This window comes from Rhipicephalus microplus, chromosome 3 (genome assembly GCF_043290135.1).
Source record: "Rhipicephalus microplus isolate Deutch F79 chromosome 3, USDA_Rmic, whole genome shotgun sequence".
In the NCBI taxonomy this organism is placed as follows: Eukaryota; Metazoa; Arthropoda; class Arachnida; order Ixodida; family Ixodidae; genus Rhipicephalus; species Rhipicephalus microplus.
Genome location: NC_134702.1, coordinates 35,218,407 through 35,290,495, shown reverse-complemented (window position 1 = coordinate 35,290,495; position 72,089 = coordinate 35,218,407). Strand labels below are relative to the sequence as shown.

Below are 72,089 nucleotides of genomic sequence, written 5' to 3'. Positions count from 1 at the left end.
GGGCCGTGGAATGACGGTGCACGCCACGCATGTTGGGATGAAAGGAAAAGAACGAAAAAGAAAGGAAACGCAAGAGAGATAGCCAAACTAGATCAATGGTTCGAAATTCTGTACTTCAAGAGGGCCTATTCCCTGTACTTAGCTCGGAAAAAGCAAGTTATGTTGAGAGAAAAAGTCCATATCAGATTTCATAGGGTCCTAGTCTTGAGAGTAGAGAGTAATGCTAAAAGCTTACAGACTCATTTTATCTGCAACCGAAAACGAGTTCCAAAAGGAAAGAACGCACACATATGGAGATCAACACGACGCACGTACTTACTTCACGGTCTTTGTCCCTATGTTGTTGTTTTGTCTTCTTTAGTATCGTACATTACCTTCACTATGTCGTGCCAACAAGTAAACATTTCAGCTTTCTCCAAGTGCACTGCTTTTCTCCACCAAGCGTGCACCGTGCATACGAAAGCGTAAGCGTGTTAGCTCAACAAAAACCTTGCGTTGTATAACAAAGCTAACTTATTTAAATATTTACAGTGCGCCAGAATATTTACAGCGCCCACGGTTCTCATCTACAAACGGTTTCCCTTAGGGGGGAGATTGTGTAATTTTTCTGACGTTGGGTCGTTATTCAGCGTTCCCTCCCGGTAACTGCGCGTTCACTGGTTCATTTTGTACTCCCCTATATCTTATCTCTCTTTTCACAATGCCCTCATCCACTGATGGCCCCATTTAGCTGTAAGAAGTTCACTTATTTCTCTCGCTTCCACAGCCCATTGGTATGTCATAGCTGAAAAATAAGCAACCACTTACCACCACCACCCCCTCTTTTTACTTCCTTCCACCTCTCGGGGAGCACGCTCAACTCACTCTGGCTGCTCGCGCGTGATTGCAATACCTGTATAATTGATTATTTATTTTCACCGAAGAAATTCGGCAGACCATATGTAACCGGGAATCGACGTTATACGAAGCATGTGTAGGGGCGGTGGCCGTGTTGCAATTTTTATTAAGTGACACGTCATTAAATGACAATGAATATATATACAAATGTCGCACGCACAGAAATATGTTGAAGAGTTGCAGATTTTTATATAACCAGTTGTTTGCACTCTCGCAACGATGCTAACTGGAACAGGCGTATTAGCAACACCAGAAGCTGATATGAAGCGCTGATTGTCGCGAGGATGCTGGCCCTGAACACTGCTACATAAATCAACTTCAGCGCATGGCAGCTAACCACAATTGACGTTAACCCGATGTGACGGCTGTATCAAAGGAGTAATTATGTAATGTTTATAAAATTGGGTAGGCAGCACTGCAACTACTATTGACGTTTCATGAAGATTAGCGTCTAATTGAAACGTAGTTCCGAGACCTGGCGTAGCTTTGTGGTAAAATGCTTCATTGCCACGCAAAATGCTTGGGTTTGATTCCAGCTGGGGCACTGACATTTATTCTTTGCATTCGTCGGGTCGCCGCTACTGATGTCGGGTATTTCTCAATGCTCACGTATTAAAATTACCCACGTGTGTTCTCGTCGTTCCTGGGTATATACTGCCAATCACCCGTGGCACATACCCTCCCGTGGATATGTGCCACTGCCTGGCGGGAAATATTTCACGACGTACTCGACAGAATTGTGATAGTATTCATGTCTTGACTAGCACGTCATAATCGTCAAACCATCTAACCCTCCCATGCTAGTTTTGATTCACGCCAAAGTAAGAGGGTGGCCACGAGAGCACCCAAACGTAAGCGGCTAGATGGATAGATAAATAGATAAATAGTAACGCTCAAAGTGACCGAAGTTCACTAAAAATGCTTCCCTTTTAAAATATTTACCATCGCTTCAGCCTTCTAGTAATAAAATGAGCAAAACCCCGACCCGTTGCTGGACAGGCGGCTAAACCGGGCTGGTGGCAACCCTAATTATAATACTTACTGATCCTGAGCTACAGCAGAAATTGCAATTTACGGGAATCGCACATACAGGATGAGAAAGGTAGCTTTCTCGAAGCCAATTATTCGAATTTTGTTAGTAACTTAGTAGCCAAATACAAACACTAGTGTACGAATAATGAATTTGATAACGAATGCAGTCCTCCAACGACACACAATCTCGCCGGCTAGATGGAAAAGTGAATCGATATTTATGATTATATATAGTCGGCAAGCCACCGCGTTATGTCAAGCTAGATGACAGGTTATGAGCCATCCTCCCGAAAGAAACCTCGATACGATGCGAAGCAGCGGTGGTGCGCACGGCGTTGACCCGGTTGAAACGGGCGTCGACGCGGGTACTGTAAGAACGAAATTCAATAAGATTGATAACTGGGCTAGTTAGTGATCAATCATTTTACGGTAAGGCTAAGTAGTGCAGTTTTTAACATGAACAAGAGGTCGTGTCCTTATCCATCTTGTCCATGTTAAAATCTGCGCTACTTAACCTTACGGTGAAATGAATGAAAGAATGGTTTCAAGTGAAATTCGGCGAAGCGTTTACTCTAGTAAACGTTCGTTTGAAACGAAACACCCGGGAGACAAGTTGGGTTTTGGGTAAGCTTTATTACGGACAAACGAGTCGAAAGAATGTTTCCAGCGGACGTATGGTCGAGCGTTGCGGGTCGTGGACAGGGTGAAGCGAGGGTGAAGTGTGTTGTGAGCGGGCGGAGGAGTTGGCAGCTGCGGGCGCTGCGGCGAGCGTGCTGAGGGTGAGGAAGATAGTGACGTCAGCGCGCACCTGTGAGGGAATCTTGTAAGGGGAGTGTGACGTCCTGGCGAGCAGCTGTGACTTGACCTACTTGGTGCTGCTCCAACACTTCCGGTGAGGGCAACGCGTTGCGGTGCGTTCGTACGGACGTACGTAGGGCATTACACACGCGAGTCAGAGATGCTTCGCATCTAACAGGAGTGGTAGTGGTTGCAGTGATGTTGCAACAGGCGGGGTTAGCGTGGTAGAAGTAGCTGGCAACCTTCCACGTACTCTGTGGACGAGAATGAAAGTAAAAGGAAGGGAGATACCAAAAGGCCAGAAGACAAGCTCTAAAGGAAGTTGATCCTAGCAAGACACAAGACTGTCCTATGCGTATGTCTTGCTGACATTTGCGATATCAGGCGTACCATGTGCATATATGAACACGTCGAAGGATAAAGGCTCAAAACAGTTGAGAGTGCTCCTTGCATATTCTTTATCTTGTCAGTTTCACCTAATAGGACAATGATTACATCCACTTTTTTCTTCTTTTTCAAGGTGACCTTTTTCTTGAGCCCCACATTTAATTTTCTCTTCTAGATTATAATTTAGAGGCTAACTACTCAGAGAATGTATTACAGTATTCGCTCGTACGCTGCGAGGTTTTGCTGAGATAGGGTTACTGTTGGTAAACGCTTGGCTAGTGTTGGGTAATATCACGTAGGCATGGATAGTCACTCTTATAAAAACATTTATTCTTATTTCAGTAAGTTGGTTATCTGACTGTTTCTTCCCTGCCCATCCCTTCTTATTTTATCGCATTGAAAAGTCAGTAACGATGAAGAGGTAAAGTGAAAAGAAAATAGGAGGGATGATATAGGTAAGTGAACTATAACCCAGTTTAGTACCCTCATAATCTCGAGTTTCTACACCATTGTGGCACCACCGAATACTCAAAACTATTTTTGGTATCTTTGCCTTTTTTTATAAATACAAAAATGAGTCAACAAAAGTGATTAAATTCATAAGTCCCAATGAATGGCTCTCACAAGTCCCATTCACTGTATCTGTAGTTTTCAAAAAAAAAAAGTCATAATACACACCATCACAAAACATGGACATTACGTTTAGGTGGAGCCCGAGCTTCGAGGAAAGTGTCGCTACCATTCCTGTCATTCTGATCGTTGTTTATTTTTTAGCAGGCAATGTTTCTACATGATTAAAATCTTCCTTTGCTGTACTGTACAAAGGCAGCTTACTGAATGCGGAGCTGCATAGATACTGTAACCTAGCCTTCTTGGCGAGTCTTGGTGCGACCTCCCCGGATAGATGCTTTGTATTTAGGTAACTTATCAGGTTCGTAAGCTATAGACGGCCTTGTTTGAATCAGCTGGAACGAAAGTGAAGTGATGATGATGATAGTGGTAGGAATGACTTTCTCGGCTATACGACGTGAAATTGTGGAGGATGAAAAAAGGTCTGCATGCGGGGGCCTTGAGAAGACGGAAGCTGAAGTTGGACCACCACGATCACGCTTGCTTGTTTTCCCTGATCAGTGAAGAATATTATAAACTGCTTCTATCATGATCCTTATGCGAGGCTATGCATTGGTAAAGATTGTTAGGCGAGGAAAGTTGAGCGAACTTCACCAATGACAAATTCTGCCACCTTGGCAAATTGCTTTCTGTGCTTCTTCGTCATCGTCGTAACACATACCAGTGCTATTGAGAACCTCTTCAAGCAGTTATTTTGACGAAATTATAGTTGACGTCTCATTTCGACCACATGTTTGGCCGTGAAACTCACGATGAAAAGCCGCGGCAGTGAGTGTGCCAGCCGGTTTCGTATAGGAATGAAATGACAGCTACTTTTGCAGCCGGCTCCTTCCTATATACAAGGTTTATGAGACATGTTGCTTTTTTTTATTTCTGAAGCGGGCCTGCTGTCAGAGACTTGCGCAGTATAGTGATTGAGAAAAAAGACGCAGATTCTATTGGAGACGGCAGGGCTATGCAGCAGGGAGACTACACCGGCTTTATTGCAAACAAACGAGGTTTTTTCATGTGTTCGACAATGCACGTATACGACTGGTTTGTATTCTGCTTGTGTCGTAACATGAGCACTGCTACCGCTGAATGGAATAGAACGTGCAACATTGGTTTCTGCAGGCAAATCACAGAACTGTTAAAATACGCAACAAAGAGGGGTAAAGAAGAATAAAATAATTTCTGGTGGGAAACATCAGATTAAATATACTTATTGTGCATCTTTCGAGCAAAAAATTATTGCGAACATAACTAATACCTTTCCCCCACAAAAAGGCGTAGTTCTCGCATACAATTAGAGGGGATGAAAGGGACAAGCCAAAATAATTTTGAACAGGGTTCCCCACCATCTTAATGATATTTGTGGTGAAAATTCGAAGTTTTCATATAAGCGTTAGAACAGTTTAATACACGTGGACAATGTAAATAGCATGTATTTTTGGATATTAATATATTCCCGAAACACCAAAAACACAGACGGTGCGGCAGGGAGGGGGGGAATCGAATACTATTTTCTCCAGCAGAATTTGAACCTTTTGCAAGCAGATTGACACAACGATGGACATGAAAGGCTCAAAATGACGAACAATTCATTAAATCTAGTCTTTCATATTCATCGTAGAAGCAGCTAGGCCGGCATTTGGTCGAACAAAGGAGAGGCACTGTTTTCCTCCGGATTTCAGTGCCCACTAAACTGCGCCACTTTCACAATAAATGACAGCAAAGTCGTTCATTAAAAATTAAAAAAAAAGCAGGGGCAAAGGAGGCAGCAAAAAAAAGAAGGGGTGACGTCGTTTGCGTCTCTAATGTTTCGCGTTTTGTCTTTACGGCGCTCCACTTTTATCTTAAGGCAATGATCCAACTTTCCCAACAAAGAATGCTATAAGGTCGCCCATTTGTAGGTGTTAGGTAAGGTGTGCATTATTTTCGTGCAACTGCAGAGTGTTGTCATTTTTCTTAGTTTAAAACAAGCCGAAAGACAAAGTTCTTCAGTTGCACATTCCGCTGAGTAAGCACCCGAGCTGTGAGGAAATAAAACGTCTTATATCCCGCTGGAGCAGCAGCTATGCCCCATTTCACTCTGCGCTTCAGCACGCACCCCCCTTTAAAGCAATCACGCGCTTCGATGAATTTTCGCGTAGCTTGAAACTCGAATCGCTGACGGTGATGCCGGCTCGGTTTTCACGTATTCCTTGGATGCGAATTTTAGCTTCCGCCTTATTCTCGAATTTGTTTTTTTTGTTTTGGACGGTTTCCTTGATTATTTATTTGGAGATTGCTAAAGTTAGAGATGAGTAAAAAATTTTTCAGTATCTATTCAGGGTAAAGGGTTTTAAAATGAATGCTGAGTATTTGCGACGTAAAGCATAGCAGATTTTAGTAAATTTGCAGTGTACCATGCAAAAAATAAGGAAAAGGGGCGTGGGTATATGGGGGCTGATGGCTACACATGCCAACGCTTGACGTAGACTGCAAGAAAAATCACCGAGAGCATGTGAGGAAGAAAGTAAGTAATAAACAAGTGGATGGACAAGAAGGTTAGCCAGTTCTCAGACGAACTGGCTACCTTGTGCTAGGAAAGGGGTAAAGACAGCAAAAAACAATAGAAAACGGATGTTAAGAAACAAAAGAAAAAGAAAAGACAGCAAGAGAAGGTAAAAAATGAAGGAAAAGAGAATGCGACACGGGTAACTGGTATTGGAGCTCATCAGTATTTCGTAGGCACCCCCTAGGATGGCTGTAGAAAAGGAATTGATTTCATGAAAAACGACAAGGTGAAAAAAAAAGTAATATCTTCGCCGGAAAAGCAAACCAATCAATGCGATAGCAACAATTGAGAGTGTGACACGATGAACGGAAGGCAAACTTATTACATCGATATTTTTAACCCCTATTGCAGTATGGACGAAAAGTTTCGATCAGGTGAAATATTGTGGTAATTAGAGCCAAAGCGAGTGACAGAAAATTATAACAGAACACAGTGTGTGTAAAGAAAAAAAATTGGTTATGAATATTATTTCTGCATGCATTGGACAACGAGAGGGCTGTATTACGCTGTCGCTGATGGTATAAAATCGCTTATTGGTACTCTGTGTGTTGAGAAATTGGTGGACAGTTTAACGTACATTATTTTCTGTATCAAAATTCAATTTTCATCTAACCCAAACAGGTGACGTTGATTACAGCATATTTCTTCGTCTTTATTTATTAGGATATTTAAGCTATTCCACACGCAGTGACACAAAGCTGTTGTATTCAAGCGAGTTTGCGGTTATACGTCACAAGACACGCCTATTAAGTTGTAGCTTAAGTGAGAGGTACGTTGAAATAAAAAAGTGCCACCCCCACGCATTCTTTAAACTATATTTCACAAGTCTGGACACGAAATTGCCATATAAACTTTAAAATGTGTTTCATTATATAGAGATATTTTCTATTCACACAGCTAGATTTCCTGCGCATACTGGCATGTTCACGCCAGCTGCCTGCCTCTTACTCATTGAAGAGAGTAATTAAGCCAAGCTGTTATTGTGGCAAAGCTAATACGACAGGGTTTCTCACAACATAATAACCCTTACTATACCAAACTCACAATCATTTTTTTCAATGCTGGTTACATTGAAGGATGTAGACAAAACTCAAGGGCCACTTTCTAACTCACATAAGAAACGTTCCTGACCTATAGAATTGTGAGAACGTTTAATCTGGCAAAGTCACAAATAAGAGCTACCATTAAGACAAAATAAAGGCTACTGTAACGGCAAAATTACTCCACAAGATAAATTATAATGTATTTACGTATACACAGGCACGTTTAGGACATGGTTTGGGATACTGAAGCTGCTCATTAGTCGAGTTCATTAATGATGCATGCATAGAATGCCAGGTAGACCAGTGCATGGTTGAATGCAGTAAAAGTCACACCACAGCTCGATATCTGGAGCGTGTCAACGTCTCCACGTTCTTGCAGCAGTTGTGTGTTTAGAAAAAGTTGTTAACGACTTAGAGTACTTGGTACTCTACTATGGGAGAGCATAAAGCCGTCCCGTGGACTTGTCACCGAGTTGCAGTGCTCTAGGAAGTTTATCATTCTCACGTCACATCACACAACGATGTCGACTTGAGCACGATGCTGAAACCTAATGGACATGGTTTTGTAGCTTGTGACTAGCGGGCCGTTTTGCATACGTACTGCAGGTCTTTACAAAAATCTTCCGGTTCATTAGTCGCCGCGTTCTGCTGCACGTCACCGTTATCTTCTTTAGCGCCTCCGACATGCTGTGATGTGTTCTCGTGGCCCCTTCATGTGGCTCGGCAGAACCTCGCCGTGGTCATTTACCTTACTTTGCTCTCCGTAAAGTCCCATAGCGTTGTTGACTTCTTGAGTCGAATGCACCTTGGCCCCGCAAGCACACCACGATCTTCGAGAAGAGGCACGTACCGTTCGTAGTGAGGAAGCCCTGGACGGTACAGGGCTGCGTTCAAAGGTGGAATGTAATACAGAGGTTGAACCATGATAGGTCCTATCAATAGTCATGTGATCATTCCCACGGGATATCAGTCGTGGATACCACGCCAACTGGCCTCGTCCTCTCGGCCATTAGCCGGTGGGGCATGGTCTTCGGCACAATGATGTTGTGTCGACTGCAAGCGCTGTTGACGAAGTCGGCACTGACCTGTGGTTTTGCCCTGTTGAGTGGCCATCGCTGAAGCGGTCTGCACTGGCAGACAGGTGATGGTCGAACTCAGAAAAAAAGACAAGTAGCACTCGCGCTGGACGTCGAAGGCGGTTGGCAAAAGTCGAAATGATAATCGCAGAGCTTGATTGAATGATTGATTGAGTGCCCCTTTCATTCTGGCACAACCCACCATAGAGGATTGGCCATGAAAAACACGGTGCCTTGCTAAAAAAAATTTCTTCATAATTTGTAGCGCCCAAAGCTTAGTTCTCCAGCTTCTTCTTCAATTCTTGACCTCCGCATATGGCACAAAATGGTAGTTATTATTATTATTATTATTATTATTATTATTATATATTATTATTATTATTATTATTAAGACGCCCTTAATAGGGCACATACCCACTCGGAGCATTGGGCAACACCTGATTACCTGCGTTAGGCGTTTTCAGTGTTGAATATTTATTGAAAAATAATGTACGGTAAACGGGAAGAGTCTTGTAAGTGATGTTCTCCAGTTGACACCAGACAGAATAATCATTGTCTTGATTAACACTGAACGTGCTTTAAAATGATTCATACTAATAATAATCTTGGTAAAAAACTTAACTCTTTTTGTCTCACCCCTGCAAATTGTTCTTTTTCCTCCCTACAATGCAGTTTATATTACAGCGAAAGCTGTTATGAAATCACAACTACGGCCGTTTTCGGTGTCGTTGTTGTACACTCTTCGAAAAAAGTAAGTAAAACGGTAGCAACTGCAAGCAAATAGGAAGTAACTGCAGCGCTTACTATTCTCGAATCATTGCTACCTTTTCGCAACCTGTTTACTACCTACGTTAGTAAATAGTTACTAGCTGCAGCCGTTACTAACTTTTTGCGACTTGTTTGCTACCTATGTTAGTAAAGAGTTAGTAACTGGAATGAAAGGGGTAGTAACTGCATTCGTTACTACCTTTATTGCTTCGTTACTACCTTTTTACTACCCGGTTGCTGACTATTTAATCCAAAACAGTGTGTGATTTCGATTCTGATAACTTATGAGAAGAACCGTCTCGACATATCATCATTAGACGAAGAAATGACGCAGGAGATATCCATAGATCAAGAAAAAAATTGTTTTAATTTACGCAACCGAGTTATGTAAAAGTCATTCTGATATTGTCGAAACAAAGAATTACAAGTTAACAAACCACAAGCAAGTGCTACACGTGTTGTACTAGACAATTACAAGAAACTTAGTAAATTACAGAAAATTAACAAGACCGGCGGATCAAAATAACAAGACGGTCACAATTATTCCAGGAGGATGGTCAGAATTAATCCACTGTCGTGTTCCTCCAAATATTGTCGTTGTTTTGGCACGTGAAACCCCAAAAACGATTATTACATTTTAACCGCTGATAAACTAGCTGTGTAAAGCATTCAAATGCACTGAGACTATGTTAAAAATTGCGGTACCTTGTTTCGGACACTGTAAATAACACTTTTTTGTGGCCCTTTTATAATAAATAGCTATGGCATATATATATTTATTAAAGTATGGCTGAATAAACGTCTTGTGCTACGTCCCCAAACACAGGTAGTCAGGTAGTAAGATATAGTGTTCCAGATTCACATTCGCTATAATTCATTCAGAAATAGAAGTGCTTTCTTGTGCCAGACGTGCATCTACAAAGCAGGGGCTATATATACCACACGTCGACTTCATACTGTAGCGTAAAAAGATAGTAAACCAATAAAGAATAAAAAGATAGTAAACTTCTTAGGTCTATGTATTCTTCGCGTTCATTGCACACCACGCAAGAATACCAGAAGCTGTGTAGTAATAAGACATAGATTGACCAACATTAGCATTAAAAAAACTATGCCAAGATAAATGAACAGGGTAGTATCGGTTGCAATTTTTTTCTTGAAACGTTTGAAGGATAGTATACCCATACGTGGTAACGGCTAGGGTAATAACAGTCACGAAATGCTGGTAGTAACAGCAAAGGTGGTAACTGTTACCACTCCCGCCATTACTAACTGCGCTTACTACCAGGTTTGTAACATACGTGACAAACCGTTACTACCCCAAAGTTAGCAAATACTACTACCTTTCTTCTATGAGTGTACGCTGCCGCCGCCAGAATTCTCAACCGCTATTGCGCGAATTGATCTCGAGCTTAGGCTTAAAAAGAGCATACATGTTGTTTCTTCTATGACCACGGTTGTTCTTCAAGATACCCGTCTCACGGTGGCCATCTCTTAACTGTTGACTCAGTGGAAAGACTCGTATTGTTCTGTGAACTATTCCATAGTAACTCTTCAGTTGACGTACCTGTAGAAGATGGACGTTCGTTATCTTTATTGCTGGAGCCGGATGTTTGCTCCTGGCGTGCATGGTGTCATACATGTATTATCAGGTCATCATGTTTCGCATTTGTGTGCCTGTGCTCGGCTCATGTTGACACCTTATTGAGATATGTCCGTACCTTCTTAATTTTGATCCAAAAACGCAGACGCACAAGATGAGAGAGAAGTTAACCACCTGGGAACTCTTCTCGCTGTAAAGATGACGTTCAGCAGTGGCTAGTTTTTTACATTCTCTGCAAAAATTACCGTTCGCATAACATTTTATTATATCACAAAAAAAACACTTTCCTTGTCTCCTGCACTCTTTCATGGCGTCAAAATTAGGAAAAAAATGTGATCCACATAATATTGCTAGTGTGTAGCAACTGTTTATATACAGCAGATCATCATGAACACCTACATTTACGGTTGTGTTGCTGCTGATAGGGAACTTCTTGTTATAGCCTAGTCCACGAGGGATGGCAATACTTAAGTGAAGTACTACTTCACCGAAGTACAGCTCGACTGAAGCAGTTATACTTCACTGAAGCCACTAAGAGTCATTGCTACGCCCTTCAGAAGAATAAGAGTACGCGCTACCCTATTTGTTAGGTACTGGCATGCCATGACTGTCTTCAATGAGAAACGTTAACATTCTTTTGAGGCTCCTGAATCTACCACGAGAGTATAGTTAACGTCTCTTTAAAGATAGTCTTATATACGTAGAACGTCAGGACTGGCAAAAAGTGTCCATTTTTTATTTCTTTGAGTGTAACGTACGTCACCATACAGAGCGAGACCTCTTCACGCACTCGCTATAGACAGCGGAGTTAACCTCAGTGCATAGAAGCAGAGTTCACTTCAAAACTCACGATAATTCAACTGCAGCATCACGAAGGCATTAGAATCGTGTCGGCTTTAGTACAAATAATCGCAGGTAAATAATCGATACTCTCTGTATGCACGTCGTACTCGTTACGCGGCCCTCCTGGTGTTGCCAAGCCCACAGTGTTGTTTCGGTGTCGTGCTTGATTGCGCGCATGTTATTAAGCAATTGCTAGCTTTGTCAGGCGACATTGAATTAAACCCTAGTCCTACCACTCGCTCTAACGTAATCATCTCTAGTGAATCGCTACAGTCGAGTGACGTAATGACAGCACTTAAAAACATCCAATCTGGTCAAGCTTCCATGCTACGAGAACTTAAGGCAATCTAGCAGAAACTGTCTCAAAAATATGATTCGATCAGAGAGATGAACAATAGACTAACTAAAATAGAAAAAGACTGTGAATCAGTATTAGGCATAAAAACGCAATTGGACAATATCAGTAAGCTTTCAGACCAAAATACACAAGATGTCACTGCAATCATGACCAAACTGGTTGACTTTGAAGACCGAGCACGTCGATCTAACCTTGTTCTGTTTGGTTTAAAAGATCGCGAGCGTGAAACTTCGGCCGAATCGGAAGCCTCTGTGCTCCAATTTTGTAGCAAAGAATTAGAAATCAGTCTTGACGCAATGGATATAGAAAGAGCTCATCGTTTAGGTAAATATAATGCTAACAAAAACCGACCAGTCATCATTAAATTTGCACACTTTAGGTTAGGGAGAACGTACTGTCGAGTGGGCGCAAGCTAAAAGGTTCGAACTATCGCGTATCGGAGGACTATTCACCTAACACACTTAAAGCCAGAAAACTTCTCGGTGAGTTTGGAAGGGCACAGCATCAACCTTACAAACTCCGTCATGATAAGCTTATCATTGGCAACAAAACTTTCATTTACGATCATAAGACTAACAAAGTCGTTCTGCGCCCGTTAAACACATAGGCCCCAGCCGTACTATTCCAACCAGGAAATCATTCTCCTTTCTTTATACTAACATTAGAAGCATTATTCCAAAAGTTGATGGCTTACAAAACCTAATTAGCTCTTCAGAGTCAGATTTGTTCGGAATAACCGAAACTTGGCTTAACCCTACAATGGCAGACTCAGAGCTGCTACAATATTTCCCGGACTTGAACATTTTTCGACGTGACCGCACTAGCAAACGTGGAGGTGGAGTGCTGATAGGCAGTCATAAAAGCCTGCAATGTGCAGAAATTCGGTGTCCTCATGCTTAGAAATCACGTTCATTCTCTGCAATGCTTCTTATCCCCCCACGATAATTGGAGTTTGTTACCGCCCTCCCGGTCTTGACCCCCTTTTTGTACCGAATTTCCACATGGCTATTCACTCTGTAACTAAAACTTTCCGTCATTATCCGATACTTCTCTTCGGTGATTTTAATTTTCCAGCAATTTCGTGGAATAATCTGGCAAGCACAGCCGCCAAACACGGTCCTGAAAGCGATTTCGTCAACTCGTGCCTAACATTTGGACTAACGCAACTCGTCACTGAACCCACACGTCAAAATTCTACCTCCTCCAACACTCTAGATCTTATCCTCACTTCCGAGCCTAACAAGGTTTCCAAGATGACGTTCTTGCCTGGCTTGAGCGACCATTCAGTGATTCATGGTACCTCCCTCTGCCAACTAACACGCTCGTCTAAAATAACAAAAACGATAACACTGTATAACAAAGGAAACTATTCCGCCATAAACAATGAATTTGCAGAATTCGCTACTTGCCTGCTAGCCGATTTTTCGCAGCGCTCTGTCGAGACTAATTGGTTGCTCTTCAAAAATAAAATTCATGACCTGTTCATAAAATACGTGCCCACCATTACCGTCACCAAAAAAAAAGACGTCCCCATGGTTCACAGCTACATTAAAACGACTCAATAATAAAAAGAAAAGACTTTTTAGATCAGCTAAACGATCTAATAACATTTCTGCATGGAACAACTACTACGCTGCGGAAAAAGCATTCAGCACGCATGCTATGAAAGAAAAACGTTCTTTTTACTCACAGACTTTGCCGGCCACGCTGACCAATAACCCGAAGAAATTTTGGAGCGTTATCAACCCTCAAAATTCCCTACCACTAGCACTGTTTGATAATCATAACCTTCCGATCCCTGACGAGGAAGCCGCTGAACAACTTAATCATTTTTTCTCTTCCATGTTCACTATTGAACCTAACGGCAACTTACCTTCAATCCATCCTCGTGATTACGACATGATGCCGGACATCACGTTTTCTCAACAGGGCATTGCTAAATTAATCGACTCATTAGAGCTTACATCTTCTTGTGGCGCCGATGGCATCAATGCTAAAATGTTAAAAAACACACAACCCATTGTCAGTGTGATATTATGCCATATTTTTCAGCAATCCCTGTCTTCAGGAGTGGTGCCGGAAGACTGGAAGGGGGGTAAGATTGTTCCAGTACCTTAAAAGGGCCCTCCATCCCAGTCTAGCAGCTATCGTCCCATCTCGCTCACTAGCATTTGCTCTAAACTAATGGAACATGTGATCTTCTCTAACACCGTCAAGTTCTTAAACCGCCACAACTTCTTTCATCATAGTCAACATGGGTTTCGCTCAGGATTATCCTGCGACACACAACTTGCTTCATTCTACAATGACATCAGTTCTAACGTTGACCTAAATATACCCACCGATGCCCTCTTTCTAGACTTTGAAAAAGCATTTGGCAAAGTTCCGCATCAACGGCTACTCCTCAAGCTTTCTTGCTTAAACATAAATACATCGACGTTCAACTGGATTCGTAGTTTTCTGACTAATCGGCAACAATTTGTGTACGCAAACAACCATTCATCTAACCTTCTTCCCGTAATCACTGGCGTCCCACAGGGCACAGTACTCGGACCCCTACTTTTCTTAATTTATATAAATGACCTCCCAGCTAACATTTCATCAAATATTCGCCTGTTTGCAGATAATTGCGTCGTGTACCGTCCAATAAAAAACCCTACCGATATTGCTATACTTCAAAACGACCTTAACCTTATTGTATCCTGGTGTAACGACTGGCTAATGTCTTTAAACGTAAATAAGACACCGCTTATATCATTTCACCGTAGGCAACATTATCAGCAAGCGACTTACACCATTTCGGGCTCTACAATCTTAACAGCAGAATCCTATAAATACCTCGGCGTAACATTCTCAAGCAACCTCACCTGGTCCACTCACGTCAACAACGTAGCATCATCCGCTAATCGTGCACTGGGTTTTCTTCGTAGGAATTTAAAACTTGCTCCCTCATCAGTGAAGTTGTTAGCTTACACCACATTTGTTTGCCCTAAATTGGAGTACGCATGCTCGGTTTGGGACCCTCATCAATCTAATCTATCTAACCTTCTCGAATCTGTACAAAATCGCGCAGCCCGGTTCATCTACTCCGTGTACTCTTATCATTCCAGCGTTTCCGAGCTTAAAACTCGTGGCCACCTCAACAACCTAGAATCACGTCGTCTTATATATCGGCTCTGTCTTTTTCACAAATTTTATCACGCTCCTTTCAACGTTCCAGCCATCTTGCCAGCTCATCGATTATCCAGCCGTACAAACCATCCCCGAGCCGTTTATCCACCGCCAGCACAAACTACTGCCCACCTCCGCTCCTTTTTTGTTGCAACCGCCCGGGACTGGAACAACTTGCCTGCCTTTGCCATGCATCACTCCGACCCACATGTATTCAAGACCGTGATTGAATCATTAATATGTTGCTAATTATGCCCATCCCTCATGTAATACCCCGACTGGGGCCTTTGAGGTATACTGAAAAAAAAGAAAACTTATGACACACTTGTTCAATAAAGCTTACTTCACTCGCCTTTTAATAACGCACCTCACATTTCGCGCTTCCGTTCCATTTCACAATAATCCCAACACGATTTGATACACGTACGGCCGTCGCTACCAACAGATTTGGAAAGCAGTTTGTCGATATTTGTTTCGAAACAACACGCGTCCACATACAACAATAATGGACGTAACGTTAGCGGGATCCAGCCAATGACAAACACTTGTTGGGAGACAAAAAGCTTGGCGAGTGAATTTAGATTTCGCGATCTGCATGATATACGTTGGTCCACACCCGTTCACCAACGTTATCTGAATCGGGTGCTACGTTAGCATTCACACCACGTCCGCTCGCTTCGCTGGCCGCTTCCTAAACGAGCGAGTCCGCAGGCTGCGTGTATGTACGTGTCAGCATCGAGTGACGCACAGTATCTTTCTCTCTGCGACGACCGCATCCAGCTAACGTCACTATTGTCGTGGCTAGAGTCCCTGGCAAAGTGTTGCGTCGCTGCTGGCCGAGGAAGTTAAGGAGTGAGGGAAAAACGCGGTCTCGTGGAAGACAACACCGAGAAACATTCAATACTCGTGGAAACAGAACACGTTTTCACGCTTGGGAACAACAACCCTGCATCTGACTTCTCCTCCCAGCCGTTTGCCTAGTCGAACGCCGGATAATGTACCGCGCGCAGCGTACACATGCAAACAGCGCAGACGAGAAGCCGGGGTTTCTTCCAAGCGTGGATTCCACTTTCCGCGTGGATTCCACTTGCGAGTCGGGTTAATTTGGGAAAATTGGGGCCACGCACTGACCCGAGAAATGCGGGCGTGTTTCCATCACGGCTCATTGAACACTTTCTCATCGCAGCTTTATGTGTTTGTCTGTTTTGTTTGAGATCAATTGGTTCATATAAGAATGAGAGCTCAATTTTTCATATGTACTAGCCCTTCGATGAATTGTCAGGCGCTTATAGGAGCCCTGAAAGGTTTGAAATTATATCACGTTCGAGAAGGTTTAGGCTGAGACAAGCCATTTTCTCTGAATTCTGAAAAAAAAAAACGGCGAGCACCAAATATTTTGCTGTTACAAATCCGTTCAAAAACGGGTGAAAAAAATAAGAGTGTAGACGCAATAATTACATTAGTGGAGACTGCTTTTTGGCACAGCGAGCAAGTTCTGCTATTAAACTATTTGCATGAGACATGAAAACAGGTCTATGACGGTGCGTATAGTTACGAATTAGCACGCGCACTTGTTGGTGGTTTTTTATGCAGTGTTAACATCGCGATGTTATCGGATAGCGTGCCGCAAGCATGTCCGTAATCTGACATCTGCGGGCCGGTGATGCAAAATACGGTGTGCGTACAATTCAACTATACGAGTGTCCCAGCGATCACAATAACCTGTACCGTGACGCCCTTGCAAAAAGCCGTTGTGTTTCGCCCAAGTAGTTGAGATTTACACATCCGCTTACCCCACTTGACGCTGTCGTTGTAAAGTCCAGGCTCGCAATTTTGGCGAACAGAAGCACAGCCGATAAATACTTCATCATTTAAATCAAATTTAGGTTGCGGCGATCTGTCGTTGGAAAAACGTGACAGCACAAAGTCAGGGAAAAGTTTATTTCTGTTGCAGTCAGTCTTTAATTTTTTATTTACGGCTCTGAAACACTTATTGATTGATTGATTGATTGATTGATTGATTGATTGATTGATATGTGGGGTTTAACGTTCCAAACCACCATATGACTGCGAGACGCCGTAGTGGAGGGCTCCAGAAATTTCGAACACCTGGGGTTCTTTACCACGTGCCTAAATCTGAGCACACGGGCCTGCACCATTTTCGCCTGCATCGAAAAATGCAGTCGCCACAGCCGGGACTTTGAAAAACCGAGGACTTGCATACCGATGCATAGAAAAAAAACCAATATCCAACGAAGCTGTAGCGTAGCGTTCTCCAATTACCGAAAAAAAAAAACACAATATGATAAACGCGCATAGTGCATGCGCTCGTGGTGCGCGGTGCCAGTTTGGTCTTCAATTTTCGTCAAGTTGAACCACCAGGGAACCCTTGCTTCAAAATGTAAGGTTAAGTCATGCTGTCTGAAATTCCTAGCTTGTTTGCCATTCGTTAACCATGCTTCGAAAGAGCTGTGAGTTCTTCGCTTACAATTTCCCCGCACCATACGTGAATGTGCGTACAGCATGACATTTCTTGTTCATCTTATTCGAATTAGGAACTTCGTGTATATTTTCGATTTCTATGCAGCGTTTCGCTTTTTACTTGCGGCAACCATTTCTGAAATTCAGCATTTCAAGTCAGGCGCACCGCACTATTACGCGCGCCATCACGCTACTTCGTTGCCTAGTTGATATTCCTCATTTATTTCTTTACCGTTTTATCGTTGGTCGAATTGAATCTATTCCTGCATGCGAATGCCGACGTCGACAAAAGCGGTAACCTTAAATTTATTTTTGCTTTCTAGTGAGGGTGCCGTCGCGGGAATTAAATTGCGCGGTTCTTGAATTCACCGTAGGCAGTGCATTTTCCGTCAATGACGTTTCATGCCTGTTCCTGACCTTTTTTTTTTTCTTTTCATGTGACGTTCACATTAGCAAACCCGTAACAAATGTAAGAAATGAAACCGTATTGTATATACTCTACATCAGGGCTGGGCGCTCGCATACGTTTTAACTGAAGAGCAGTTTTTATTTCTTTATTTTTTATCTTCTTACCTTATTTTTGAATAAAATGCATTACTCGCTTTCTCAAATGTCAAAGAAATGCGGAAACGCGAAACTTTGTAGTCAGCATATTTACTTCATCGCAACTTTATTAAAACTTGCTTTCAGGGTTTCAAAGTAATGACAGGATTGAAGAGCACTGTAGGCGTTGGGCAAGAGAAGGGGGGAGTGAATTTACTGGTGTCAAGAGCACCTCACACCCGTTTTGTTTTTTAAATGTTTTCTCTTAAGAAAGTGTAACTAGAAATCGATTTCAATATTGGTGGCTCCTTGAAAATAAACTTCATAGATTCCGATAGTTATGTACATCTTTGTAATTTCATTTAAATTGCTACTGAATAATTTTTTGTGCGCATTAAGAGCAAGGAAAAATAGATTGCTATGACTACAATTCACTACTGTCAACAACTGTTGGGAAAAAAATTCGGCAGATCCTACGTACCTGGGAATCCATGTTACTCGAAGCACGCGGAAGAAAGGTGACCGTGTTGCAATTTTTTTATTGAGTGACACGTCATGAAATGACGCTAAAAAATGTACAAATGTCGCACACACAGACATATGTTGAAATGTTGCAGAAGTTTATATAACCCCTTGTTTGCACTTGTGCAACGATGCCAACTGGAACATGCGTATTAGCAACACCAGAAGCTGATATGAAGCGCCGATGCTCACAAAGATACTTTACCTGGACACTGATACGTAAATCAACTACTGCGCATGCCAACTAACCACATCTTACGTTAACCCGACGTGACGGCTGTATCAAAATACTACATATGCAATGTTCATAAAATTGGGTAGGCAGCACTTAAACCACTATTACCGTTTCACGAAGTATAGCGTCTATTTGAAAAGTAGTTCAGAGACCTGGCGAAGCTCTGTGGTTAAATGCTTCATTGGCACCCAGAATGCTTGGGTTTGATTCCAGCTGGGACTCGTCGGGTCGACGTTGCTGACGTCGGGTATTTCTTAACACTTCTGTGTGTTCTCGTCGTTCCTGAGGAGATACTAAGTGTCAGTCACCTGTGGCACATACCCGCATACCAGCGGCACATACCCACCCGTGGGTATGTGCCACTGTATGGCGGGAAGTGGACGATGTACGCGACGAGATTGTGACATTATTCGAGTCTTGACAAGCGCGTCGTATTCGTGAAACCATCTTACCCTCTCATGCTAATTTTGGTTCACGTCAAGTAAATGGGGTGACCACAAGAGAACCCAAACGTAAGCGGCTAGATATACAGATAGATATATAAATAGATGGATACGCTCAAAGTCGCCGAGGTTCGCCGAGAAATGCTTCGCATTTAAAGTTATTTTCGCACAATTTTTATGTAGAATGGGACAGCTCTATAGTTTGTCATAATTTAGGTACGTTTGCTTTATTCAACTAATTTAAATGAGCTGAGAACGCAGACTTCAAAAAATAAATATGTACATATGGTGTCTCCCTTGAAATTACATCGCCTCTTAAAGGACGCTAAAGTGCAGCTATAAAACACTTGAGATTAAAATAGTGTACGCGAAGAGTTCTAATGTCGTTACCTTCATCATTAGATACTCAACAACAGAAGAAAGGTATCACGTTCGACGTTTCATCTTTAATCTTTACTCTGAAATCTTCGCGGATGACGCCACGGTTATAAAATGGTCTTTTTCCTATTGTGGTGACGTAGGCGCAACGCGATTTGTTGGACTAGATACGATAAACCTATGGCACCACCAGAGGACATCCTATTTCAACTTTACCGATTAGGAACTACGTGTGACCCTGTACGCGACGTCAAAATGTTTGACGTCACGGTGTTTGATGCGGCGATTTCAAGGTGGTGTCGCCACCCTTATTTTCTTTTCCTGGGTTTTCCCGCTTACGAAGAGTCTTGGTAAGAATGGTGTTGTTGGCATCGTAAAGTCGTAATGAAGTAATGCGCCAGTAAAAAAACTACTTCCTTTCAGGAGTTCCCTTAACGACCATCATCCTGTATTGGAATTTATCAGCGCCATATTTTACAGACACATCGGCACGCATGCGTTGTGAAACGGGTCTCTTCCAATCATAATGTCATTCGTTCTAAGAAGAGTAAAATAGTAAAAAGGCAGATTTTGAACTCAAATGAAAACGCTGAAGAAGCGTCCCAGAATGACACGAAGCTACAAATTCAGTCGGAGAAGAAGTGACTCGAGTGTCTCACGCTCCTAATGCCCGGTTTACTGGCAAATGACCAGGCAAGGCACTGAGTAGTAGTAATTGCTACTTAGTGCGTTGCCCATGACAATTGCCATTCAGTGCTTCTTTTGTTATAATGCTGTTAAGGACCCTTTGAAAATTATCTGGGTTCATAAAAATGAAAGTACATGTACCAAAGAAAAGACCAAATAAACTTGACACTTCAACTTGTCCCAAGAAAATGACGCACCAGCGCCTCATTTTTCAAATGACTGGTGCGACCACTGCAGAACGATTTCGCACTGCGCAATTTTATCGACTGAGGCTTGTCGGAAGGCCGGCTCGGGCAGTTCTCATGGCGCTGAAGGAAGAATGTCGACTGTTATCTCTATCAAACACGCATCGTTCAGACTTCGGCAAATGTGTTCACCGAACCGAAAACTGGCTTAACAAGACCGTAATGTCGGTCGATTTCTCGTAACGATCAATCGTGGCTGCTACGCCACACTGAAATAACCATCCCTTGTCAGATGTCATACGATTTATTATTTTTATTTAATTCCCTGCGGCTTCTTGCTCGAACATGTCAAGGCGATTCGATAGCTTAGGAGACAACAAAATACAACGATAGCAAGCCGTTCATTTGGTGGCCGCACTTCGGTATTTCTCCAACTTTTTCATCTCGGAGTCTGTATACTGCAAGACATATAGAATAACATACAAGTCGTCGCAGTGCACGTGCTGAAGGGTATATGCCTATCTACCAGAGAGAAAAATAGTTTGATCGTTTGCCAAACTGTATTCGACCTGCCACCGTTCTAGGTTAGCAACAGCACCGCGTTTGTGAGCTCGAGGTTGCGGATATGATTTCCGACCCCGGCAACCGCATATCGATGGCGTTAAAATATAATACTCGAATACTCGGATACACATGCATGAACTAGAGCTTGTTGGCACTTCTTGAGAGGGAACAACGTGAGGAAGCGGAACAAGAAAGACAGGCAGGACTTGGTCCTGGCTAAAAGCATTTGCGTTTCGTAGGCTCAAATATGTATACGCTTCCCGGGAAAGAAAAAAATAGTGAGAAAAAAATGCGGAAAAGGGGAAGCCATACGCAGATGTCCGAGCTGGTCTGTGATTAAGCCTTGTTAAAATTCAAATATATTCAATTTGCTTGTCACTTAGTATACGATTCACGGTGCGCTGACACACCTTGGCCTAGTTCAGGGGTCTTGGACACATGGTCCGATCACTGTATGCAGCCCGCTCACTTCTTCATAGCGGCGCGTGGCCCAGAGATCACTCTCATAATGACGTATTATTTTTGTTATATTTTTTAAACTAGTATAGTCATCACCTACACTAGCGTTATTGATTTGTTGTTGTTGTTGTTGTTGTTGTTGTTGTTGTTGTTGTTGTTGTTGTTGTTATTGTTCCACTGCATCTGAGCAAACGTTAGGGTGGAGGGACGTTAGTTAGGCAGAATTATTCTGCCTTTGGTCCCTTCCACCTAGGCAATTTGTTTTTGCTGAAATACCCTGAATGAATTAAATAGCGAAACCTGTTTTTTGTGAGAAACCCCCAGGGGTCACTACGTGTTTATACATGACCGTGAAGAGAAAAATTCGGGATCGGCGTACAAAATTTGGTCATTTTGGAAAGCTGTATCTTTGCATTAGTGTGGAAATACCTAAGTTTTGCCAGCAGAAAACTTTTATTATGAATAACCGGTTCTTCGAGTTAATATAGTACTTAACTTTAGATTCTTTGTATGAATCACAACAGAAAATAGTGAAAAATTTTACTCACTACTTGGCCGATTCCGTAAATTAGGTACAAGTCATATTCAGAAAAAAAACAATATAAACAACAACAAGAACAACAACAACAACAACAACAAACACAACAACAACCCTGGCGCTCTGCAGGCATGTTTTCTTTGCCATTCATGACAATATCACTGGGACTGGAATAATATCCTGCTAAATTTGGCACACACTACACATTTTATTACTAGCAACTAACACTTCAAACTACTAGTTATTTACAATTATGAACTTGTGAACAAAAGATATACATAATACAGAAATTTTGGGAAGAATTCACTTTCTACTAGACCAATCTCCTCCAACGCGTGTGTGCCATAGATGGATATCAAGAAGAAGAAGAGCAGATGTAAAAGCAATGAAATGGCTTTATGAAAAGTTAAGGGATGATGATGATCATCGTCATGATAAGGATAATAATAATGACGAAATTATTGTTGGGGTCCAAAGCAGACACAGGGTAGACCGCGCGCCACCCGGCTAGTCCCACGTAAGGACCGTCAAACCAGCAAGTTCGCTAGCCGACATACATCGCTAATAAAGTCAGGACATTCTATGACCAAGATAATTAGGCTTCGTTATGCTAAGACCGATCTGTTTACCCCATCTTATTGAGACCAGGCCTACAAAAACGTTTAATGCTAAAACCAAAGTGACTAAGCTCACGCGAGTTAAGACAACGCTAATTAGGAACTTGCTGGTGGTGGTGGTGGTGGTGGTGGTGGTGTTGCAGCAGGCGGGGTTAGCCTGGCCTGCATGGCCGGCAATTGTTCCGCCTGAGCATCTCCTTAATTTGGAAAATGTCACCACGTGTCAGACAGCCCAGTGTCTCGCAGGAAGACCAACAAAGTTCGTTGCACGTTCCTCCTTGTTGCCGCGGGTCCTTCAGGAAAGATGATGTCATCAACTGTCCGGTGCCTATGGCAGCCTTTTCGCAAGGTGCGGATCATCGCTGCTCTTTGGGCATCAAACTGTGGGCAAAGCCAAATGAAATGTTCAATATCCCCGATGTCACCACAGAAGGCACAGAACGGGGAAGCGTATCTCCCAGTCTTGAATGACCAGGCCAGGGTGTATGCGGAGCCGGTTCTAATGCGGTACAACAGCGTCGCTTCTTCACGAGAAAGTCCATGAATTACACATGCTTGGTGTGGAAACCTGTAGATCGCCTTGAAATGATTGCGTATCACATCTTTGTTGTTCTGGTAAGTCTTGGGAGTTCTTACTTTTGGAAACGATGTACGTGCTTCGAATGCAAGGGCATCAGCCTTTTCATTGCCCTCAATGCCAACGTGGGATGGGATCCACTGGAACTGTATATTAAAACTCTTGCCATTTAGGTGTTTGATTAGTGCCAGAGATCGCCTGGTGAACTTTTCTTGAGGTAGGCCACGATGCAGTCTTTGTAGCGCCGATTTGGAGTCCGTCAGCACTACAACATCTCGTGCAGAAAAGGATCGCAGTTTTCGCAAAGCCGCCGTAATTGCAGCGCTTTCTACCGTTGTGGACGAAACCACGCGATCCAGGCGGCCCGACCATGACACGCCCAGGCTGGGTATGCAGAAAGCCGCTGCGCAGCTATCAGTCTGTGTGCACACTGATCCGTCGTTGTACACTTGTAGGTGGCCACGGTACATAGTGCTCAAGTGGTCCAGCGCAAGAAATTTTGCTTCCGCGGCTGGAATGGTGCGCTTCGCTGGTAGATTGGGTACGCTGAAGTTGCACGCAACATCCACAAAAGACCATGGCGGGTCCATAGGGCGCCGTTTAGGCAGTTTCAAGCCTAAATATTGAAATGTGTTTAGTGCCGCGTTGAAATGTGAGCCAGTTCTTGCTCTTAGCCGCCGGAGAAGCGCCGTGCCTGCGAAGGACTCGCCCAGTCTTGACAGCTGCGTCAATAAGGCCTGAGACGCCAAAAGGCGGAGCGGAAGAGACTCGGCATCATTGGTAACCTTCGTGTTTGAAGCCGCCTGAGGGACTCCCATCGCCAAGCGAAGACCCTTTCTGTGCACTGCCTCTAGGCGTTCGAACTGGCTTGGTGATGGTGATATCAGGGGCAGCTGATAAAGAATGCGGCTTGTTATAAGCGCATCATTCAATTTAAGCATGGACATAGGATTGTTGCCCCAACGGACCCCTGCCATGCGACGAAGAGCGTTGATCCTTTGCACTGATGCAGTTACCATACCATCAACCGCACGTCGCCATAATAGCTTGTTGTCGATGGTAATGCCCAGGAAGCGAACACTTGTTGCACAACGAATTGAGTGGCCTCGAATATTCAGCGACAGACGTGTTGACTTCTGTCGCACTCCCGGGAAGAGCATGAAGGCCGACTTTTCCGCTGATAAAGATAGGCCAAGTGTCAACAAGTGACGCTCAATGATTGAAATAGCGCTCTGTGCTATCCGGGCCAAACGTTTGTGCTGGTACCCTGAGATCCAAATGCAGATGTCATCGGCGTAGATGGATATTTTAACTGCTTTCAGAGCTGAGTGCAGAGTGTCGGGAAGCCTGGCCATGGCAGCGTTAAAAAGCAAGGGAGATAGAACACTTCCTTGTGGGACGCCGAGGGAAACGCGTCTCTCTTCGCTCGTTACATTTCCAAGCTTAACACGGACACAGCGGTCTCTGAGAAATTCATGTACGAACCGAAGAGCATTTCCCGACACACCCATGGCTTGGAGCCCGTTCATGATGCCTGCCTGAAGCACACAATCATATGCCTTGGCAACGTCCATGAAGACGGCGAGTGTCGAGAGTCCGCTGACGCGGTGGTGTTCGATGTGGCTTAATAGGTCCAAAACACTGTCCTGGGCACTCATTCGTGGGCGAAATCCGGTCATACACGGTGGCCATCGTCTTCCTTGTTCAAGGTACCAAGTTAATCTTGTACATATTAATCTTTCCATCAACTTAGATACGCATGATGTTAGAGATACCGGTCGATATGACGCGAGGCTCACAGGATCCTTTCCGGACTTTAGGACTGGCACCACCCATGCTGTCTTCCAAACAAGTGGGATCTCTCCCGTGCTCCAGACATGATTAAATATGTCCAAAAGAGCCCTTTTTCGCTCATATGGTAGATTTGTCAGCATTTGATTGCTGATCAAATCGGGACCCACGGCACAGCGTCTTCTTAATTTGCTAAGTGCCATATCCAGCTCTCGGAAGGTGAATAGCGTATCCATCGTGTGGAAAAACTGGGGTGACAGAAGAATCGCCGCTCCTGCTGATCTACCAGGTATGTACACGTCTGCGAAATCCTCTGCAAGGATTTGCAAATCTATCCCTTGTTTGAAAGCGAGTGCTTCGAATGGCCTGTTTGTTCGGATCTTCCCAGAAAGACTATTTATTACTGCCCATATCTTTGTCAAGGGCGTAAACGTTGATAAACTCTCACAGAAAGCGGCCCATTGATTTCGTCTTAATTTTTTTGTATGGCGACGAATTGCAGCGTTGATCCTGTTATATTCGGTTTTCGCAGACGGATTTCCTTTTGTTCTCATTATTTTCCGCTCCGCTCGTCTACGTGCTGCGCAGAGGTTCTTCAATTTCAAGTCTGGAGCAGGAAAATGGTCAGGCAGTTTCAGCAATGAAGTTGCTGATCGCTTGCTTTGCAACATATCTGCGAACAGCTCACCAGTGGATTTGTCCAACACTTCTCTGTAGGTGTCCCAGCGTGTTACATTGCAGAATTGCCGACCAGCAGTTCGAAATCCCAGGATATTGGTGAAGATAGGGAAATGGTCGCTGCCCATCTTGTCTGGAGCCGTGGTCGATGATACCAGAAGGTCCGTGGAGTGAAGTACAAGGTCTATTGCACTCCATGAATCAGGCGGCCTGAAAAATGTAGGTTTACCATCGTTCGCCACACATAAGTCGGCAGCATCTGCAGCTGCTAGAAGTTCCCTGCCTCGAAAATCTACACTCTTATCTCCCCAGAGTGGATGGTGCGCGTTAAAATCACCACAGATTATTCGAGGAGCGGGACATCGAGTGCAGAGGTCCTTTAGGAAAGTCTCCATAGAGACCTTTTTTCGTGGGCTTATGTACACCGATACCACACTCAGTTTTCGGTTTCCCAGACACACTTGCACAGCAGCGACTTCCAGTTAGTTGGAACAGAGGTCTTGCACTGGTAGGGTGACGTGAGGTATTTCCCGCCTTATGTATATCATTGCGCTTCCATTTGCAAACGACGTTATGCTCGGGTTGCCGTGTCGGATGTACCCTGGGAGCGTCCTTGCATTCGGTAGACCGGCTTCGGAGAGGGCTAGAATCGGTATTGGAATGTCGCGCAGGAAAAGGTTGAGTTCGCACAGGCGTTTTAGAAGACCGGCGCAGTTCCATTGCATTATTAAGGGCACTTTTGAAGGACGAAATAGACCGGGTGGGCGAGACAGCGCCATTATTCTACTGTGTGTTTGTGGAAGCAGAGCAAAGTAACACTGACTCTAGAGCCAGGACTGCTCCCAACATATCCTTCGTTGAACTCGCTGGCATCTTAGCGACGTGTGAACGCAGTGCTGTGAACAGAGCGCGAATAACGTGTTCGAGGTTTTCTTGCTGTTGGCTTCCAGATGGTACTTGAGATGGGCTCAGTGCATCAGCGTAGGTGCGCTTGGCGGACTCTTTCGTGATACATTTCTCACCAGCGTTGAGCACTTGCGTTGACTCAGTACCAGCTCTTGTCGGATTTAGGCGTGGAAAATTTCCTGCGCACTCGTTATCCGAAACGCCAAGTTGTGGCGCGCCGGAAGTCTTCTTTGTGAGCGATGGTTCGTTCACAGTCTTCGGGCCGAGGACAAACGTCTTATTTTTTCGCTGAGCAGCTGTTCGTGCTGGACATCGGCCGTAGCTAGCTGGGTGGTCGCCGCCACAGTTTGCACACACAAGTTTTTCTTTACTTGTACACGTCTTAAAGTCATGAGGCCCCCCACAGCGCTTACACCTTTGTTCCCCACGACAGTGCTTGGCTACATGTCCAAAACGCTGACATTTAAAACAGCGTGGTGGCGTCTCCACGTAGTCTACCAGCTCGTGTCTGGTGAAGCCAAGGTTGATTTTCTCTGGACGTTCCGAATTGGGAGCGAATGTGAGAACTACAGAGTCAGTGCGCCTTGATTCCCATTCGGTGGATGAGGTTTGGACTCGTCGTATGATCCTTCTTGCGTGGTATACTCCCTGAGGTCTCAGGTAGGTTAACAGCTCTTCGTCCGAGTACCATCTTGGGACCCCTTTTATAATGCAGGTATTTTTCATGTAGCTGTGTGGTACACGGGCAGATATGGCAAGGCCGCAGATAGTGTTGGTCTCTAGAAGCATATTAGCTTGATGTTCTGTCTCTATATCCAAAAGCAGGACTCCCTGTGCTGTGAAACGGCTCTTAACTGGGGCTCCACCGAGAATTGTTTCAATTTCCGAGTATAGGTGAATAGGATTCACTTGCCTCAAGTTAGCTCCTTCGGATGTTGGAGCAATTAAGGCAGGAATGCCCACCGTCCTGTCTTTGCGATGTCGTACAAGGCGGAAACCGCCCTCGTCCATGTCTTGATCTGTGAGGTTCGCCCCGTTGTGGTCCCCGACGACAGTTGATTCGTCCTCTGATTCAGGCAGAGCCATTACATATATTGATGATCATACCTCAATAATAGGGTTTTAGCTAATTGATATTTTTAGAAGACAACATCACACTGAAGAAGCAAACAGACAGCGAGAAAGACGACGTGGTTCTGGGGTTGGTAGGCGCGCTCTCACTTGCCCTCTCGACTTGATTGATATGCGTGGTTTAACGTCCCAAAACCACCATATGATGATGAGAGACGCCGTAATGGAGGACTCCAGAAATTTTAACCACCTGGGGCTCTTTAACGTGCTCCCAAACCCGAGCACACGGGCCTACCACATTGCCGCCTCCATCGGAAATGCAGCTGCCGAAGCCGGGATTCGATTCCGTGAACTGCGGGTTAGCAGCCGAGTAGCTTAGCCACTAGACCACCGCGGGGGGGCTTGTCATCTCGGCTTAGGCTTGGCGCCGTGCAAATATATCTCAACTGTCACCTCCTTTCTCTGTGTGTCCTCCCGTAAAAATATCATCAAAAATGAGGCCGAGTGGGCATAATCTTAACTTGGATGTTGATCCACATAAAAAACTGGAAGAAGCGAGGTGATCATTAAGCTCCTCTCATAGCTTCAGCCTTGCACAGGCAGATCAAGATGGTGAATCTTTAGTGCGGTATTGATTGATTGATTGATTGATTGATATGTCGGGTTTAACGTCCCAAAACCACCATATGATGATGAGAGACGCCGTAATGGAGGACTCCAGAAATTTTAACCACCTGGGGCTCTTTAACGTGCTCCCAAACCCGAGCACACGGGCCTACAACATTTCCGCCTCCATCGAAAATGCAGCTGCCGAAGCCGGGATTCGATTCCGTGAACTGCGGGTTAGCAGCCGAGTAGCTTAGCCACTAGACCACCGCGGTGGGGCTTGTCATCTCGGCTTAGGCTTGGCGTCGTGCAAATATATCTCAACTGTCACCTCTTTTCTCTGTGTGTCCTCCCGTAAAAATATCATCAAAAATGAGGCCGAGTGGGCATAATCTTAACTTCGATGTTGATCCACATAAAAAACTGGAAGAAGCGAGGTGATCATTAAGCTCCTCTGATAGCTTCAGCCTTGCACAGGCAGATCAAGATGATGAATCTTTAGTGCGATATTGATTGATTAATTGATTGATATGTCAGGTTTAACGTCCCAAAACCACCATATGGTTATGAAAGACGCCGTAGTGGAGGGCTCCGGAAATTTAGACCACCTGGGGTTCTTTAACGTGCGCTCAAATCTGAGCACACGGGCCTACAACATTTCCGCCTCCATCGGAAATACAGCCGCCGCAGCCGGGATTCGATCCCGCGACCTACGGGTCAGCAGCCGAGTACCTTAGCCACTAGACCACCGCGGCGGGGCAGTGTGATATTGATAAAGAGTTTGTTTTGCAGAAATTCCGGCGTTGGCGTCGGTGTCATTGTCGGCATCGGTGTCGGTGTCGGCGTGGTTGGTTGTGACGAAAGATCATCATCTTATGCTTGACTGAACATTTGAGCACGATGCAAAAAAAATATTAAATAATGACACAACATTCTGGAGCAAATTGGGGATCGAACCCAGTTCGTCTATTTTCTACCACACGACCACGTCTCTGCTAGTGAAAACAGTGTGAAGAACTTCCACTGCTTGGAAATGCAGGGAAAGAAGCTTCGTGCCTCACACACATATGCGTCCTGTATACATGCTTAACAATGCAACATAAAATATTGTAGTAATAATGCGTGGTACAAGCGTCCGTTGTCAACGGGCGTCAGAATGCGATTATCATAATGGCTCCGTGGTTGAAAGATTGTACCCCACTCCAAAAGGCACACACGCTACTGCGTCTAATCTCTTAAGGCAATGTAGTGGGTGCCTAACCAATTGGAAAGGGTTTCAGCACTAATTATTTGAAGTACGCACTAAAATAGGATATCGTTATCACGTTCAACTTCTAAAGGTGAAACTTTCGGGTCCCCTAAATTTTCGACGCGCTCCTTTCTGCCGTTCACCCGCATGCGCCCACGATGTCATAACTAGAGCTCTCGAGGCACGCGAGGAATGCCGTGCCAACGTTTAATTGCCTCTAAGTGGGTATGCACCACAAAAGCCGAGGAAAATGATAAGCGCGATAACAGAAAGAGACTTGCAAGAATAATACCGCTTCTTAAAAAACAGGGACTAGGAATGCAGATAGATAACATTAGGCCAATCGCTTTAACATCACACGTAGTTAAGTTAATAGAAAGAATACTTTACATTAGAGTTAGGAAGTTCATAACAGATAAAGCGATACTCAGTGCGTGCCAGATTGGATTTAGACGAGGTTACTCTATATGGTGGGCGCATGATGATTTAGAGGCTCGTATAAAGCTTGCTCGGCACAGACGACAATATGCGGCCCTAGTAACCCTTGATTTAGCCAAGGCATGTGACAGTGTTGAACATGCTATTCTTATCAATGTCCTAAAAGAGCTTACGTTCCCGCAATACATAACAAATTGGGTATACGAATTTTTAAAAGACAGAAAATTTTATTGCTTCCAACGAGGTGTTTCCACGCCGAAGTATAGCCAAACGAGAGGTGTTCCTCAAGGCTCTGTTCTATCGCCTGTGCTATTTAACATTTTGTTAAGTTCAATACCACAGAGTGATAAGGTACACGTATATGTATATGCAGATGATATCGCGTTCTTTGCATCTGACAACGATATTTATTCACTACATTCGACTTCACAGTGTTGTTTGGCAACATTGGAAACCAGGTTTCAGAAAATTCATATGAGCCTGAACGTAACTAAAAGTGCTATAATCGTTTTTCCGTTGGACGCACCAGTTACTATTTCTCTTCAGTACCATCAAGAAATAATACCCCAGGTTAATTGTATTAAATATCTGGGTGCACTGTACGATCAAAAACTGAGCTGGCGTGACCACATCGAATATATTAAAATTAAGGCTACACGCGCTGTTGGAATGATAGGTAGGCTTGGCCGCCTCCGTTCCAGTCTTCGCAGAGATACGCTGATCATGATTTATCGCATGTACGTTCGTCCGATTCTTGAATTCGGATGTGTACTATTCTCTGGTGGGCCAGCATACAAAATAAACCCCCTCATTCTCTTAGAGCGGGAAGCCCTGCGTAGTTGTTTAGGTGTGCCAAATTTCACAGCTAACAATGTTTTGTATCAAGAAGCTCGGATACCCACCCTTGCTTGCAGATTTTGTATTTTTACAGTAAACACCTATTTAAAACTTTCTGAATCCACTTTAAGAAGGCGACAATTTGTATTCTTTGCCGAGCCTGGTGTCTTTTTCAATGAGCATTGGTCCCGTGTATATAAACCCCAAGTGCTATTTGTTCAAACACTTCTAGATGCTTTAAATGTTAATATATTCGAGATAACACCATCTGTCAAACCAATTGGCCAAGTCCATATAGAATTTGTCGATATCTTCCCCATGAACGCTAAACACTTGCCCTCTAAATATTTGATTGGTTTATTAGAACAACACCTGTCTCAATTAGTTACTAATACAGTAATTGCAACGGATGCATCTATGAGTGGCGAGAAGGCAGGTGTGGGTATTTTTTCTCTCTCATTATTCTGGTCATTTTCATTACGCCTCCCAGATTATACACCAATATTTGAAGCGGAATTAATGGCCGTTATACTAGCTATTCGTAAACTTCCTGCGACTCATTCGACAGCTGTGATAGTGACTGACTCGTATTCCGTGTGTTCATTCTTATCATCGTCGTCGACATCAGCAGTACTAGAGACTTTTAAATCATTAATCCCAGCAAACATTCGTCTAGTGCTAATGATATGGGTGCCAGGCCATCGTAGTATATTTATAAACGAGATGGCTGACAAACTTGCGCGAACATCTCTTGATCTTCCGATTGTGCCAATCATGCCTCCTACAGCTTATGTAACAGCAGCGAGGTTTAGAAAACTTTCCCTTCTTGAAGACTCATCAAAAATCATGATACCGAATCCAGATTTCTCGCACCTGCACTTCACATGGAATAATAAATGGTGTCCCACGCGTAAATTGGAAGTCTTGGTAACAAAATACGTTGCCATGTACCACCTCCTAATTTCTACTTAAACAGGTCTGGTCTGGTGCCATCCCCTCTGTGCTCAAGCTGTAACGAACCTGAACATATCGACCATTTTCTTATCACATGTCACCGATTCAAAAATCAAAGAAAAAACTGCTTCGAAATTTTATTCAGAAAATTAGGAATATCACCTAATACTACCAATAATTTGTCTTTTGGGGCCACTTCATTGGGACACAGCGACAGGAACATCTGCGGGGCTCTCTGCGAATTCATATATAACACAAGAAGATTACCTTGCTGAGTCAGCGATCTGCTCTCGAAGTTTACTAGTCACACTACCACTTATTATTTAGCTGATACACTGCAATGATTCAGCTTTCAGGAGAATTTCATATAACGATTTCACCACAGATATTCAACAAATTCTATTATTTGTCCCCCCCCATTTTTTTCTTTTTTTTCTGACATTGCGCCAAATTAATTTCACAGTCAAAACACAGTAATCATATTCCCCTAATCAAGTAACTCTATAGGTATTTACTTGCATTAACCACCGGCTTCTTGGCCAATCCCCCTTAGTGGGTGAGAGCCACAAAAGAAAGGAACAAGCAAGCAAGCAAGCAAGAAATAGAAAAGAAAGAAACGAGGAAGAAGAAAGAAGACGATTGCGCGAGCAGCACGTGCATCTTCAGCGCTGCCGCCCGTTCAAGCTCGCATCCTCCGCCATCTTGTCGTCCACAGCCCTTTCATGACTCTGCTCCGACGCAAGTAGACTTCGACGTTTATTTCTGGCCTCTCTAGCTATTCTGTGTAGCGGCTTGTTCACCTACTGCGCACAAGCTGTCCCAGAGAGCTCAAGGCGCTGCCTGGCACTCGCTCTGCATCGTCCACTTGTCTCCTGCCAGACAACGATGTGGTCGGGAGAGAACCATGCCTCGGAATTTTCCGTCTCGTCCTTCGGCCTGGCCGTGCCGCAGCTGGTCGAGGGTTCGCATCCGCAGGAGCAGCCACAGCAGCAGCTCGAGCCTCGTGGCAGCAACCACGACGTGAACTGCGGCATGCTCGGCGTGTACCCGTCTTTCCTGCAGGGCTACCGCACGCACCGGTGCTACCTCATTTGCCTCTGCGTGCTCGGCATGACGCAGGGCTTCGTCGTCAACGGCCTGGTCTCCGTGGTGACGCCCACCATCGAGAAGCGCTTCCAGCTGCTCGGAATCGAAGTCGGGGCAAGTATTGGGCTTTCTACACCTGTGTTCTCTGTTATTTTATTGTATCTCTGTACGTAGGGCACTGATCTGCAGAGAGTTGCACTCCTCTAGAGAGTACAGGGATGAAAAATAAAAGATACAGATAAATTCTATTATACAAGTAGACGCAATATATAGACAGCCCTTGAAGGAGGCTGTTGCTCCACCTACCAAAACAGTATCGCACTGAATGAACGATTTCCGCAGAGTGGTGAGTTGTGATGAGGAGGAGGAGGAATAAATTAGGAAAGACAGGGAGGTTAGCCAGGAACTTACGAGGACTCCTTGCGCCTGATTTTGCAGCTCGTGGTCTTGAATAAGTGAGGTCCAACAATTTTCAGTTGCTCATCTTGCGATGATAATTAAGCCAGCTCTTTTAAAGAGGAAATCAACCACTTTTTTAAAAAAAATTGTTAAGAATGGGTTAAACCCGACCCCTCTTCTCCTCACCTCGCCTCGCCCAAAGTAAAGTGCCAGATTTTCAATCAAATAATTCAAGAGTGGGTAAAGTTTCATCCCTGCTGTATTCGCAAACTGGTGTTCGAGTTTCACAAGTGAGCACAAATGGATTTTTTTTTACAAAAGACAGTCACTGCAGCCGCAGGGCTTCTCGACATATTGAGCAATTGCTGTGACGTCATTCTCCGTTTGCTGTGTCATGTACAACAGAAGCCCTGTTGAAGCGTGGCCTCCGTAATGAGCTCCGGCAAATGCGCAAAAATGAAGACAGTCATGGACGCCAAGGTTGAAGATAACGAGGAACACTTTTTCATAGTACAATCACTAGTTCGCCACGAAGAATATTGTAATACTGTCGTGGCGATTTTCGCCGCTCCACATTTGGACTTCGGTTATACAAACAGCACTCTCAGAGTTTGTTCGGATCAGTTAGTAAGCAGCAGAACCATGTGTCGTTGTCCTACGCCACTCTGCCAAGAAAACCATAAATGATGTAGTTCCGGTAGATCTGGTTTTCATGCCCACACTTTCGGCGTAATCAGGTCGGAGGAGCAAGACACCTTTTTTCCCACGTATTTTCTATAGCTTGCTGCCCCGACAGCGGGCAAAATTACAACATCTTCGATGATAACAACCTTGTTATCCACAAAATTTCTCCAAACCTTAAAATTCTTCCAGGTTATTTTCAATACCAGCGTTCGCAGTCATTGAATTTATGTTTACCCTTTGCATGTGGACGACAATAAGCTCAGTGATATAACTAGTACGCGCAATCGGTGCACACACAATTCGAACTTTTACAACCACGATTTCTTTTATAGCTGTCTTAATGCATTGTTTCCGCTAGGCAGCTTTTTTTCGGACGAGACTGAATTTCGGGGGAAAAGTATAACATTTTCAAATAGACCTTTGCGACAAGCGAACATATTACTTGAACCAACAAGTAGTATACATAACATTTTCCAAATAGGGTCGTCTTATTTTCTCGCTATTATGCCATGGCATATGAAGAGGGAGTTCCTGCCAACATGACTGTACCTCTTGCTAATAAGCGTGTGCACGCAGGTGCGGGGGGGGGGGGGGTAGGGTTGCCACTGTCTAGTCACCTAATAGGAGTACGCAGTCAGCCTCATATATTGACATATTAGGGAGGAGGTGGCGCTGTGACTCGAGTAGGGAGAGGGGGGGGGGGGCAAAATCTCAACATGAATACAATTGACATAATAGGGAGAGGAGGCACGGTGACGAACATTTAGGCTCCCCTGAAGAGCTACCCTGCACATACGTACGCTCTTCTCCTTCATTTTCTACCATCAGTGTACGTAAATAAGGCTTGTATTACTTGCACGCGTGCTCTGTGACAAACCCGCAGGTGATCCAGAGCATGTTCAACGTGGCGTCGTGCATCATGACGACGCCCGTGAGTTACCACGGAGGCGTCGGACACAAGCCGGTCATAATTGGCATCGGCGCCATCTTTGTGGCCACCGGCTCCATGGTGTTCGCCTCCCCGCACTTCCTGGCGCCGCCGTACATATCGCAGGGCAGCGGCACAGCCGACGTCTGCCCCCAAAAGGGTCCGTCGGGAAAGTGTGCCGCCCTGGCCCACTCAGGTGCCACCAGCGCCAACTCCTTCAAGTACTTCTTCATGGTATGAACGCTCCGCCCCGCATTCGGGTGGAGAGCACGGGGTGACGTTTGCGACTGGCGGCGCATTCGTTAGTCAAACTTTAGATCTGGGGGGAAACGTGAAAGGAAGAGAAGAAGTTTTCTAATGGATTGGAGCATTTGACGAACCACTCGCTACGTAGTTCCCTTTGTGTGACGCCTGGTTATTCTTTTGATGTTCTAAAACGCTTTATTGCTCATACTTATGCGATTCCTTTCCCCACGTCAAGCCTGCCTAAGGCCAGTTTGAAAACGACTTTCAAACACTGACGAGGCTCGATAGTAGAATACTGGGCTGGCATGCAGCAGATCGGGTTCGAATTATCATTGTGCCATTGGGATTCGAACCCGTGTGTTTTTATTCACTGATGTTTTTTTTTTTCTTTCGATACTGGTTACGGACATCGGTGGTGGCGGTGGTGCCAGCGGACAACTACGGCACAACGCGTGAGCCGTGTTCTGGTCTCATAACACCTTTCGCTGTGAAATAATAGTGTATACAACAACAACAAACTCACCACCGTCTTATAGCGGCTGAAAACTTCGCACTCTCGATTTCTTATGGCACATGTTCTTCGTTGAAATATACGTACATTTTTTTCCCTCTGTACCTGTCACACCTGTTAATTTCGCTCATCGTGAATGCAGGTGGGGCATGCGCTGCATGGCGTCGGCTCATCGCCATTCTACACACTCGGCGTGGCTTACCTGGACCAAAACACACCGTCGTCCAGCGCATCCATCTACATGGGTAACGCTATGCAAATGAACGAATAAATTACATCGTGGCATGATTTATATGAAACAACAGTGTAGTGCGTTTACGACACTACCTCGCCCTCCCCAACACGGCTTCTGACAACAAACAATGCAAAAAAATACGACTGTAAAGGGGAGAATTCTGTAAAAAAATGACAACTGAGAAGCATATTCGCTCAAAAAAACGAGAAGGGGTGCGCTTTCTCCATCACTCGGTCACCGTTAAGCGTGTTTATGCACTGCTGTACTTTTCAAGCCATGTCTTTTTTTTATTAAATGTATGTAAGGAGAGGTTGGTGCCAATGCGTGGCGCCGGTTGCTCCTTTTCTCTTGCACAAAAGTGAACATCGCACATTTTGTAGCAAACACAAGGCTATACATATGTACATAGCAAAACACATACACAATGAGTTCACGTTTTTTCACACTAAGTGTCCACACCACACAGAAATAAGTCTACACTGCGTAGAACTGTGTGTCTTCCTGATATGATTAGTGACGTCGCGTCCATTCAGCTGATAAGGTTCAGTTTTTTAGAACCAGCCCTTGTACACGCAAGTGAAGGGGGTCGCAAAGCTCCGATATGAAATGCTCTCATGCAGGCATCTTTTACGCCACGTCCGTCCTGGGACCTGCTATGGGCTTCCTCCTTGGCGGGTACTTTCTCTCGAAATACACGGACATAACCGCCGATTCTTCGAAGTGAGTGTTTGTATACTTTATGGTACGTTTTGAACACTGCAGTTAGGCCAATCAAAACAATCAGTAATACAATGGGAATATCATAAAACTGGTTTTGCATAGGGTGCATCACTGGGGTCAGGATTATTAGGCAGTAGTTTCCCCTTCTTGTCCATGGCAGCAACAACCACCAGACAAAACCACTTGTCGAAACTTTTATTTCATAGGCACTCCCATGACTCATATTATTCGGGTCTTGTAAACTCGACGTCTTTTCAAAACGTCTTCCTTGTTTTGTAAGAACAGTTAGGTTATATATTAACAGACAGAGGCACTCGGAAGAAAAATAAGAAATATAGATACACGTGCTTTAAGCCTGAAATAGATAGCGAGATACGTTTGTTTTTCACGCAACGGGATATTTCGAAGTTAGTCTTTAGGAAAGATAAAAGAAACCGTCGAGAAATAGGAATACAAGAATGCAGATACTAGAATAGACACTGAAATACGCTTTCGTCATGTTAGGCGAATGCTTATATGGATGCCTATGTAAATGCTGAGCGAAGCAGAATATTGCGAATATTATTGCATCGCAATAAGACCTGAACTCAATTATATCATTGCTGCAACTATATAACTCAAGTTTACTTGAACCGCAACGAACTACCATGGCTTGTGGTAATAAGAAGGTTGGATGCCAGCTTGGAGTCTCGGAGGCCTATTGTGGCTTTTATGATATATTGCTACAAGTGATTAACTTGCAGCAGTGATTCTTTTAATATTGTAAGTTTTTTATTGATTGATTGATTCGTGGGGTTTAACGTCCCAAAACCACCATATGATTGAGAGACGCCACAGTGGAAGGCTCCGGAAATTTCGACCATCTGGGGTTCTTCAACGTGCACCCAAATCTGAGCACACGGGCCTACAACATTTCCGCCTCCATCGGAAATGCAGCCGCCACGGCCGAGATTCGATCCCGCGACCTGCGGGTCAGCAGCCGAGTACCTTAGCCACTAGGCCTCCACGGCGGGGCATATTGTAAGTTTTTTAGCGCTCACAAAACACAGCACAACAAAGAGTTTTTGTTTAATTACTGCTGATGTTTCCGCAATTCCGCGTTAAGCGATCTGCTGCTTTACTAAACGCTTAGCTCTCTCACTTCATGCGCTGCAGACAAAAGCGTCCTGTAGCCCCCCCCCCCCCCCCTAAACTTTCACTTTTGCTTGCGTGTGCTATCAGCGTCAAAGGAAACCCGAACAGCGACAAGTCTTTGCGATAGTGCAGTGTGTGCCATCCAGTTATCCCGATTGACAGGCGCGCGCATGTTCGGCAGCTCTGCGCATATGCGCATGCCTGTCCATAGTGACAAGTGGACGGCACGCACTATACCATCACAAGGGCTTGCCGCTGTTCCGGTTTCATTTGACGCTGATGGTACATACACACACATACAAATGCACGCACGGACATCCACAAAGTATAGTTACTCCCACCCACCAATCGCCCGAAAAAAATTTTTCCCTACGCCCCTGGCAGGAGAGAGGCGGGATATTTAACGTGAGAGCACCTTGAGCACCAGCTCGTATTCGCGCAGTGCCATCTGACGAGACAGAAAATCCCTATACAGAATCTTTTTTATTCCATAGAAGATTGGCTATGGACTTAATTTTAAAAGAAGTAACGAATTGCCGCTAATCAACTGCAAGATAATGTAGTTAAATTAAGCAGAACAATGAAGTCTCTGAAAGGTAATGAATTATATTACGAAATTACAAGAAAACGTAATTACAAGTAACGTACGTAGTACTTGTAACGCCTCACGTACAACTGTTATGGGAATCGTTCTCAACGCTTGTTGACGAATAGGAGGAGATTTGGATACAGGCATTGAAAGTATGTGCACCTATGACAAACGCCTTCATGTGGTGCACGGAGCACACAGGATGGATACTGCATTTTTTTAACGCCCGGCAAAGCTAGAATAACGATGACCTCAATCTTACGAAAGACAAGTATGAAAGAATAGTATAACGTAATTATTAGGCGTTTATAATGAGCTATTTCACTTCGGAATTTAAAAGAAGATAGGCGTAATACACTCTCTCTCTCTTTTCTCGTTCAGGCTGGGCATGGACCCTTCGAGTGCCAACTGGGTGGGCGCTTGGTGGCTCGGCTTCTTCTGCGCCTCCATTGTCACCTTCCTCACTGCCTTGCCCATGGCGAGCTTTCCAAGAGCGTTAGCGAGTACGAAAGACAAAAATTGTACTAACGTGTTAACTGTGCATATGTACGTTTCTTTCTACGTTATAGATGAGACTACATAGTGAAATATTATTTGAATATATCGACCTCCATTTTTAACGACTCTTCTCACTTTATATCCTAAACGAGAAAAAAAAATAGCCGCTCTTTGTGTATTCGTTCGTTTTTCGTCGCTGCTGTGGCATTATGTCTAAGCAACAAAACCAACTTGCCGAAGTGTTTACTATTGACGATTGGTGTTTATTTGTGCATTTCTAGAACAGTCTGATTGCTTCGAAACGTATGTGGGAAACCATACGGGCGACGGGGTACTTAACTGTGTGGTTGTGTAGCCAAAGAAAGATTACTGTTTAGATAAAGCAGGAAAGAAGCATAGGATCTTTTTTTCTTTTTATAAGCAGAATTTAGATCGCGACAACAAAATACGAACTACAAGATCAATATAGATGTTGTCAAGTCTGTCGAACTAGTCAGTACTTGAACACTTCCCACTCAGATTTTTTTCTTAGCTATTGTTTCAATATGAGCTAGTAGGTAAGCTTTTGTAAATAATCGTTTTAGGTAGCGCGGGGAATAGGCCATTTCGAGAAGTTATTTGTGATATTCAAAGCGTGATATTGTTTGTTAATAATGTTTTAAATGATAGATTACCATGCCTGTATACACAAGTGGAAATACATACCGTAAACTCCCGCCTTTACTTTACACAGCTGCCGCAGAACGCGCGAAAGACCTGGCAAAGCTGCAGAGAGAGAAGGCCATGAAATCCCTGAAGGAAGTGCCGGGACAAGCCGTTATGCGGGCTGCAATGGAGGTCGATGTGATACCCATTGCCCAGGCTACTAAGCAGGCCTCCGAAGCCCGCCCGGCTGTGCGGAGTGCTAGGGCTACGCCGGCCACCCATTCCAGTCCGGCCATTCAGGTCACAAAGGCTACTCGGGGCAACCAGGTTATGAAAACTGCACCAGAGGCCCATGCGATACCCATTGCCCAGCCTACTAAGCAGGCCTCTGAAGTTCGCCTGGCTGTTCGGAGTGCTAGCGCTACTCCAGTCGCCCAGGCTAGTCCGGGAATTCAGGCTGCAAAGGCTACTCGGGGCAACCAGGTTACCCTGGGCACCCAGGCCACGCCGGCTTCACGAGTCGTGGTAGGCGGGCACGGAGCAGCCGTCTACGATGCCCCGCATGATACGCAGATTGCGACGGAGCCGACACTTGGGAAGGCGCCGAAAAGAAGCCTGGTGGACCACATCAAGAGGCTCGCATGCAACCCTACCTTCGTCTGTCTCACGCTTGCTGCGTGCGCCGAGAGTAAGTCGACTTTTCCTTCTTAGCAAAGCTGACGATGTTGACGCAAGCCACGCGGCCATCACCCTAGACAGGGCGTGACATTCACCCATCTGCATAATAGGACGTTTCAAAGTAGATTTAAGTATTCAAAGTCCTATATGGGATATTTGCAAAAGCTGTAAGTTACACTCCTGAACGGTAAGTAGTGCAAAGATGAATATAGTAAGCTAAATGAACTAGCAAATCACATACTCGCAGATGGTGTGATGCATGGTCGTAATGGAACAGTCTATAGATGAATAATATGATTTCTACTCCGCTCCAAAAGGATGGTTTCGAAAAATTATCAATACTTGTGGCCTCAATATACGCATATGCTTTGTCCATGCCATTGGCTCAAACTTAGTCTGCATTGTCACGAGTTCTGTTTGTTTGTTTTATTCGCAGCGATGATTGCGTCTGGACTCACTGGATTCGCAACGAAGATCTTCATCTCCATGTTTGGAATCTCATCTAGCCAGGCGTCAACGCTTTTAGGTGGGCGTAGGCTGACGTAGATTTTGTCAGCTTCTGCATCAATTTAGACTTCAGCACGATGATACAAATAATGCGTAGCCCAGAGTGGTGCCTTGAATACATATTCGATGCCTAATATGTCTTAGCACTGTCATCTCAGTTTTTTAACTAGCAATGTTCGGTCCTCGTAACTACTTTTTCAGTCTCTGTCTTATTATATTAATCCATGTAGGAGCAGTAGTTTTTTGTTAGTGATTTGTGCGCAATATTTTCCGAACTTTTCTTTGTGATTTTTATTGCCGTTTCAAAGCCATTTTTGTTAATTGCACTTCAAATAACGTTTTAAATATAACAAGCGTGCCCTACAGAATGATCTGTTTAGCTTTTTTCGATACAATTATAATTCTCTATGCGTGCATTGTGGTGATGTTCAAGCACAGGGAGATAGATATGATTAAAATATGCAACTTTCAATACGTTCAAAGCAGTGCTATAGTGAAGAACGAAATGTGCGTTATCACGATCTCTTAATTGACGTGATAAACACTTTTTTGCCAAAATCGTAATTTTTGAGAGAGAGTTTGAATGTCTTTGTATGTACTTTCAGCTGAACCTAATAAAAGGATTGTCGAGATACACAGCGCAATGTTGCGCTGTGTATCTCGAAGGCGTTTGAGAAGAAAGCTTGGCAGCCTTTAATTATCCAATGGATCTTTGCTCTATTGCACGACAAACTGCGCTGAATCTAACTCGATCCGTTCGTCTTGCACATGCGCACTGCAGGCATCGTATCGGTGCCGAGCGCTTGCGGGGGAACACTGCTGGGAGGCTACGCCATTACGAAGTTGAACCTCAAGTCGTCCACGATCGTGCGCTACTGCGTCGTGCTGTCGTTCGTGCCTTGGTTCACACTCTTCGTGTTCATGCACTCCTGTCCCAGCAATCAGAGCGCACTTGTGAACGCCATCACCAGAGGCGAAGAGTAAGGATCCATTCAGTGTCATTTTGGAACGAGATCTTGTTTACGAGAGTAAAGAGCTGTTGGTACGTAACTCTCAAACTGAAGATTATTGCAAAGTTCTGTAAAGAGGGAGGAGCTGCCGTTAGGTGGTCTTAAAAATGGGTCAAAAGAACCTAGAAGTATAATGAAACTATCCAGGTGATATAAATTTGTCGCCAGATAGAATAAATGGTATATGATAAAAGGGTTTCAACACAAGTAAAGCTACGGAGGAAATAGGCATAAATGAGTGATAAATTAGTGCACGTTGTGAAAGCACAAAAAGACATAAAAGTAATTTTGGAGCAGCCATGTCGGCAGAACCATTAAACGTTGAAAATATGTTTATTCACGTTGTGTGTTTCATCAAGCTTCCTAGTGACCACGCACTAACAATCAGGATAATATTGCACGTGGCATTGGCATAGACAACGGAAAGCGTGAGCAGCATGCGCAAGTTGATCATGGGTTTGCCAATGCACGTGCAGCTCCACCACCTCGCCTTTCCAGGCGCTCCGCTCGCATTGCGTTCTGGTGCCATGATGCGCACTAACCTGCTGGCGGCCTCAGGACCCGCATTCTCACACGCCCGCAAGGACAGAAACCTCACATTCAGTATATGTAGCCCTATGTAGGTCCTATGTAGCCAACTTCTCGCGAAGTAGTCCCTAACAGCAGGCTTGGTGATGGAGCGTTACACTTGAGGGGGATACATTCAAAGAGTGAAAGTTGTACATCTAGAAAACATAATTTTTGGATGAGCAAAACCTTCAAAAGTACGCGGTGCGGTTGGATAGACGACGACGACGACGACGACGACGACGACGACGACGACAACAACAACAACAACAACAACAACAACAACAACAACAACAACAACAACAACAACAACAACAACAACAACAACAACAACAACACGGCTGATCCCTCCGTCGAGGAATCGGTGTAACCCGATAGTAAAACATGTCTGCAGAGAAGGAGTGGCAGTTCAGCGTTTATTGCGCATTGTTCCAACTTCAAGTCTGAAGGAATGAATGATACATCAACAAACTGTAAATTCATGCGAAGAAAAAAAATGCATGCATATTCACGATGTGAATGCTCATGATGGGTCGAAGCAGTCTGCATTGATCGTGAATGGTGACCTGCTGTTTTTTTTTTTGTTTTGGTCAACGACCTTTCATTTTGTTTTTGTTGACCTGTTGTTCTGTTATATACTGTGATGATGGGTGGTCAAATGCCCGTGTTTCGACGGCGTTGTAGCCTTTATTTTGTATGTTAGGGTTAAAGTCTTTTGTTAACTCTTTTGTTGTTGACAAATGTTTCCATTTGCTTACGTGTTGTTCGTGTGACCGCTTGGCCTCTTTTATGGAGTTGGGGTCTCGTGCCGAAGGCCAGACAATGTTGAAGCCCTACTCACTTTACACACCCCACAGATGTGGCCACCCCTTGAAGAGCCTTGTTGGTTCCTATTAAGTATATACATGCAAAAGAACGCTGAGAGCAGCCGTAAATATATTGTTAGTGATAATGCTTCTTACTTTGACGGTAGTTACTCATAAAGATGGATGGGCCAGTACCCGCGTGGCAGGATAATTAACATAAAAGGCTGTCCGGTAACCTTTAAGCAAGCGGTGTTGTAGCCCTCTACTTTGTTTGACCTTTTTATATCTTTCAAATTTTGTTAATCATCACACATGTTTTCACAGAAGTTTTCGCACCTCTGGTATAAGCGGGTACACCGGCAGACACTAACAAGTTAGGCCTTAAGGAGCTTTGCCCCTGAAACTGCAAGCAGCTCGAAACTTGCAGCGCGCACCTCGAGCAGAAAGCACGCACGAAAAGGGCCTACACATGACGAATGCAAACTAAACTCTGTCACAGCTGGACACTTGAAGCACGCTGCACAAACAGAAAGAGATGCATAAACCGAACGCACAAGTATACACACAAGACGAGTGTGAACTGCCACAATTTTTACTTCGTGAGTAGCGTGTTCTTTTTAAATGTGGTCATGCCAGTGACCGAAGTGACCTCTATTGTGCTCTGTTCAATCACTGTAACTTGAAAGCAAACTTCTGGTGAAAGCGCAAGAGGTAAAAGGCGCCCGGATCAAGAAATAAGTGCACGTGCGCCAGTGGCGTGACGACGCCCTGAATAAGCGCGCGCGCCTCGCAACATGCAAGGCAGCGAACACGCACTGTTCGCGCCATCTCGCAACTGATGACAAAAGCAGACACGCTGAAGTTGCGAAACTCCGACAACTACCAATTATATATGATGTATATGAATACCTTGCCGTTCGCCAACTACATATATGCTTTAAGGCCTAGAGGTTTCGTGCAATGCGCTGCGGAGTGAGAGGTCGTAGGTTCGCGGCCCACCAACGGAATTTCGTCTTCTCTTGTCCTTTTTTTCTTTGCAATCTGTTGATTTGTGCTTCACAACGTCGTAATCTTTATGGAAATTCGGAACAGTAGAGCCGAGGTAAACCCCAGCATAAAACACTCTCATGTTAAAATCCCGTGTACATAGGTTTAGGTGCATGTATAGAGGCTCAAGCTGTCGAAATAAGTCTTCCGCTACGGCGCACTTCGTTGTGCCATGCTTTTAGCGAAGTTAATCGTGTTTAATACTACAAGCTTGAACATTGGTGTAAAGATATTTCATTAACTTGCGATGAAAACATGACCACTCCTTGAACGCGCATTGGATTGTTTCAGTAGTAGACGGCTTGCGTACGATAACGCGGAAACGCTGCGCGCAGCCGGACGCTTACAATCAGCGACTTGAGGCACAGCTGCAACGCGTACTGCAACTGCTCGAGCATCGGCTACGACCCTGTGTGTGGCAGCGACAACTTCACGTACTACTCGCCCTGCGTTGCCGGATGCGGAAACGCGATGAAGTTCAAGAAGACCAAGGTAGGCAACCGATTCCGCCTAGAACCAGACGCCACCGAGGTACACCTTGGCCATTTGGCATGCTTATAGCGTATGCGCAATTGCGGCGACGTTCCTTTTATCACAGAAAAAAAGGTGCCATTAACTGACACATCACTTATCGAACTGTAGCAATCACTACACGGCAGCGCCAGCCAAGACTAACCCAGTCTGAAGCTTCCAATACGAACCTATCAATATACCCAAGCCAAATCGTCCACTTACCTGTGATTGAGCACTAGCTAAGTTTTCAAGAAGCCCTTAGTTAGCCAACGTTATCCACCACCAACACTTGCCACCCGCCATGGCGGCTGCGGGATTGAATCCCCGCCATGGCGGCCGCATTTTCATTGGAGGTGAAGATGTTTGAGGTCCGTGTATTTCATTAGCTGCACGCTAAAGAACCCCAAGTGGTCAACATTTCCACAGCCATGTACTAGAGCGTCTCTCATCCTAGTTTTGGAATACTAAGCCCCCGTTCACTTATTATTGGGCTCACTACTGCTAAATACATATGCAACACTAGTCATCGCAATTACACAATTGGTGAATGTATGCAGTCAGTACTTAATTAGAGCTACTTTCACCGCTAAGCCAAGAGAAGTTGACATTAGTGGTAATTGAGGAAGACCAAATTATTTTGCCATAGTCCAGCACTGGTCCTCACAGGCCATAGTTTAGCCAATGCCAGCCGACATCAGTCAATGGCGCTATCTTTCCTCGTGCGACGTCGGTGCGCAGCTTTACTCTCAGTGCACTTGCGTTCGCGGCCCGACGCTGTTCATGGCTCCCGAAGGCGAGAGCAACGAGACGGGCTTCTACTACATGGCCAGGCGAGACCCGTGCGCCGCCGACTGCGGCCTCATCGTCGTCTACGCCGGCGCCATATTCATCGCGCTCTTCTTCACCTTCCTGCTCATCGTTCCCGCCCTGACAGCGCTGCTGGGAGCACTCGACGAAGATATTAAGTCTACCGGAATAGGCGTCAATTATGTCGCCATCAGACTTCTGGGTACGCACGCATGGCACCTGCAGCACCTTCAAGTATTATGAATAATACCAAGACGCTGATATGTTTTACTCTAGCCGAGGCAACTAAGTAAGATCGAAGTTAACTGTGAAGTCATCCAGAGAGTTAATTCACATGAAAGTGAATATTATCAATGTGACAATTTTTTTACTCTAGTTGCTCGTGGAAATATGCGAAGCTTGTAAATAGGGTCTGTTGTAATCGTGTTTTAGAGAATGACCGTAATGCGGTTGATGAAAATTAGAGTACGCTTGAGCTTCGCCTTCAATAGTAGATCACGAGTACGTAATCCGGCCTCGCGCGCATCACCTTCTGAACTTTTAGCTTGCACCGTTCCGTAAATAAACGAACAACCGTGTGCTGTTATGTCTGGGAGTCTAAAGCAAACATCATTGCTTCTGCAAAGTGTTCAAGCTGGTATCATCTGACGCAAGTGGCATCATGGATAGACTGGCTGATGAAACCGGCGTCAAAACCAGCGAGTGAGCGAGGCTGATGCAATCGACGGCGTCTCTTATGGTGCTTTTCGCAACGCGTGGCAAGCCCCCCTGACCCAGGGGTCCTATTCTAGCCAGCCACCAGCGGCGGCTCCTGATTGGATGGCTCGAACTACTGGCTGATGCAAAAGATCCCTAGGGTCCATAAAAGAACCTAGCGACACAAAGAGAGAGAGAGAGAGAGAGAGAGAGAGAGAGTGATTGCGGAAATCCCGGCTCATCGTCGCAAATCAGTGCGAGCTCCTTAAGTAGTCGACCCCAGTGCCGAATAGGTTACGCCTCTGTTAATACTGCGCATAAATGTTGTGTTTACTCATTGTTGCCTTGTACGCTTCGTATATCAGCTCTGCACAGGTACAGCTATGACCTGAGACACGCGATACCCAACAGTGCGTAACATTGGCCGTGTCAAAGTATCGTTGAGTGCGTATTGTCACAGGGTCATGACGTGGCTGAAAGGAGCAGACTAGATGTTAAGATCAAACTGTTCATTTGGCCGAACGTGTGGTTGGTAAACGCTAAGTGAAATAACAGTAGCACACTGGCACTAGCAGCGGCGAACAGATTAGTTGGTTGATATGTGGGGTGTAACGTCCCAATTCCACCATAATGTCACACGCTTGCTCAAGACAGACGATGGCAGTTGTGCATGTGTCACGAAGGTTCACGAAATGGACGAAAAAGAACTCGCTTGCGCGTTCTAATGAAAAAGATCGACCTCCTTCTGGTGTCTCAATCTCTGCGGCAAGACCTCTGTTTCGACGTCGTGACACTGGTGGAGGGGCCGGAGCCTACAACCTGATGCAAAACAGTCTTGCTCGGACCCGTTCACCTAGTCCAGAGGCTCAGCCCCTCGTCACGACTCCGGTGCACCAATTCAGTCGGCGCCTACTAGGCCTAAGTCTGGAGTCCGCACCTGTTCCGCCTCTTACCAGCATGGCAGCTCCTATCACATCCACGGTTACCGTTCCATCGTAGACCACTCTTCTCTCGCAGGTGACTCTTGAACATCCTCGCGTTCCTGAAGTTTTCCATGGGGAAGAGTACGAGGATGTGTAGAAAAGGCTCGAACAGTTCGAACAGATCACTGTATCTAACCACTGGAGCGAACAGCACAAACTTGGCCGTGCATATTTCACACTGGAAGATAGTGCTCGCACGTGGTACGAGAACCGCGAGGCTGCTGTCCGATCTTGGGAAGATTTCCACCGAAAGCTCCTCGCCACATTTTTGAAGTCGGACCAACGGGATCACGCACAGACACTGATTGAGGCTTGCGTGCAAAAACCCAACTAAACAGTCGCTATGTACGCAGAGGGTATGATCCGTCTGTTTCGATGAGCTGACCCTGACATGCCGGAGGCGAAGAATGTGCGTCACCTAATACAGGGTGTTAAAGAATCAGTGTTTGCAGGCCTCGTACGACATCCACCTACAACAGTAGATGAATTCTTCAGAGAGGCGACTGTCATCGAGCGCGCACTGCGACAGCGATGCCGACACTTTGACCACCTGCCGAACCACACGGCAGTAAGTGCTGCAGCTCAGAACACTGCCATCTGCGAAAGTTTCCTGCGACAAATGATTAGGGAAATACTGCGTGAGGAACTTCGGGCCCTCTGCGTTCCTCCTACTAGACCGCCTGTCGCATCTGTTGCCGAAATTATCCTCCAGGAGTTGAGTTAATCTATTACACCACCCACGCCAAGTCCTGAGCCACATCCAGCGAGCTACGCTGATGCGGTTCGTCGTCCTCCACCGTCATTTCTGGCGACGCACGTCCAGCCACGACCCGCTGCCGTACCTTGGGGGCAACGGGATTCCATGAAACGACCAGCAGCTCGTCGAACTGACTTGTGGCGTCTGGCCGACCATAGACCTATTTGCTTCCGCTGCGGAGAACCAGGTCACATTGCCCGCTATTGCCATCATGACGATTCCGCGTTCGGGAACTTTTTTCGTCCTGCTTCTTTCCACTCTGAAGACCATCGTGCCCGCGATGCCGATCAACTGTCGACTGGTCAAGCAACTACACCGCGCCGCTGGCGATCTCCATCTCTTGCATGTCACCATGACCTCCCCCAGAGCTACGCGGACGTCACCAGAGGCCGTTCGCCTATCCCCCGCCGAGGAACCTAACTGTTGCGACCTCCAGGGGCAAGGTTGCCAATAGTCGAGACACCGAAAACTTCCCCCTATGATCGCAAGAAGATATGACGACAACGACGACAAATACGACGACGAATACGAAGACGAATACGACGACGAATACTAATGCCGATGAAGTTGTACGTGCTGATATTGGCGTTCTCATTGATGGACATCACGTTACAGCACTGGTTGACACTGCCGCCGACTTCTCAATCATGCGACAAGAGCTCGCCGACCGCCTTAGAAAGGTCAAGACACCGTGGACAGGGCCACACATAAGGAGTGCTGGTGGTCAGCTGATGACTCCCACGGGTAAATGCACCACTCGACTTCGCATTGGTTGTTTTAGCTGCGTGGTCACTTTCGTCCTATTGCCAGACTGCTGTAAAGAGCTAATTTTGGGCATGGATTTTCTTCAAGATTATGGCGCTCTGTTCAACATCCCTCAACGTATGGTGACTTTTTGCGCACATCCGTATGTCGACAACAGCAGCGACGAACTACGCGGCCGCTTGTGAATAGCCGACGATGTGACGCTCCCACCGAGATCCTGCTGCCTTGTGTCGGTGTCCAGTGGGTGGCCTTGCTATAAAGATGTGATAGCGGAGCACATAGTCACTCTTTTGCTCACGCAAGGCATTTCCATCGCGAGAGGCATCCTGGCGCTTTTTGACGGACAGGCAGAAGTGCTCCTCAAGAACTTCAGCAACGAGCGCCGTCAAATTCAGAAGGGTACCGCACTTGCCTACTACGACGATATAGACCAAGCCGGGGATTGTTTTGGTTTGCAACCAGACGACGCAACTGTCCCAGCCTCGACAACACGCTACCGCCCTCTGATAGGAAACGCCTGCTTGAACTTGTACACCGATTCGAAGTCTGCTTTTCGCGTACGTCAAAGGTCCAGCAAACAACATTGACCAAGCACTGCATCATTACTGAAAACAACACGCGACCGATTCGGCAGAACCCCTACAGTGTGGCTTCGAAAGAACGCGAGGAGATTCAGACGAAAGTACAGAAGATGCTCGCGGATGACGTCATACAACCTTCGAAAAGTCCTTGGGCGTCCCCCGTGGTTTTAGTCAAGAAAAAAAGACGGCAGCTTGCACTTCTGTATTGATTAATGCAAGTTGAACCAAGTTACAAAGAAAGACGTCTATCTACTGCCTCGCACAGATGATTCACTCGATGGGCTTCGTCATGCGCGCTATTTCTCTTCAATGAACTTCCGAAGCAGCTACTGGCAGATAGAAGTCGACTAAAAAAATCGTGAAAAAACAACCTTTGTGACGCCCGATGGCCATTACGAAGTTAAGGTGCTTCCTTTTGGGTTGTGCTCGGCCCCAGCCACTTTTCAGCGTCTCATGGACACCGTACTATTAGGCCTGAAGTGGCAAGCATGCTTGGTCTATCTCGACGATGTTATTGTAATCTCAGCATCATTCGACGAACATCTCAGCCGCCTATTCACCGTCCTACAAGCCATACGCTCGGCCGGCTGTAGTTTAAAACCGAAAAAATGCAATCTTGGTTTCAACAAACTCAGCTTCCTAGGCCACGTCGTCAGTCATGAGGGTGTTCGACCTAACCCGGCCAGAATAGACGCCGTAGCGTAATTCCCTGAACCACGTGACAAAAAGGCTGTGAGACGCTTCTTAGGGTGGTGCGCTTATTACCGGAGATTTATCGAGGACTTTTCGTCTGTTGCGGCGCCATTGACACGAATAACACGCGAGGACGTCTCCTTCTTTTGGGGTGAACAGGAGCAAATGGCATTCAATGAACTACGACAACGCCTACAAACACCTCCAGTGCTTGCGCAATTTAACCAGGACACCCCTACGGTACTTCACACTGACGCCAGCAATGTAGGTCTGGGCGCCGTTCTGCTGCAGTGGCAAGACGGCTGTGAAAGAGTAATAGCCTACGGCAGCAGAACTCTCTCTCGCACGGAGGAGAACCACTCGACTACCGAGAAGGAATGTCCCGCTGTTGTGTGGGCAGTCATCAAATTTCGTCCGCATTGTACGGCCGCTCATTCAAGGTTGTTAGCGACCATCACTCTTTCTGCTGGCTCACCAACTTTAAAGATCCATCTGGCCGTTTGGCACGCTGGAGCATAAGGCTTCAAGAGTCCAACATGACCATCGTATATAAATCTGGGAAGAGGCACACCGACACCGACTGTCTCTCATGCTCGCCAGTGGGAACTGTCGCTTCCGAAGACGAAAACATCGACGCGGCATTCTTAGGAGTTGTCAGCATGGCCACTATTGCTCGAGAGCAGTGCAGTGACCCTGAGCTCTTACCACTTATTGAATATTTAGAAGGACGACGGAAAGACGTGCCGCGGTTATTTGCTAGAGGACTGCCATCTTTTTGCTTGCGAAGCGATGTCTTCTATAAGAAATACTTCTCACCAACCGGTAACCCACACTTGCTCGTTGTGCCTGCTTCTTTCCGAAGAGAAATTATGCAAGCGTGCCATGATGAAGCGACTTCTGGTCATCTAGGCTACACCCGAACATTGTGCCGACTACGATGCAAGTACTATTGGCCAAAGTTATCTGCTGCTGTTAACCATCACGTACGAACTTGTACCGACTGCCAAAGACGCAACGCGCCTCCCAGCTAGCCAGCCGGTCTTTTACATCCAGTCGAAGCACCAGAAGAGCCGTTCACCCAGATTGGAATAGATTTCCTGGGTGCCTTTCAACTTTCACAACAGGGAACAGATGGATTATTGTGACCAGTGATTACCTCTCCCGTTATGCAGAGACTAGAGCTATGCAGCACGGCACAGCAGCAGAAGCTGCTCAGTTCTTCATTAAAAACATCGTCCTTCGGCATGCCGCTACGACAGCAGAGATCACAGAGAACCTGCCTTCACCGCAGAGCTTTTGGAGTTTGTTCTCAAACTCATCGGTACAGCTCACCGAAGAACAACTGCATACCATCCGCAGACAAACGGACTGACGGAGCACCTCAATAGGCCTGAGGAGCGCCCCACAGACATGATCAGCATGTACATTGACACGGAACATAAAAACTTGGATCAGATATTGACATACGTGACCTTTGCCTATACCACCGCTCGACAAGAAACCACTGGAATGGCACCCTTCAGTCTGATTTATGGTCGCGAAGTCATGACAACGTTGGACGCCATGTTGCCGCATGAGTGTGACGACATACATCCATGTAGACGCCGAAGAATTCACTCAGCGCGCCGAAGAAGCCAGACAGCTCGCACGCGTGCGCATCTGTCATCAACAGCATCAAGATGCACAACGCTACGACACCCTGCACAAGTTTATTAGCTACACCCCAGGCGACAAAGTCTGGATCAGGATTCCGATACGTCGACGTGGACTGTCTGAAAAACTGCTAAGACGGTATTTTGGCCCATACAGCGTCATGCGACGCTTAAGCGACGTGAACTACGAAGTTGTTCTCAACACTGATTGTAGTTCTAAGCGCCAAAAGCATTTACCCGAAGGCGTGCACGTCGTGCGCATGAAACCGTATTTCTCGAGTTAATTAGCTCCCGGTTACCGTTTTGGTACGACCACTTCATACGCCTGGTCGAGCACCTAAGGTGCGCATCGAGACGATGCCTCTTTCGGGGGGAGGCAAATGTCACGTGCTTGCTCAAGAAAGACGATGGCAGTTTTGCATGTGCCACGAAGGTTTATGAAAGGGACGAAAAAGAACTCGCTTGCGCGTGATAATTAAACATATCGACCTGCTTCTGGTGTTTCAATCTCTGCGGCAAGACCTCTGTTTTGACGTCGTGACAATATGATTATGAGAGACGCCGTAATAGAGGATTCTCTAAATTTCAACCAGCTGGGGCTCTCTAACGTGCTCCCAAACCTGAGCACACGGGCCTACAACATTTCCGCCTCCATCGTAAATGCAGCCGCCGCAGCCAGGATTCAATCCCGCGACTTGCGGGTCAGTAGCCGAGTACCTTAGCAACTAGACCACCGCGGCGGGGCAGAGGCGAACAGAACGTTGGCCGTCGATCAACTGACAAGTGGCGAAGCGAGTCGGCTTTTATACGTGAGCTGTCGAATATTCCAGCCTTATCAGCCTCTAGAACAATCTCGAGTGTTCGCGTCTTGCGCGTAATCTTAACGCAACAACCTACAATGATCTAGAACTATGATTTGCAGTTAGCGCGGAGTATTTCTGACGGGCTGTGGGGACGAAAATCGAATGAAACGAGAGTGAAAAAAATTCGGCAGATCCCACGTACCTGGGAATCGATGTTATGTCAAGCATGTGGAGGTAAGGTGGCCATGTTGAAATTTTGTTATTGAGTAACACGTCATGAAATGACACTAAATATATGTACAAATTTTACATGAACGGACATATGTTCAAGAGTGGGAGGTGTTGATATGACCAGCTGTTTGCACTTGCGCAACGATGCCAACTGCAACATGCGTATGAGAAACACCAGAAGCTGATATGAAGCTGATATGAAGCGCTGATTCTCGCGAGGATGCTGGCACTGGACACTGCTACATAAATCAATTTCAGCACATGGCAACTAACCACAATGGACATTAACCCGACATGATGGATGTATGAAAGGAGTACATATGTAATGTTTATAAGATTGGGTGACAGCACTGCAACCTCTATTGACGTTTCACGAAGTATAGCGTCTATTTTAAAAGTAGTTGCGAAGCCTTGTGTAGCTCTGTGGTAAACTGCTTCATTGCCACGCAGGAGGCTTGAGTTCGATTCCAGCTGCGACCCTGATATTCATTCTTTGCATTCGTTAGGTTGACGCTACAGCTGTCGGGTATTCCTTAACGCTCGTGCGTTATAACTGCCCATGTGTGTTCTCGTCGTTCCTGCGTAGATATATGTGTCAGTCACCTGTGGCACATACCCGCATACCAGCGGCACATACCCGCCCGTGGGTATGTGCGACTGTCTGGCGGGAAGTGTTTAACGATGCACGCGACGGGATACTAACATTATTCATGTCTTGACCAGCGCGTCATATTTGTCAAATTATCTTACCCTCCCATACTAATTTCAATTCACGCCAAGTTAAGGGGGTGACCAGAAGAGCTCCCAAACGTAAGCGGTTAGATAAATACGCTCGAAGTCGCCGAAGTTTGCTAAGAAATGCTTCGCATTAAAAAAAATTGGCAGATCCAATGTACAGTGGGAATCGATGATATGCGAAGCGCGAATGGGAAGTGTTGATATGTCACTTAAACATCAACAGAACGTTACGAGGTGGAGCTAAATGATGCCGTATATGACTTCCATGTCTTGATTATCAAGTTTAGATGTGTCACTTACCTTTGTTGTCAACTCACGCCACGTGTACTAAATTTAGTATATGTGGAGCTAGTGAAACGGCCGCGAGCTTGCTATGAGCGTGGTATGTTGTCATGTCCTTACATGACACGAGTGTCAGGATTATCATGTTTGCACCAGTATTATATTTCATCATCCATTGACGTCACGTAACACGAAATTTAGTATATGTGGAGGTAGCAAAACGGCCAGGAGCGCATCATAATAGGCTCAATATACTCCTATGTAGCGTTGACGCGCGCGCACGCTGGGCACAGTGACGCTACGTTAGCAAAACTCGAGCACTGAATAGTCTGACGCCAGGCGCGACCACCGTCTGTCGGTGCGGCCCGACGGCAACCAGCGCGAAATGCGACATGCTGCGTTTCGCGCCGATGTGTTACCCAGACAACACTGCATCTTCCTCTTTTCGTGACGGAGGGACGCCGGACGCGCTGAAACGCGCGTGCGTCAAAACAACGCAGCGCGGCGCGCACCTGCGAGTATATGGCAGGACCGGCGCCTGGCGTGGCAACACAGGCGTGACGCGACTAAATGAACGCCGGTGAGCATGCGCATCGCATCACGTCGAAATGTATTGGCGCCTTGACAGTGGAATGTAGTCATGTTCTCGCATGACACGCATCTTATGCTTATGTTTGCATCAGTCACATTTCTTCGTCATCCATTGGCGTCACGTAATATCAATTTTAGCATATGTTAAGCTAGCCAAACGGCCGCGAGCACATCAGCAGTGTGGCATGTAGTCATGTTGTTACATGACACGCATGCCGTGATTATCATGTTTGGATGTGTCATTTACATATGCCGCCCCTTCGCGTCGCGTAATACCGCGTTTTGTACGTGTGGAGCTAGTGAAACGGCCACCAGCGCATCGTGAGCGGAGCATGTAGCCATGTTGTTAAATGACACGCGTCTCATAATTATCGTGTTTGCACTAGTCCCATACCTTCGTAATCAATTCACGCCATGTAATACCGATGTTGGTTCATGAGAAGCTAGCGAAACGGCCGCGAGCATATCAAGAGCATGGCATGTAGTCATGTTGTTACATGACACACATCTCATGATTATCATGCTTGCACCTTTCACATGCCTTCGTCATTTATTCATGTACTGTAATACGTAATTTGGTATGTGTGACTCTAGCTAAACGGCTGTGAGCACATCATCAGCGTGGTATGTAGACATGTTGTTACATGACACGCATGTCATGATTTTCATGTTAGGGAGGGTCTGTCACCTGTGTTCGCAATGCAATCATGCCATATTATACCAGTTTCGCAACATGCCATGTGAACGAAACCATCACAAGAGCTGCAGAACCATGAGTTGTAAATTATCACATTCATGACATACATGTCATAATTTTCATGTTATGGCTAGTCACATATATTCTTCATACAGTTATGCCATGTCATATTCGGTATCAATACCATTTTCGAAACGGCCAAGAGAGCTGAAAATCGTAGGTGGCTAGATAGATAGATAGATATATAGATAGATAGATAGATAGATAGATAGATAGATAGATAGATAGATAGATAGATAGATAGATAGATAGATAGATAGAGAGATACCCGCAAAGTCACCGAAGTTCGCTAAGAAATATTTCGCATTTAAAAAGTCGCAGCTTTGTCACAAAGGCGATGCAATTAACGCGACAGCAACAAATTTGAAGGTCACGCACAGAATAGCAAGCAGATTGAAACGTTCCCCACGTTTCTCTCGCCTAAATGACGCACGAAACGTACTCACAGGTTCAGATGAACGCAAATGTCTCAGCTGTTACTTTGCAGTGTCCTAAAATCGCACCCTTTTCGCAAACGGAGGCTGTGCAACGATTGCACCTTTGTTCGCCAGGTAACTACAACAGAATATTTCCGACGAACGCCAAAGGCTAGCCAAGACGTACAATTATCCCCACTGCAAGATAAAGGCACGCGATCGAGCGTACATCCCCTTATTCTTTACGTGGGCCATGATGAGAGCCGCCACGCGCTTACTGCGTCATCTTGCTGATAATGCTGAAAACACGATAGTTCCCCTGCGAGATGCCCGTCAACAGCGGTAAGTGGTATTAATAAATAGCTTGCCGTTTGAACGTTGAAGGATGTATCTTTCGGTGGCTCAGTGGTCAACGTCTCGCATTCACGACGTGGAGGTCCCATGTTCACTTCTGCGTGCCGGAGTCTTTTTTCTGGAATTTTTTTTTCTTTCTTGCATTATATATAGATACGCATACATATATGGTGAATGACATTGACACCGGCGGCAAAATCCAGCGGAGAGTGTCCATAGAATTGCTATCGCAATAAAATATGAAATGCGCGGCCAGCATTCCAAGCCCAGTTGTTAACGTGCCCTAATATGCTTCAATTATTCTTTTTGCGAGTCAGCGAAAGGCCCATTAGAATTCCGTTTGCAACACATGAACCTGCACAGCGGTTCATTTTTTTTATAGTTCTGCTGCTGATGGTAAATAAATGTCGGCGCCTTTGTAATTTGTCCGCCGTTAAAAAACCCCCTCAACCATTGCTCAATGAACATATGACACTTGGTGCGATAATACGCTTGTGATGCGCAATATATCTCGCGTTAAAAAGACTTCTTTGACTACATGAGATTCACATAGAGTTTGTTTTTTCCAAAGCAGTTCAAAATGGCATTGTGGCTGTGTAGTAGAGCACTTGTTTGCCCCGCAGACGGCTTGGGTTCATTCCTCACTCGGACCCAGAAGATATTACTATATTACTTGCCTTTTATCGAGTTTTCGGTCATACCTAAGATGTATTTTTCCACGCAACCAATGACGCTAACGCCGGAATTTCTGCGAAACAATCTCTTTGGCGTACTCGCGTTGATAACGATATTGCGTTAAAAGAAAAGCGAACGTTGATTGCCGGGTCTTGGCTCAGGTACTTTCAGGCAAGCTTAGACCGGAACTTTTTTTGTTTCTTTAGAGCATTGCTGAACATCACAGCCATGTAGTGTGCTAACACTGCAATTGTGCCAACCACATGACAACCTTAGATTATGTTTGATCTCAACGTAGCCAAATGTTAGTGGATCTTATTTTTAACAGGCACCATTCCGGGCCCGATATTATTTGGATACCTGATCGACCGCAGCTGTTTTCTGTGGGAAGGCACGTGTACTGGCGGTTCGGGTGCCTGCGCAGTCTACGAGAACTCGGCCATGGGCATGAACCTCTTTCGCACCATGCTGAGCGTCAAGTCGGCCTCCATAGTGTTCTTCTTCTGTGCCACAATCGGCCTCAAGGTGCAGGTAAGCCAACTAATATAGCCTGAAATGGCAGTCAAGATTGAGATTCGCGTCGCTGCCTCGATGTATAAAATATTCAATTCTTTAACAACGCTTTACTAAATTCCAAGTCGAGGATTCCCTGTCTGTTGATAGCGCGGTTCTGTCACGTTGACTTAAGGCGTGGTGTGAGTGAGTCGTGGTGGAAAGGCGAAAGAGTGAGAATCGTGCAAAAAGATGGGCTTAGTGGGAGGTTTGGTGGAAAGGGTCAAATAATGGGCGGTGCGCGAAGATAGGCGAAAGTGAGCCTCATAAAATGAGGTTCCCAAAGTGGAGCTGGCCGCATTTTATCCTGGTTATCCTAAATATATCTTACCTGTCACATGAAGTAGAACTCTTGAAATGACTTATTTCTACAATAAAGCTGAAAAAGTGACGAAATCTTGGCGGTGTACTAGCGAGCATGCCCACATGCGTTCGGAGCAGCTATAAGTTTCCCTAGCTCGGTGTAACGAAGCACACATCAAGTCAATTTTTATCTTTGATCACCTCCTCCTGGTAAAGCTAGACATGAGGGAGTTTTGATGGCTAGACCCCTTTCAGCTGCTCTTTCATGCGTATGAAGGACGTGGGCGAGTGAACAACGCAGCCGTGTCGATGCAATGTAGTCGATAGGATTCATTTGTTTATAACTGCAGCCATATGTCTTTACCGCATACTTGCTGCCTATTCAAGTGCTGGGGCTAGTTTGCGTGCGCTCAGTCTGAAATGCGCCTAATACAAGTTACTTAAAGAAAAGAGAACCACGAAAAACTTACGTAGCACATATGCTTCATCTTTCTCGCCCTTCCCCCGCCCCCCCCCCCCCTGTGGTCAGTTTGTTAAGGCACATTTCGATATGACTGCCTCTTGCGTTCTTTCATCATCATTAACAGCAGTCTTTCCATATGTTGAGTGCTCCGACAGGTGATAACGGGGCTAATTACTTCCAATTTAGTGAACAAATAAAGCGAAATTAGATAAATTACCATTTATCTTGTTTTGTTTTGCTTAGGAAATCGCGTACTACATCGCGAACGTTCTGTGAAAAAAGACCACTTCAGTAGCCATAAAGAACTACCGGAAGTGATAAATTTTAGGCCATTCTTCGGAGGTTTTACATTGCGAATATTTCCTTTATTTGTCAAAAATCATCATCTTCTAGAATAGGGGACAAGAACATAAAAAAAACTATCTGGTCTGCAGAAAGCGAAAATGTCTTTCCCCACTTGCTCGAGAGCCGGTCTTCAGAAACGTTTTTTCTAAAACTACGAATCGTTTCAGAGTCCGCCACCAAGCGTGCCACCAGGGACGCCTTCAGCACAAGGGATCGAACAAGACAAGCCCGGCAAGCAGCAAGGTGACCACGGCACTGTTAACGTGGATACCGATGTCCATGGCAAAGGAGGCGCAGACAGCGCTGATGAAATGAGAACAGCGCTTCACGAACCGAATCGACAAGCCTCGTGCAAGGAAAGACTTATCTCCCCCAGAGAAAAAGAAAAGAAGAAAAAGGAGAAGAAAAGGAGAAAAGGGAAAAGAAAAGGCGCTGATTAAGCGAGAAATAAACGACATAATGATGCCTATCATATAGGCGATCAATTCATATATTGAAATCAGAAGAACGCCAGCTCAGCCGGAATTTTCGTATACCTAATTTCATTACTAAAATAAACCTATTACAGAATGAACAATTATGTGCGTTATTATATGTTAAAATTGCGCAAACGTTTGGACTAACGACCTATTCGCGGTGAAGTTAGCTACGATACAATTGTTCGTATAGGGCAAGCTGTTGAATGTATGTGATGCTCTGCAAGCAGGCGCATGGTCCACCCAAACAATAAAGGCGACGCATTTGGATGTGAATGCGGATGCGAATGACGAAAGTTGATTGCTTTGTTGTTGTTGGTTTTTGTAACCTGGCTCAACCAACTGCGGAGAAATGGCCATGAAACGGAAATTTGTATAAAATAGATAGTTTACGACATAGCTCATTGGTGCAATCAAGAGCCAAAATAATACCAAATTCGATCAACACGCGTAGGAAATCCCAAACAACATCGCAAACATTACTGTGGCTAAATCCCATTTCAGTAGTCCCATATATTATATTTTTGGGGATTATTCGCTATATCAAAGAATACCAAGAAGTTGTACATCTTGGCCCATAGTTGATCAACTAGTCTTAAAATTGTCAACGGTGTTCCAGCTCAACTAACACGAATTCTAAGGAGGGGTGAAGAGTGCAGTGTTTTGAAAGTTTTTTGATGAGGTACTAGTTGTGCCTATCCTAAAACCGGACATGTGGAGAAGGGTGTTTTCATTTCCCTAACGTCATTGGAGAACTGCGCCGGAACGCTTGCTTGTTGCTTGCTTGTTCCTTAATTTATTGCTCCTACCCATGAAGGGGGATCAGCGACGAAACAGATGGTTAATATAAATTATTTTTCTTTCTAATTTTCAAAAGGGGAGCGAGAGAAATTGATTGCCACAGGAATAAAATATGCAGCTTTAACTGAGGTATTTCTGCTTCCTCATCTTCCTTAGATGTCCAGTTTGAGTCCCCTGTGGCATGTAAAGAAGGGTGTTTCTGTTCCACTGACGCATTCGGCCATTTGTTGGCCTAACCGCTGCCTTCTTCATTTTTATCGGACCGGTGGCGAGTAGTAGCACTGATCCACTGTGGCACATGCCCACTTTATTGTGAACCTTGACTAATGTGTACGCCAGCAAGCCTGTACCATGCCTTACAGGTGTGAAGTACCCATAAGACATGATACAGAGATTCACTCTCGTTCAACCCGAAGCATGAACAGGCTACACAAGCCCAGACATGTGATATAAAAGTTCAGTGGCGACATTCAGCATCGCAGCCGGGTAAGTGATATTCCTGCCATTCTCCAGCAGATCCATCGATTTCTCGAAAAATATAAATATATAGTGGAATATTAGATGACGACAAAAAACCAGTCAAGCTATCTGTCGTATTACACTTTTCAAGCTTCTCCCAGAGACAAACACCAACCTCGATGATGTAGAAAGTATATGCGGACAATCTTCTGGTGCTCCAGCTAGTACATCCGCATATTGATTGAGGGTTCAACCTTGTACCCGCGCCAAGCGAATAAGACGCAAATGTTACATGAAAAGTTTGTTATAAAGCGCATTCCAGTAATCTCTAGTGTATGGACGTATAGCTGGGCTTCTTATTTGTGCTATATACTCCAAGAAACAGTGCAACAAACAACTGGACACAAAGATAAGACACACAGCTCTGTGTGCGTCTTTAATTGTCCCGTTTTTTTTTTGCGCTTCTTCTTGATTTATTGTAGGGACATTTGTAAAGTTCAATGGATTGTATGAAAACATTTGGCAATAAAATTGTACACGAATGAGCATCTGGTCATTGTCTGGTTTATTGATCATCATCATCAACAACATCATCGACTGCCTATTTTATGTCTACTAGCCTATCCTGGAAAGTGGATGCATGTCACACTTCCAAGGCTCTGCTCTATCCAACTTCTTACGTCCTGTATCTACCACTTGGCGCTCTGCGTGTATCCTACAATCGTGTTTGGACAGCGTGCAACGGGAAGTGGTTATCGAAAACGCCAACTGGCTTTTTGCTGACTAATCTTTCAAATGCCGTTTTCGCCATGTTAAATAGGAAAATAAAAGAGGCGTATAGGTTCTGCTGACCTTGGTGTATGCATGCAACAGATTCGTTTTAGAGACTAAGGAGGAATAGAGCAGTTTGTCGCTCGATGTCTGAGACGATTGAACGCCTGATTATCTAAAGCATTGAACAATTCTCGTCAAAGAATCTCCTGAGAATTTAGCTGTGGAAGATGCTCGTCGTAAACTGCAGTCATTTTTACTAGGTGCTGCCTCCTAGCAAAATTTTCATTAAAGTCTTTCCTGTAACGCAGCAGATGGTTCAAATGTTGATGGCAGTATACGTGTAATACCTCGCGGGACCCGGGCAAGAAAGCTGATTGAGTGGAGATCCCATACAACGTTCATAGTTTCCGGGCATCCATAAATAATATATTTGGGCATATAGTCTATGGGAAAGCACGATAATTAGTTAGATCGCTTCAACATAACGACAATGCCACTTTGGAAAGTACGAGGGGAAAAAAGAGAATATATCCGAGCCTTCATCTTGCGAAGAGATATGATCCGTATATTTGTGTTGGAAAATGAAATATAAAAGTGAAAAAAATGGGACTGATTGAGAAATGCAATTCAAAATTGGTGCTTGGTGCAGCCGGTTAAAAATATAAAGTAATCTTGGCAAATTTCAATGCGCGTGGGCATGTGCAGGAAACGCATGCAAAGTATGTGAGGCTGTGGGCTTCGTGTCAGCACCTTCATTCATTCATTCATTCATTCATTCATTCATTCATTCATTCATTCATTCATTCATTCATTCATTCATTCATTCATTCATTGATACTATCAGCCCTTTGCGGGCTATTACAGGGGTGGATTGACTCATGTAAAACAGAAATGTGCATAAGAGAAACATAAGAAAAAGAACCTTCACTACTGGAACAAATCATTTCAGAGCACATACAACAAATATATCATAATGGCTAACATTTTTCTTGCTTAGCTTTTAGTTTTCATTGAAATTTTCTGTACTTTATCTAAATTTTCTATATTTTATCAGTTGCTGTGTAGTTATAGTGGCCTGTGAGAAAAAAAGTTATAATAAGCATTGCGGTATTCAGCAAAATCTTGGCACGGAATATATGTACGACTGCAGCAGTCCATAAAACGCAAATGTAAATGGTAAATGCGGCGACATGGCTGTATTTCCTGGCAATTTCTCGGGTTATGAAGTACAAATGCAACGATAACAACGTTAAATCTAATAATGTCAACTTCTGTAAATGCTTTTTAACACTTGTAGGTCTTGCGCAGGCCTCTATGGAGACGTGACATGACGGTAATGACGTTAGTAAAAGAGCAGAATACATTTTTCCAGCTTTGCTTGAGAAATGTCTTGCTTCACATCTGGCTATACCCCCCTTGAGTGCTATTCCGACTTGATTTTTCGGTCAACCGTGACGTGAGAAAATTAGGCACACAACGAGTACGTGCTGGCATGCACACAAATGATGAATTTATTATGAAAAGGGTGCATAACGTAGTGAAAGAAGTCACAGAACGTAGGTTATATGAGTTCACCACTTTTGTTGTGGAGTTATTTACGTTCGTGAAGTATTTATGATGTATAAGTGACACCTATGGACTGTGACCTTTTCTTCATGCATGCAACGCTCGCTGTTCAGTCCCGTCTGAGTTACACATGACTGATCACTTTTCCTATGACCCACTTGTGCAGCATCGGCGAGCTTCTTGCATGGCCACAAAGGAGGTTTTGGGTATTAGTCGCTGCGAAGCCTGAGTTTGCTGAATATTCGGCAACCTTATTCGGCGGTTCATACATCATTCATGACCGCGGCGGCAAACCCGCGAACCTTATAACCAATATATATATATATATACAGTGAAAAAAAAAGAAGCTTTCACTGAGTCGTGTAATGAGATAGGCGTTCATTCACATCAACGTCGTCTTGATGTGAGTTCGAGTCAGTTCTAAGCTAAGGCAAGGTTGTGATGTGGAGGATGCTAACGATCGCTTCTTTGTTGTGAGTGGTGGAGAAATGGCTGCACAGGAACCTGAACGATGCTTGGATTTTCTTTCCGTCATTTTCCCATTCACTTTTCTATCGCACCCCCTTGCTATATATTGTAATCTACAAGACAATGCTGTGCTTCACTCTTTCCTAGCCCTTTCCCTCCTCCCACAAACTTCTCTTTCCCAGCCACTTGCATTACATAATGTGCAAGAGTATCCCATGCCCTGCTGGTGTGTTTGGATAGCTAAGTGGTTTCTAGGCTCGTCTTTGAGTCGGGGGTATTTAGGTTCAGACGCCACCTCGCGCAAAATTTCTCACTTTCCATTCTTTTCTATCTCTTTCTCTCCATTTCTCTTTTTCTTACTCGCCCTGTGCATTCGTTCTATTAAACATTATAGCAATTTGATTCAACTCCAGACAAATTGGCCCATCAGTTCTGGGTGGGTAGCCGAAGATGAAGTTGACGAAAAAAGTGCCCGTTCATCATGAGTATGATTTTTTTCGCTATCAATGGAGCTTTCTGGAACTTAAACAGCTTGTCTGCTTAAAAAAAAACTCCCCTTGCTTAAATGCTCGACACAGTGACATACTTTGTTTCACCTTTTTGTATTAGAGCTTTTAAAGCCACCCACTCTAAGCGTAGGTCGCAATGCTTTCACTATTGCGTTGGTTTGTAGCGATTGATATGATTTCGATACGTGGGGTTTTGCGTCCTGAAACCACCGATATGAGAGACGCCGTCGTGGAGGGCTCCGGAAATTTCAGCCACCTAGGGCTCCTTAACGTACACCCTAATCCGAGCACACGGGCCTACAGCATATTCACTTCCATCGAAAATTCAGCCGCCGCAGACGGGATTCCATCAACACTGATAGAGGTTTACATAATTTTTGGACACTGAAAGCGGTATACGTTTCACTGCTATGTTAAACAACACTGAAGTTGTAACACGTGTCACGAGTAAAGCTAAGCCCTTTATTGAATGATACGTAAATTGCACGGGAGGAAAAGCCTGACATATGTGCGCTTTCAGTGCAGATTTTTATTACTTCACTATTTGTTTCCGAAAAGCACGACTTCACAGAGGTTTTGATATTTACGTTGTATTCGAATTTTATTTATTGTTTCAAAATCGACTTCATATAGGGTAGTTTGCTCTTATAAACAGTCTCCCACCCTACCTTCTGTCCGCCTTAATCACTCCAAAAAGCATTACAGCTTGGTGCACCAACCAAACTAACAAAAGCTATGCAGGTTTTGGCTTGATGAATGCGGCGTAATTCAACCCCTCCTAGAAAAACAACATCATCATTATCGTCAACAACAATGAGGATGACGACATGGATGACGTAAAAAAGGAAGACCCTCCGGCGCCGTTCAGCCTGCTATTTTTGGGCCGAAATAAAGTTCTTACTCACACGTACACTGAAGCGGCGTGACCCCCTTGGGTTTGGTTTCCATATCTCGGCTGCTTTTTTTTTTTTTTTCACTGAAGCTGCCGACTTGAACAAAGTTTCTGAAGACAGGAATGAGAAAGCCAACAGAACACGCCTTAAGGTCGGGTTCTTTACAGTCACTTGCTTGTTCAATCTCACAGAAGATCACAGGGAGAGAGCAACTCGGTTATCGTTCGGTCAAGACAGCCAGAAAAGAAGACTTGAAAAAGCACGGTTTCTCTGTCCACTGTCATCCTAATGGGAAGCACGCGTGCAGCCCGCCCACCTGGCAAGCCCTTTCGCGAGAAAGATCGAGCAAGGAAGGAAGAACGTAATAATATTTTTAGCACACTACGGTAATAATAAATACAGTAATTGTTGGGGTTTACCGTCGAAATTGTTTTGCTTTCCGATGGAGATGGAAATGCTGCAGGCCCGTGTGCTAAAATTTGGGTGCACGTTAAAGAACCTCAGGTTGTCGAGATTTCCGGAGCTCTTCACTACGGCGTCTCTCGTGATCATATCGTGGTTTTGGGACGTTGAAGCTCACATATCAATCTATCTAAGTTGTTTTGCAGCCAAGTTTTATACTATTACTTCGCAAAGGCTCCGGCTCCGTCGACTGAAAAGAAAACGCCAGGTTACTAAAGCACCAATTCAAGCTCCCGCTCACGTGTTATACTCCGGAAACTGAGAATTGTCCGTGCGTATAAAAGAAAAGCATGCGAGCACTGACACTGGAAATTATAGCGTCTGAAATTCAAAGAGCGAGAAAGGAGCAACAGTACGGCACGGGGTTACCGTGACTAGCTGCTTGACCAATGAATGGCTAGAAAGCCTTCCCCTGCTCCCGCAGCTGAACATTCAAGCGTCTTGAAGTTTCGTCGTTGTTCTGAAGGCGCAGATATGGGTTGCAAGCGATTAGCCACTCCCTCCACTCCCCCATAAAAAAAAAAGAACAACGCTGCTCGCACTAGTAGCGCAGGCTGGAACCATCAGCGAAGCTAGCGTACAACATAGCTAAGTTTTATTAGTAATGCCAAGCTTATGCCATAGGGGTGCTAAGTTTTTGCGAGGAGTACTGAATCGTGAAACGTAATGTAAAATCTTGACATGTGCCTAATATTGACCTAACCTCACAACATCTCACGTGACTAAAAGATTGCATATTTGTAGACACGTCACTAAAATTAATAACGCGTATTAGCTAATAGCTGGTAGCGGGACATGTCCCCGCCATGAAATACGTGAAAACTAGTCACGTCACTAAACTTGCAAGATCACGTGACACGGGGTCACATGACCAATCAAGTTCAGTGACGTGAATAGTTGGTACGTAGTCTAACACTACATTTGAGAAACGTAATAAGAGTGTGCAGTTTTTTTATGTTCTAGATCCCGCTGCCCCTTCTCATTAAAAGCACGTGAACAAATAGGAACATCCTGTTAGGTGACAAATAGAAACTTCCTGCGTAAATCTGGTCTGTCAATATTCACTTCATCTTTATTCTTATCTCTGAGGGAACAGCTTCGAAGCCTGCGGGTTGTAGTCCATGAATCAATTATCGCCATAAGACGACAAACCCGAAGGCCTTGTATTTTGTTACTGGGAGCTCGTACGAAACCATGAGTGGGCCTTTGACATGCAGGACACCATGGCCAATAGCAGATAGTAACGTAAGCGAGCCAAAGTGCACTCGGTCCTTCATTCCATTTGCGCTTAGCTCCGGCTGATTGGCCAGTCATTCGGGACTAATACCGCTGAGCGCTACAAAAACAGATGGCTCTTTGACACAGGATATGCGGAGCTTTCACGGTGTCTGTCTACGCGGCTTACATGAATGACACACACAAAAAAAGAGAGAATCACTCCATTGTGTACATTGCCACGCGGCAATATTAGGATAATAAATTGCGAGGCACCAACGTCCCCGCATGATGGTGGGTTTGGTTTGTCTTGTGAGATATCCGTGGCCGAGACATTATTCTCTATTTGTCAAAGCCGGGTCGGACTGGTCTATACCCCGGGGGGCGCAATATGACTGTCTAACATTCCTTGTGTCACCACCTGTAAGCCCAGACAACGACTTCTTTTGAACTGTATAATCATGTCCTAATATCCAACTGGCATTGTTATTTGTGCTCACTGCCCACAGAAAACGAGCCAAAGCAAGAATAGCTTGTGCACGTATGGAATTAAGCGCAATAGCCAAACCATAAAACTGAATGAAAACTTATCACGTGATATTGCTGTCTTTGGCGTGTCGCCCTAGAACCAGAAGGCCCTGCTGCCCGATCGTACTGAATGATACGCAACTACAGCTTTCGCCTGAAAGCCTTCTACGGCTAGCGTGTGTTTAAAACCTTAGGTGGTTTGTTTTATTGGTTGTAATAACATTTATTGCAATATTGGTATGTCGATGCAAACTTCGGCTCCACCAAAACAAGTGACCTCTTACGGCTGCAAGTTAGCCGAACAAAGAAGTGTTGATAAAAAAAATAACGCGTTTGCAGTGTATCGCAAAACACAATCCATCGTCCAAATAAACACTCTTCGGTAGAAATACCTTGAAGCAGTAAAGCAAGAGCCGTGTCAAATGCTGCTGCCCGCACGTTTCCCGACTCGCAGGACCAAACAGTGGGTTTTAATCTCTAAATAATTGGCTGCGAACCCAATGTGTTTGCTTATTGCTATTTTACGCCGTAACAAGCCACGTTGTGTAAACAACAGCGGCAGCACTGACAGAGTGAGAACAATGTCGACACAGTGTTTACGATCCGAGGTCTTTGGCTCGCCATTTTCCTGTCAACATCACGTGCGCCATCGATGTCCCGGGGAGCATAAGCCTCTTTTCAACTTTTGTCACAAACTTTTCATTTTTTAAAGATGATAGTCTTTATTGGGGACCTCCGACGCAAAAATTTTGGTCTGTCTGTCTGTCTGTCTGTCTGTCTGTCTGTCTGTCTGTCTGTCTGTCTGTCTGTCTGTCTGTCTGTCTGCCTGTCTGTACATTTGTCTGTTTGTCCACTCTTACCCGCATCGAGTACTCGAAACGTCCGACCCCATCCGCAGCGACCACCAATGTTGCTCAAGGTTGAGCGTTCATGCTTGTGCAATTGTCAATTAAAAGGCAATTATTGCGCCTGTCTGGGGCACCATAACAACACGCATATATTCTGCATATGCATCTCTTACTAGAAAACGCATACATAAGTAATTTTAAGGATCGAAGCGCTTATCACGCTGCGCTTAACATGCAACGCTTGCACGGAACGAAAAGTGTTTACAACGCTTTGCTAAGATGTGATGGTGGCGGCACCTACCCGTCGCCTCGCGTTCTACACCTTATCAACTCTGAGACGGGCACGAATGGCCACACGCTTTGTTTTCCAAAAGATAGTGCTAGATGGTACTCATGGCTCACGTGTGACAGGATTTGATGAGCTCGTGAGCCTCCGCTGCACGCTAGAGGCACTCTAACGCAGCCCCTCCGGAATACCATTCACCGATTTTCTTGCGGAGAACATCAAATAAATGTTTTCTTCACTCTCTCCACACGCAAGACTATCGTCTTTCGACAAAATTTGCAGATTAAATGCAGATACGGGGTCATTTTTATTTGCATTTGTTCCTCTTTTTGTAGCTTTCTTTTTCTTCATAATAACGGTAAAGCTGCTTAGCGAATCGTTACTTGTTCACGCTAAACTAAAAAAAATATCGCCACAGTAAACGGGTATGTGCTACAGCAACAGGGTGAAGGCAATATGGGAAAGGCAGCAACGATAGTACAACAAACAGGTACGCATAACCATGCACCGAAATTCCTACGACCTATTAAAACCCGATTGTTCGAAATGTTTTCGCTATCGCATACAGAGTCCGAAACGACACTCGAACACAACCACCTGCTCAGCCCACACTTCAAATCGATAAAGTCACCTTTCCCCGTACCCCGAAAAACAAAAGGTTTCTTTCCAGGGGCAAGATTCGAGGCTCCGTCTCGTAAATAATAAATCACGTAATAATGCTGATGCACAACAATGCCGAATCTACAATCGGGGGAGTAGAAAAGTGAGAGAGAGAAGTGAAAGAGAAAGGCAGGGAGGTTAACCAAGCTAGGCTCAGTTGGCTACTCTACACGGGGGCGAAGAAAAGGGGGAATAATAGAAGAAATAACTAGAGAAAGAGTGAAAAGGCAATGAACAGTGCTAAACGACCAAACGGCATAATTTACAGCTGGTGATTTAGTGATGATCACAAATAGGTGCTTCTAATATTATCACTGATATAAGTTTTATTGGAACAGAATAGACTGATAAAGAAAGCTCCAAAGTACAATCCGTATTACGTCATCTCACGAGCGTACGTTTGTACGGGCTCATGGCTGCTGCTTCTGACGCTATGTGTAGTCGGTCCAAAGATGCAGAGGTAGGTAAACGGTACTTAATGCTCAGTTGAACACGTGCCATAGCGAGGGACAAACAGGCTTTCCATAGCATGAGTTTGCATAATTTCCTTCAGGTTTCCTGAACCCACTAAGCGCATAGAAAAACATGGCCCAAATCGCAATGAAGCTTACAAACTGAAGCTTTCGCAGCCTTTCTTTCTTTCTTTCTTTCTTTCTTTCTTTCTTTCTTTCTTTCTTTCTTTCTTTCTTTCTTTCTTTCTTTCTTTCTTTCTTTCTTTCTTTCTTTCTTTCTTTCTTTCTTTCTTTCTTTTTCTTCCTTTTCTTTCTTTCTTTCTTTCTATCGTTTTTTTTCTTTCTCTCTTCCTTTCATTATTTACGTCTTGCTTGCTTTTCTTCTTTATTTCCTTCTTTCTTCTTCTTTTCCCGTTTTCGTTTCCGTTCGACTTTTGCCGTCCCTGTCGAAAGTCCGCTGAAACGGGATACGAAAGAGGTATGCCTTCCATATTGGCGAAATCCAAGAACTGACTCTGAGTGGCAGGTTTGTATGGTTGAGCGTGGCTATTCAATATCGGATGCTGCTGACAGATCAATATCTCACTCCTAAACCTTCCATTACACGAGCATCGTGACAGCTCAGACACGGAGAGTATGTAATGTGGTGACCAGAAAGAAAAGTCCATGGAAACGCACAGAAAGGTCTCTGATAGAAACCTCGACAGATCAAACATATCTTGCGTATGCACGCGAGTGGGTATTTTATAGATGCGCGAAACTTGAGTGGATAGGAGCGTTCCGAAGCAGCAGTTTCTCTGAACACGAGAACTCATGCTCGGTATGCGTTTCCCGTTACGTAATGCCTCAGTGAAGAAGGAATCAATCTGCCAATGGAGTGTTAAAAGACAATCAGTAGATTGGTAGTGCCCGTTGAAAGAAAAAAAAAAAAACTCGATAAACATTGGGAAGGGCTACCCCTTTCAATAGCTCATTTGTTTAATTGTTTAATAATTGTTTCTAGAAAATGACCTTTAAAGGGACTCAATGATTTGAGAGTTTCAGCGGCTACGCGTTTGCTACATGTATTTGTACTTCGAAAGATCGTAGGAGAACGACAGGTTGAAAAACAAAATTGAATGGGAAGATCGAGTAGTCAGAGCTTGAGGGATCATTCGTAAGTTTGCTAGCGCAAGCATGGGCCCGAGGTATATGCACAACACAAACTACTTTTTAATCTTTTGTGTAATGCTTTTTATTTGTGGCTTATTACACTAATCCGTCAAGTGTCCCGCGTGGCCTTTAAATAGGTATTGGCAATTGTGAAAAGAAGAAAGAAAACATTACGACAAAAAATCATTTTTTCGCAGAAGTTGGTTTGTATTAGGTAAATTCCTCACCTATTCGAAGTACGCGCACGTTGACTTAACGACGGGTACTTATGAGAGCAACCACCTAAGAAAGGTACCAATGAGAGCTGTTACGCTAGATAAGTAGTACCAGATTAATCGGGTAAATTAAGCACCGGTTGCAATGTGTGATGTAATTGTGTGTCCATGTTTAGTAGTTTGCGTATTTCTGTCTGCAAAGTATTGTTCAACAGTGGTTTGCGTATTAAGGACGAAGCTTCTCTTTCTCGGAGCAAGTCCCACTACGCACCGTGCCCACAAGTTTTCGAGGGGAGCGCGATTGCTTTTGGCGCGCTTTTTTGCTCACCGCTGCGAGCTCAGTGGTGAGTGTGAACGTGAGCACTTTTGGCACGCTCTCTTCCTCATCGCCACGAGCTCTGGGAGTGCACATATCCACGCAGCTACTCATCATAAACACATTAAAGCAAAGCCAATGGCGCGGAGAGCTTGAAACGCTGTGGCAATGCGTCGATACAGAACCGAATTCAAACAAGACAAATTCCAGCTTCTCGGAGACTTCAGCGTGCACTTCATGGTGGTTGATGACTGCTTCCTAGTCTCGCACATGATGCCCCGTTGTAGTCTCTAATACAGCCCGTGCGACCACAAGCATCCCACAACCACTGGTAGGCACCTGTATCCACATTCCCCTATGAAAGGTTGTAGTTTCTACTACAACCTTTCATTCAAGATCCTTTCGGCACGTACTTCACCTACCAGAAGGTTGTGATCTTCAAAGAAAAACGCGTCTCACAACCTCGTAATGAGTAGTGTTAGCCTTGTATGTAATTTAACACGTATGTAAATGATTAAGTCTTGTGATCTTGTGTGTACATTAGTGTATACGATGCTTTCGATATGTAATTAATAAACATCGTGTATTTGAGGTTTATACAATCACCCCTATAACAACATGTCGGGTGTTTATGTGGTGTGTGGGAGAATGCTTCACGGTATTACCCATAAGCATTGCAGCTACGTCACACTTATCATCGTTCACTTTGTGAAGATGGTGGGATTTTTTTATGACTGCGCAAACTATTCTTAGGCACTGTGAAAACCATCACACAAATAGTCTTCTGTGGTGGGATTTTCTATAATTGTTGTATTTTTACACTCAAGCAAGCAGGTACGGTGCAATGCGGTGTGTAGCGTGACGAGTGATCACCCCTACAGCGCATGCGCGTCCCCTTCACCTCTGTCCCCTCTCCTACGTTCCCGTCCCTCCATCTCATCTAGGAAACACAGGACTGAACGCGCCTTTCCGTGCGGGCTTGCATAAGAGGCCGTGTAACAGGCTGTGTCCTCCCCCCCCTCCACCAACACACTCTCTCAGCGATTACGTGATGCCATCGGGAACGAGATTGCGCAGGACACGTGATGAACCACCGTGTTCCCAAGTGGCGTTGCGATGAGCCTGCGTGGTGTGCTCCCACAAGAGTTCGGGACGAATAACAGCAACAGAAACTACAGAAACGTGTGTTCCACTTTTAAAAACGCGTTAACATCCGGCAAGGGGCCCCGTGATGAACGGAACTTTAAGAACACCCTTGTGCTCTTTTGCATGCTACTCATGGTTCCCTTTAGTGGGGAATGAGGTCACTTTTTTATTTCTGTTATCTCGCAATTCTTGCCTTAGTTGTTCCGAAAATGGTAAGCGCTAGCATTCTTGAATTTACCCTACATTAGTCTCCCTTTCCTTTTGTTTCCTAAATCTGTTTTCCTCCTAGCGAAGCACAACTGTAAAGCTTTTTTTTTAAATCTTCAACGAACTGAACAGCAGCCAATACTCAAGATGCTGGCCTCGCTTTTATTACCCTACAAAAATGCCCACACTAAACTTGACAAAAACCGAGCCGGTAATCCATCAACAGCGTTTATGAGAACTGGAGCTGCAAAAATGCGCTATTTGAACGCAGGGTTCACAAATAATGAGCCCCACCAGAAAGCCAGGACCAAAAAAAGAAAAAAAAAAGAAAGTAATAGAGGTTGCACTGCAACTCCAAGACAAGCTTTACTAACGTCAAGGAAATGAGAGAGACTGTAAAACGGAGTCTTTTCTTTAGGATAGCTCAGAAAACCTGCATACATTTTCTTTAAACCGCATGCAGAGTAGTTGCGCTCTCTAGAATTTTCTATACATGACCCATCAG

The 72,089-nt window shown here is 44.9% G+C and overlaps 2 protein-coding genes across 2 annotated transcripts; both read left to right on the top strand.

Annotated features, from left to right (window-relative positions):
- Nucleotides 1-38,852: 38,852 nt before the first annotated feature.
- LOC142802773 (uncharacterized) lies at nucleotides 38,853-40,828 on the top strand. Its single transcript, XM_075887812.1, has 3 exons — nucleotides 38,853-38,939; nucleotides 39,668-40,267; nucleotides 40,694-40,828. Exons 1-3 carry the CDS (start codon nucleotides 38,912-38,914, stop codon nucleotides 40,801-40,803), a joined length of 738 nt encoding a protein of 245 aa, XP_075743927.1. The 5' UTR covers nucleotides 38,853-38,911; the 3' UTR covers nucleotides 40,804-40,828.
- Nucleotides 40,829-41,532: 704 nt separating this feature from the next.
- On the top strand, nucleotides 41,533-58,591 carry LOC142802780 (solute carrier organic anion transporter family member 4A1-like). The gene is made up of 5 exons (XM_075887819.1): nucleotides 41,533-41,744; nucleotides 44,530-44,686; nucleotides 45,446-45,716; nucleotides 56,817-57,019; nucleotides 58,319-58,591. Exons 1-5 carry the CDS (start codon nucleotides 41,533-41,535, stop codon nucleotides 58,589-58,591), a joined length of 1,116 nt encoding a protein of 371 aa, XP_075743934.1.
- The last annotated feature ends 13,498 nt before the right edge of the window (nucleotides 58,592-72,089 follow it).

Excerpts from the sequence above, each read along its gene's own strand:
- LOC142802773 (XM_075887812.1), top strand. The coding sequence starts at position 38,912 with ATGGCGAGCTTTCCAAGAGCGTTAGCGA. Across the intron at positions 38,940-39,667 it reads CTTTCCAAGAGCGTTAGCGA|CTGCCGCAGAACGCGCGAAA; the intron begins GTACGAAAGACA and ends TACTTTACACAG. Across the intron at positions 40,268-40,693 it reads GCTTGCTGCGTGCGCCGAGA|CGATGATTGCGTCTGGACTC; the intron begins GTAAGTCGACTT and ends TTTTATTCGCAG.
- LOC142802780 (XM_075887819.1), top strand. The coding sequence starts at position 41,533 with ATGCGCACTGCAGGCATCGTATCGGTGCCGAGCGCTTGCGGGGGAACA. Across the intron at positions 41,745-44,529 it reads GCCATCACCAGAGGCGAAGA|CCGGACGCTTACAATCAGCG; the intron begins GTAAGGATCCAT and ends CGCTGCGCGCAG. Across the intron at positions 57,020-58,318 it reads CAATCGGCCTCAAGGTGCAG|AGTCCGCCACCAAGCGTGCC; the intron begins GTAAGCCAACTA and ends GAATCGTTTCAG.